Here is a 72,089-nt window from a genome sequence, read left to right on the forward strand (position 1 = left end):
CATGTCCACGTTGTCGTTTCTGTCCGTCCCACATACCATGTCACTTTTCTTTTTTGGAAAATGATTACACACTTTAATCTCATTTTAATTTTTTTTAATTTTAATTAAACTAATTAGTTATCTTAATCTTAATTTATAATTATTTATATTATATGATAATTATTTTCACTAATACATTCTTAATTATCTACTAATTACACCCCTTCTAAAATACCGTGTCTACAGCGTAGCAGACACGGTATCGGGACGGAGGGAGTATTTCATTAATTTATAGTTAAATTACTTTATCACCCTTCATTAAATCAAGACCAGTAATTAATATGTTCATTCAATGGATTACGACTAATCAATACCATTAGTCCTAATTAGCATACTAATCCAACAACAATAGAATGGTCTAGGATTTGGCGTCACTACCAGAATATAATTGAAAAGTCTAGGAAAATTGCTTCGGAATTTAAAAGGGTTCCGAGGAAAATTTATTTTGGCTTCGAATTTTTTTTCGGAATCATACCCGAAGAATAAAACTCGTTGCCATTTTTGTAGTTTCAAAAAAATCGAGGCTATTTTAAATAACTTCGGAAATTATCTCAGAATTTCCGAAACAAATATTAATTTTTAAAAATAAAATTATTTTTGGTAATTTTCTCGGAATTTCTGAAGCAATTATTAAATTTTTAAAAATATATATATTTAAAAATCTTGTCCGCAAGCAATTATTAACTTTTTTTTTTTTAAATTTGTTCATGCATTAATTATATAAAATTCATTTTCTTAAAATAAAATAAAATATATATATATATATATATTGATGGCGTACGCGTTATGATGCTAACATCAAGCCTTTAATTTAAATTTTCAAGATAACAAAAAAATAAATAAATCTCCATTTTATTAATTTATAAAATTTAATTTAATTTATAATAGGACTCGGGACTGTATTTGTTTTGGATTTTGATATGGATGCATTCCATTCACCAAAATTTTAAACCAGGGAAAAAATTATTTTTGTCCCAATATAATCAAAATTTATTAATTTTGGTCTAAATATAAAAAATTTATCAATTTTGGTCCAAATATAACCAAAATTCATATTTTTTGTCTCAATATAACCAAAACTCATCATTCTTGGTCCCAATATAAAATTTTTATCAATTTTAGTCCCAATATAAACAAAACTCATCATTTTTTGTCTCAATATAATCAAACCTTATTTTTTTGGTTCCACCGTCAACAAACCGACGGAAAATGCTGACGTGGACTTGCAAGATTGTGCAATTTCTTCAAATATAAATATAAGATTTGATTTCTTTTCACGTCAGCATTTTCCGTCGGTTTGTTGACGGTGGGACCAAAAAAGATAAAATTTGATTATATTGGGACAAAAAATGATGAGTTTTTGTTATATTGGAACTAAAATTGACAAATATCTTATATTGTGACAAAAAAATGATGAATTTTGATTATACTGGGACAAAAAAATGATGAGTTTTGGTTATATTGGGGCCACAATTGATAAGATTTTTATATTGGGACCAAAATTGATGAATTTTGGTTATATTGGGACTAAAAATGATTTTTTTTTCCCTATATTATAATTCACTATTCTTTTTTAAATTACAGTTTATTTAAGCAAATTAAGTGTCATTAATGTTGGATCGAATTAATTAAAATTAGGGTTTCCTAGAAATTTGGTTATCTTTCCCAGCTGGCCAGGGAGACAGACATTGCATTAATAATGTGTGTGTATATTCAATAGATTGAAAATTATTGATGAGCAAAATAACAGACAATTAAGGTCATAAATTGGTGAAAACGTGTAAAAGGAAAATTGAGGATTGCAGTGTATGGCAAGACAACTTTAATTAGTTAAATTATTTGTTGCCACTTAATTAATTTGGTTTATTGATTTTGCACATACATACATAAATACTTTAACTTATAAAATAAAATAAAGAGTAAATTATTTTTATAGTTCCGTATCTAACCCTCTTTATTAATTTAGAACTTTAAATGAATTCTGTTTGAAAATAGTCCCATAAGTAAAAATTTTTCGCTAAAATGGTCATCCGGTGTTGGACTTGCCACACTAGCAGCCGTTGCTGACGTGGCGCTGATGCGGCTGACATGTCATCGCCACGTAGATGCCACGTTGGAGGATCATTTTAGTGAAAATTTTTTACCTATAGGACTATTTTGAAACATAGTCCACTTGAATGTCCTAAAAATAATAAAAAAAGTCATATACGGGACTAAAAAAATAATTTACCAAGACATTTTGTAAAATAAAAAATAAAAAAAATTCCACATTCCGCTGATCAATGTGATATCTACATGGCGATGACATATGAGCCGTGTTAGCGCCACGTCAGCAACGACGGGCAAGCGTGGCGAGTTCGGCATCGGAGGCCCATTTTAGCAAAAAAATTTTACTTGCGGGATTATTTTCAGACAGGGTCCACTTAAAGTCCTAAAATGATAAAGTGGGTAAGATACAAGACTAAAAAAAAACAGTTTATCCTAAAATAAAATGGATCGATAATTTTACATACAGTACGTAGTGTACATATATAGAGATAAAGAAAGCTAAGGTGGGAGAAAGCAACATCTGAATTTATTCTTGTGTCTGTTTTCTTCAATGGGTTTTTATTTCCATATTGGTTTTAATATATATTTATTTATTTATTTATATAAATGTCGAGAGGAAAGGAATCAAAGCTGTATAATTAAGGGAATAGTAGAGACACATGCATGCAGCCAAACACACACACATACACATACCTGTGTGTGTGTGTAAATTAAAATTAAAGATCGACGTGCAGTCCCAAAATAAATGGCACTGTAAATCCACACCAACAACTTATTATAATTACCCACAATAACCTAAAGTATAATTTAAGCCATAATTATATACATTTATATGATGTACTCCCTCCCATTGAAAGAGATTAAAAATATATATATATATATATTTATTAAAAAAATAAGAAAAATAAAAAAGTTTTTGGGTGTATTTTTTTTAAATTCTATTAGTAATTAAATTGAATGGGGAGAAAATATAATAAAAATTAGTGATAATTATGGTTAATAAATATTTAATCGAAGGTAATAGTTAAATGTTAAAATATTTTACTTTGTTAAATTTAATGAAAAATGTAAATTTAACGGATGAACAGAACATAAAAATGAATAAATTTAATTGACTGAAAAGTATTGTTTCTTGTGCACACAACTCTTCGGTTAGATAGTTGATGCTAATTATTCCAATCAATATATGAAAAAATATTATAGATAGCATATGAAAATATAACAACAATACACGCTGTATACAATATTAGTATGTATTGTTCGTTCTATTTTATATGCATATCGAATGCGTATGGACACAACTCTCGGTTATGGTGTTGATGCTAATTATTCCAATCAATATATGAAAATACTTAGATAGTATATGAAAATATAACAGACATTACATGCTGTATAAAATATTAGTATGTGTTGTTTTAACTATTTTATGTGTATCGAATGTGTGTGCACACAAATCTTCGGTTAGGGTGTTGATGTTAATTGTTCCAATCAAAACATAAAAATATTATAGATAGCATATGAAAATATAACAAATCATTCATGTTGTATAAAATATTAGTATATGTTGTTCCTTCTATTTTATATGTGTATCAAATGTGTGTGCACACAACTCTTCGGTTAGGGTGTTGATGCTAATTGTTTCGATCAATACATGAAAATATTACTGAGAGCATATGAAACTATAGCAGACAACACATACTAATATATAATATTAGTATGTGTTGTTCCTTTCTATTTTATATATGTATTGCACATTTATATTTAATGTATTATCTTGTATAGATAATATTGTGCTATTCGGACAGTGCTGTAATCACCGTCGTGCACACAAATATATGTCTCGCTTCAAATTAATAAAGAACGTGGTTATAACATCCACATCGGTTGTTAGTTTGATGGATTTCTACCAATTTCTACATTTCACCCAAAAAAAAATATCAAATCAAATATTTATTTTTTATTTTTATATTTATTAAAATTCAACTTTATATTCAAAATATCACATCAACGCCTATTTATACCACATCATACAACTATTCAAATTCAAAAATTTTACTATTTAAATGTCAATCCAAAATCCAAACCCCCCAAACAAACACACCCTTGTATTTATTGTAAGAATTCCTAAAAACCAAGCAACATTTGTTCACTTTGTATTTTTTGATTGATGTGTTTTTATATTAGGTACAAGAAATTGTGTTGCTATTATATAAAATGATATTTTGCATTGAACTGTTGATTTTTTATGAGCAAATAAAATATATACTATTATATATTGTGTTAATGTGTGTATATTGTATTTTTTAATAATATTTTTGAATAATTGTTCCACATAAAAACACTAATAGTGTGTTTGTTTGGGAAATTTTCCCCCAAATACACTATTTATCCAATTTTTTTTCTCCAAAAATATCAAATCAAACATCTATATTTTATTTTTTATATTATACTACAAATTAATTTTACATTCAAAATATCGCATCAACACATCATACAACTATTCAAATTCAAAATTTTTACTATTCAAATCTCAACTGAAAATCCAAATCCCGAAACAAACACACCCTAAACAAACTCAAAATTCTAAAAAATATATGATGTGTATAATATACATATATATATATATATACATACACATACATATATGATTGAGTATGCAATTACATTGGGCACCAAACATGCATGTTATTGATTTACCATTAAAAAACACAAAGATAATCAGAGAGTTGGAAAAACCCAAAGGAATGAAAGAATGTGTATATATTAATTAGGGCATCATTATTCTTCCAAGACAAGTATTTACCATTCAAGAAATTATTCCAAATGCTTCTGTTGCCCATTACAGACACCATTTTTTCATATGTTTACAGTGACCTATATTTATACATATACCTTGATGCCTTCATTCATAAAAAATACACATATAACTTGAAATAAATAAATAAATAATAATAATAATAATAAATAAAGTATTATTGTATAAAATGAAATGAAATGGCATGATTTGCAGGAGCTCTATATCTCTTCCTTTTATGTCTCATCCAATAAAATTATGGTAAGTGATAGACAACTAGACACAAAATAAAGGAAATTATAAATGTCCATTTATAGGGTCATAAAAACCTACATTTTGCATTTTTCCATTTTTCAAATGTTTCCAGAAAATGTTATGTAAACTAAAACCAGAAATTTTCAATTAATCCATTAAATAAAAGTGACCAGTTTACTTTTTAGAAACACTGAAAAATATATCATTATTATTAATCTTGGAAAATCATCTCACAAATGATATATATACATATATCTACATATACAAAAGTTGAAAATGACCTATATGAAATTTGAAGTTTTTGAACCAGATCTTATCATGACTTAACATATATATATAGAGGGAAAATTACAAAAGATATCTCCGCACGTATATTCATTATAACTTTTGTCCTGTATTTATGTCGCTGGCAAAATACATCTCACATGTTTGCAAAAGTCGTTATTTCTATCATTTGACCGTGCGTAACCGCGCGTGGTGTAAATGTCACGCGTGGGCAAAGGATATAAATAGTGACTTTTGTAAATATATGAGATATATTTTGCCGGCGAGATAAATACAAGACAAAAATGATAATGTAATATAAGTATGGATATATTTTGCAATTTTCTTTATATATATATATATATGTGCCATCTGTCTGGATAAACAATCCTCTACATAATATAAACGCAAGAAACCCTCTCCTTAATTAAATTCTTTTCTAGTGCTTTCAGCAAGAACATATATATCAAGATTTAATCTAAATATGATTTTACCAGACAATTTCGATTCTATGAGAAAAATATATATATATATATTTATATTTTGAAAGACCTTAATCCATGATATATAAATCAAAGTTGCCTTAGCTTTAATCTTAATTTGCTGCGTATTGAACGACAATGAAGACACGATATGAGCAGGCAGACAGAAACATAATTGATTGATAATAATAATAATAATAATAAGAATCATCCTCGTAAGTGTGTAATAAATTAATTTTCAATTAGTGAAACAATACATGAGTGCTGGTAATTAATTTGAGGACCTCGGGGGTGGGAAGAAGTGCGTACCCGTAATGAAGCTGTTAATCGCCGGTGGATATATGACCGAATTCGAAGGATCTAGAAGCACATCACAAGATCCTGCGCCGCCGCCTGTTGCTCTACTGCTTCTCATCAAATTATTATTATTATTATTATTATTATTATTATAATTAAGCTGCAGGTTTCTTCCAGCTCCAGCTATGGCTCCACCGGAAGAATCGGTTTCCGGCGGCGGTGCCATCTGTTGGCTCTCGGTGCCTTCGTCGTACAGAATTCCCTTGAAGACGTGGCCGCCGATGTTCACTGCCGACTCGTATGCGTATTCATCCACCAATCGGAAAACCGCCTCCGCGTTCGCCTCCGCCGGAAAATTCCCAATTTGTAACCCTAATCACAGATTTGATTAATTAAATTCTTGTGAAATTTAGGGCAATCAATTAATTAGGGTTAGGGTTAGGGCTGGCCAATAATTAACTGTAAACCTGAAGTAGTCGTGGCGGTGGTGGTGATGCGCGTGCAGACAAGAGAATTATTGTTGTTGTTGGTGGTGGTGGTGGTGTCGCTATGCCTATTCCTATGCCTTTTGGTGCCTCTTAGGTGGGTGGTTGGGGTTGTTTGCCTGGTGGAGCTGGAGTCGGCGGCGGTGGCGGTAGCGGCCTGCTGCTGCTGGCGTTCGCGGCGCTTGGCGGCGGGCACCCACGTGCTCTTCACGTGGGTCTGGCACTGGAACCCGCGGCTCTTGCAGCAGGTCCGGCACCGCATGTGGGCGCAGTCCTTCTTAGCCTGGTTGCCGCAGTCCTGGCAGCTGATCCCTCCGCCACCGCCGGCGCCGCCGCTCCTCATCATCAGAAACCCCTCGCCGCCCAACATGCTGCCGCGGCTCGGCCCCACCACATCCTGCAGCGGCAGGAACTCCAGCTGAGATGATGGCGCCGCCGCCGCCGGCCATAAATCAAAGCCACCGCCGCCGCCGCCGCCGCCTCTGTAGGGAATTTCCAGGTCGTTCCGGAAGAGGAACCAGCTGCTGCTGCTGCTTTCCGGATTGATTTCGGAGCCGCTATGATGTTGATGATGATGATTATTATTATTATTAAATAAATTGGTGGCTGAGGCTCCTCCGGGCCCCCTCCCACCACCTCCGCCGCCGCCTAGTGAGAAAAAGCCTGCCATCTAATTCTAATTTTAAGCAAATAATGAAACCCTAGTATTATAATTATTAGTATTTCGGACCAATAATCCATTCCGCAAGAGAAGTTAGTGATCCTCTAAACAAAATTTCCCGATTTTCCCAAAAATCCACTCTTCTCCCTCCTCCACAACTTTGGCTTCGCATGTGAAAAACTAAACATATATATTCAACAAACCCTAATTAAAAATTAAAAATCAAAACAGTTAAAAACTACAGCAAGACGAGAAACCAGCAGAGATTAAAGACTTAATAACCCCAATCCCCGACTCCGATCAAGAGGGATCTGGGAAGCTTGGAGGGGCCGTACAGAGAGAGAGAGAGAGAGAGAGAAAGAGAGAGAGAGAGGTGATCGATGATGATTTATAATAATAATAATAATAATAATAATAAAACAGGTGAAGGGGTAGCTAGGGTGCAGATTATTGAGAGAAAGGAAGTCATCTCTCTCTATAATTCAGTGTGTGGCTGGCTGGTGGTGTTATTTGGGTGCATTAATTAGAAGCCAAGAATTACAGGTATGCCATTTCCTTCCCGGACGGCCGCCGCCATTGCTCTCCCAAATTACCAACTTGATTGCTTCACGATCACTGCGTCTGCTACACCCCTACCCCTACCCCCTACCCCTACCCCTACCCTAACCCATACCTAACTTTTGTTTATCACTCACCCACACTACATGTGAATTGTCATGTATGTATGTATGTATGTATGTTTCTCAAACTCAATTCAATCTCTCTTGAGACAAACTACTACTAAAATATTCACTATTCAACCATGCATTCAATTTCACTGTTTCCCTCAAAAGTCACTCAAAACTACTGCTAGCTCTTCAACCTTGATCATCGTCATCATCATCGTTGTCGCTATTTTCTTTTTCCAAATACTTCATTTAATTATTCAAATGGTCATCTCCCTCATTATTAAGTGTTGGGAAATAACTCAGACCTTAGTAGCTATGTCTTTCGTATACTTGAATATATATATATATATATCAGTTCGGGTATAATGATCTCAGCCGTTGTATTTTAACATATATCAACGGATGGGATTATATTTGTGGACAAAATGTCATTTGATATGCATTTTAATTAGGATATGAAAATATATAATTATACAAATTACTTTCTATTAGGTGTTGGAATTATTTCACACACAAAAAAAAAAAAATTCTTTTTCTCTCAAAATCACTCAATTGAAGAAAAAAAAAAAAAAAAAGAATTGTGCAATGCTCTAGATCGAATTAAGAAAAAAAAATCAGACATTCTAAAATATTGGAAATCAAGATTACAAGAGAATTTCAAACCTTAGTAAGCGTATAATTATTTGTCTTTTCGTGGAAGTTTTGAACAACCATATACCACATCATATATATACAAAACAATATTTCCTTATTGGAAGTTCAGTATATCATTATTTGTCTTGTGGTAGAAGATTTGAAAGTGTTCTTGGGACATAACTATTTTCAAAATATATACTTTATTACAAGATTTTATACCTATTTTTGTTGCAAATCCTTAAAAATTTCTCAACTCTTAGATTCGAAACAAAAAAAAAAAAAAAAGATCAACGTCATTTTCTCTAAAACATGTTTTTATACATATTTCAGAATTGTTTAGCTTTTGCCTAATAAATTGAAATTACAAAAATGATGCAAAATTTCATTTTGATAGTTTTCAAAAGTTCTAGAGTTATAATATAGTCAACTTTAATTATACTTGCCCTGTTCATTAAAATTAATTAGTACACTTAAGTCCGGTACTGTGATTAAAAAATAAATATTTATTAAAAAATAATAAAAGTAAAAAATATATAGTTAGTAGTATTTTTTAAATTTAGTTAGTAATTAAATAAAATAAAGAGATAATGTAATAAAGGTATATAAGTATTGAAATGATTCTTAGGTAGATATTCCTTGATATTCAAATAATATTCGGCGTGCTACGATGCTGCCAACAACATCGACACCTGAGAATCATTTATACCAAATACTTTTAATTGTAGAACTAATTCAATATCATGTCCGATTAGAACCCTAAAATGATAATAGAGTTATGTCCGAGAGTAAAATGATAGTCTAGATCTAAACTAAAGCCCAATTAATATATGTTATGTTTAAGCTTTAGCTTTAGTTTAAAAATTCAATTCAATCTATTTTGTATAAGATTAGGCATGGTTTCATTCATTACGTTGAAATGCAACATGACTTGGATAATTATAATTTACAATTCAATACATTTATTTATCACTCATCCGATTTAATTTTTAAAATGATTAGTTATTTTATTTTCAATAATTAAATATTTTATTTAATATTTGATTATTTGGATTATGTCAAACTAAGAATTCTAAAAATCCCTTATATAAGTAAAAGTTAGAAAAATTAGTAAAAACACAAAAAATACAATTACAAAAAAGGAAGTAAATTGTGGCGCTTCAAAAGATTCTCAACCAAAATAATTTTCATGAGTTTAAAATACTTTAAGATTATGCAATGCAACAATCACAAGAAGCGTTCTAAATGAGGTTATCATAGAAAGAATAATATATATATATATATATATATAAGAATTTTTTTCCAGTAAATTTTTAATAACCAATCATACCTAAAATTCTCAATTGAACCATCAACCTTGTAATTAATATTTAGAATCCATTTACATCTCATGGTCTTACAATCCTTCTATAGATTATTCAAGATACAAGTATAATTTGGTACAATCGACAACTTCATCATTTATTACCACAGTGCTAGAATTCAGCGTCTGGTTCTGAAAATGCTTCCTTCATTGTCTTTGATCATCTAACATATAAATGATGAAATTTAGACCAAAGTTTTTGAACAATTTGATCATTAATTTAGACCAAAGTTTTTGAACAATTTGATCATTTGCCTGTATCTCAAATTTTCTTCTAAATGATCAAAACCAATAGTCTCTTCTTACATTTTCTTTCAAGAATTTTTAGTAATGTCATTTTTGTCACTACTCGAAAATATGTTTTCTAATAAAGTAGCATTATGTGACTCTATGTGAATTTTTAGTAATGTCATTTTTGTCACTACTCGAAAATATATTTTCAAATAAAATAGCATTATGTGACTCTATGTCTCTATCATTATCCATTCACTTACGTCAGAGTTTTTTGTGAAGTGCATGCCTAAAAATATGTAATCGACCAATCTTAGACCAATCTTAGTCCGATAGAAATCTTATTGGGTAAAGGAACTTCAACCTTTGTCAAAACCAAACACTCCCATACTTTTAGGTATTTATAGGAATACTTATGTCCTTTTCACAACTCATAAGAACTTACATTCTTATGGTAATTTTAACCAAAATATAATTCTTTGTCAACACAACTTCCCCAACAAGTTCTAAGGCAATCCATAATGTATTAACTGAATATTTATCATGTTCTTTAGTGTTTGATTTTCGCATTTTACAATATTTTTTTACTACGGAAGATATGGGGCCATAATTTGATTAATAATGCCTTTTGACGACAAAATTATCCTAACAAAACTATACATTTTCCGCCTCTATTGTCTCAAATCTCTTTGATTGGAATTCCAATTCAATTTTTAACTTCATTCTTAAAGTTCTTAAAAACTTCAAAAGACTATATTTGCTTCTCAAATAACAAATATAAAAATACCGAGTATAATTCATATCCAAAATTTGTATTCTTTAATCTTGTACAAATTCACAGGGAATTTATATTCGAAAATCAGTGAGTGAAAATTTATAGAAAAGCGATCAGATATAGTAATTTTGTGGTTGTAGACCCTGAGTACTTATCAATATTATTTACTCTTTTTACTAGTGAGTTTCCAGGTCGAACACATGGATTTTAAGTCATGAATTTCGAAGGTGAAAATCGTGAAAAAACGACGAAAAATGCATTAAGAGATCTGCTTGCAGCGGATCCAAAAGCTAAGCTATAGATAGCAGTAAACAAAGCGGTAAAAATGAGGTGAACGGAAGCGAGAGAAGCGAGGGCGGAAGGTGAACTGCCAGCGGTAACCGGATGATTGGGACATGAGCGGAAGTGGAGACCAGATGAACGGGACATGGATGAATGACGGTTACCGAGTGAACGGGACATGAGCAAGCGGCACATTTTATATGTATATATGTATATGTATACATATGAGCAACAAAGAATAAGGGAGAGGTGTTGTGTCTGATCTGTGCGTTACTAAATGGATAGATTTCCCTGGAAGTAGTGAGCGAGCGATGTAAGTGTATTATCGGAAATACATATTACGGAAGCGGTTAGGAGGGCGTCATGTAATTATATAAACTGAAATATAAAGAATTCATAACACTGGAATTTTGACCTTAAGGGATTTACAACAAGACTTCAATGACACCCAGAATCGAGACATTATAAGAAAGAAACCGTACTGTCACTATGAATCTCTGTAACCTAATAGACCACCCCCTATGCCCCATTAATTATCCCAATATCTGCCTCATTAGTGGCTTTACCCTTCTGTTACCTCTTTTTAATCAAAATTGAATTCAGAACATAGTTAAGCAAGTCGACAAGGCTCTCCCGTACTTAACTACATTGAACTACCTTGAGACCACTTTTGGCGCATAACAAGGCTCAAATAATCAATTCTTCTCTTTCTCTAAACCAGTGAAATGAAAGTCTCTAAATTCAAACTTTATATAAGTGTGTAAAAAGTGTGAAAGAAATGAGGATGAAGAACTAAATAATATTTTATTATCTACTACGAAAGTAGGGAAAGACTAGCGCTACAAAGCTGCAAACAAAAGCAGTAATCTATTCTAAGAAAGCTGTAAAGACTTGGCCAAGGGAGAAGAAAAATCCTCACTCCCTTGGCCATTCATGTGGAGAACTCCCTTACAGGGTTGGAGCTCTCGGAAACAGGAAGATGACTTGCTTGCGAAAAGTAATTGCTAAGAGTATTTAAAATCAAAGTATCGATCCCCTTTTACATAAAGATATTTGGCCCTATTTAAAGTAGGTGAAACGGGATGGTTGCAATCAGTTGTTGGGCGGTTCCAACTGCTGGGCAGTTAGCGGTTACTGGTGGTTATTCTGTTGAAGTAGTTGCTGGCCATAACTCCCAGGTCGCTCGCTTTGATTGCACTGAATTTCAAGGGCTCAGATCTTCCTCGTTTGCCGGAGAGCTGGAGGGCATCAGCGCAGCTAGGCTCGCTTGCTGGCTGGAAATGGAATGACTGTACCGCTGCAGTTAGAACACTTAGTTGAAATCTGGGGATGATCTGCAATGGTAGGTGTCTGGGCTGTCGCTTGCAAGCGGGAGAGGCTGTCGCTTGCGGATGGTGTAAGCTACCGTTTGCTTCTCCTGCCTTAGTCTTTTCCAGAAGATATTCTGGGCGCTTGCGAGCGGAGGCGGTTGTCGCTTGTGGCGTCTGCCTTATCTTTTCTGGTACCAGACTACCGCTTAAAAAGGGCAAAAAATTGTTAATAATCTCAACAACGAAATCTGGATATGCCAAGCGATATAGATCAATAATGTATGCCATCAATGGGTTATTATAATGGTTTTTATACAGAAATTCGAGTAATACACAGTTAGTTTTGTCAAGAATATGCTCCTATTTGGAGTCATTAATAATCATCTACAAAAAGTAATGAAGTACCTTTCACTTTTTATAGTTCAAAACAATTTAAAATCTGAAACGTCATTGTGAATTAATTTTATAGGCACGGTGTTCCTTTTAACACTAGAAAATGATTGTTTCGCTGATTAAACGTCAACAAAAATTTCACGTTTAAATTTGTTATGAAATTCTATTTCTTCGGGTGTGTTTGTTTGAAGGATTTTGGTGGATTTCCACTATTCATCCAATTTTTTCCCCCCAAAAACATCAAATCAAACACCTATTTTTCATTTTTTATATTATACTAAAAATCAATTTTACATTCAAAACATCACATCAAACCCTATTTATATCACATCATACAACTATTCAAATTCAAAATTTTTACTATTCAAATCCCAACTCAAAATCCAAACCCCCAAACAAACACACCCCTAGTAAATTTAAAATTCCTAACCTATTTATGGTATTTTCATTCATATATTCCAATATCACTTGTGATAAATCACACAACTCGAGCTATTGATGATAAGAATATTCTTTTATCGCTATCGATATATTAACGCTTGCCCATTACATTCAATTTAAAAATTTTATAATTTATATAACTTCCACTTGTCGTGCCGTTGTTTTTGGGCTTTTTGCACTTACTAGTCAATATGCGAGTTTGACGTAGTTGTAATAGTTCGTAGAAAACTTCAGTCTTGATCTTTTTGCCTTCATCATCCTTAGTTGAACCTTTTCTCTTATTTAAAAAGTTACACCCTCTATTAAATTGATTTTATCCTTAAAAAAAAAAAAAAAAAGTTTTGAATCTAAACTATCTTTCCGACTGTATTCCTTAATACTGAGTTCGACAATTGAACCTTAAGTGACATAATCTTTTGCTTGTGCTTATTATAGTTCTAAAAAAAAAGAAAGGAAGGAAGCAAACATAATTATTGTAATGACTATACGAAGAAATTCTTAATTATGGTAACAATATATTTAAGAAGTCATCAATATGGTAAAGTTTATCTATTAAAATAGATATGAATATAATTTTTTTGAATTTTTTCTATCCGAATGATAAGACCATAGATCTACCTATTGTTTGATCCGAAAATCCAATTAATATATTTCATGTTCAATTCTCAATTTTAGTTCAACCCAATTTAATCGTGCATATTTCTGGACAAGATAGGACATGACTCGGCTCGGCACGTCGTGACATAGCATGACTCGAATAATTGTAATTTACTATTCAACCTGTTTATTTTTCACTCCTAAAAAAAAATAATTTTAAGAAAAAAATTACATATTCAATATTAAAATATTAAATATTTAATTTTTTGATTTCTCATAAAAGAAATTCCAACACTAACTATGTAATGTTGTATAATATTTGATGATTATTTAATTATATTTTTAAATATTAAATTTTGTTTTTTAAAATAAAAATTAGTTGTCGAATGCATTAATTGTTTGTCTAGATATATAAAATAATATCTTAAGTAAATTTTTTTTAAGACATATTAAAAGTAAATAAATAAATAAAGTGAGAGTTATAGTAATCTTCGTGTTTCACTGAATTGTATGTAGACCATGATTATTGCGTTGATTTGAGGAAATCAACATCAATCGGTATAAGTAAAATAACTAGATTGTACATCTAAAATCTAAAATAGACAAACAATATATAATTTCTTCAATTAAAATATATAATATATACATTAATACAATATATAATTGTTACTCCAAATAATATATATTTTAAGATAAAATACATTGGGTCCGTAAATAGAGCCGAACAATCCAACAAATGATTTGTCGCGCAATCCAGATGATCGGCCTAGGATGAAGCCCGATCCATCGATGGCCCAATTAAGCGATGATTTGAGTAATTATTTGATTTTTGAAATTTGTTATGATTTTAGTGGATTTTTTTTAATAGAATCAAATTCTAACCAATTGAGTATTAGGATTTAGTAGAAGTATATATATATATATATATTTGAAGTTTATTTTTAAAACAATTCACTCATCAGATTTCATTCAATTTAAATTTTGTTTCTTCCTGTGTTTATTTATTTATTTACTGCTTTCTTGCTTTTCGTTTCTTTCTTGCATTCTATTTACTTTCTTGTCTATTTTTCTTGCTTTCCAGTCCTTTCTTTTTGTTTAGTTACTTTTTGAACATAATTCTAGATCTTTTCTTGAGAAAGTCGGAGAATCCACCTAAATTCCGGCTAGCTCACTCTGATAAGAAGTTGAAAAATAGTTTAAGCGACAAAAGATTGACACGTCCAACGGGACACATCGTGTTCCTTTGCACTCATAAATTTACGAATCCGCATATTAAGCAATCCGACGAACCCCAAGAATAGTCAAGGATCGAATGAGAAAGACCATGTCGGCGAGCAATCCTAGCAGTACCGAGGAATATGTCGTTGCAGCACATAGAGGCCTTTACTTCGATGGAGGCTAATGCGTACAATCCGCTTGCACCGTTGCTACATTATTATTTTTACATCAAAATTTAAGAATAAAATTATATTTACACTATTTTTAATTATTTATTACAATTAAAATATTATTATTTTTTAAACTAGGTACCAAAAGTAAAACTATATTTTCAAATTGGTCAGAGGTAATATTATTTTAAAATTTTAAAAAATTGGCCCTCTTATGTTGGATTCTAGTTGTGCTCTCAATGCAAAAAATTCAAATCCCAACAACATAATTTTGGGTAATTAATCTTAAAACCAAAATCTTAATTAATTATTAACTAGCAGCTCTAAAATAATTGAATGATAATTTTGTGTTACATAAATTATTGTGAGATAGGCATCCGAGTAAATTGCAAAAAATATCCCACACTTATACCGTATTATCACTTTTGTCCTGTATTTATCTCCCTAGCAAAATATATTTCATAAGTTTAAAAAAGTTGCTATTTATATCCTTTTTCCGCGCGTGAAATTCACACCACGCGCCCTTACGCGCAATCACGCGCGGTCAAAGGATAGAAATCGCGACTTTTGTAAACATGTGAGATATATTTTGTCAGCGAGATAAATACAAGACAAAAGTGATAATGAAGTGTACGTGTGAGATATTTTTTGCAATTTTCGTTAAGTAAATTAAAAATAATTAATGGTTAATTTTGAAATGATCTGTATAGAGGGGACCCTTAGTTAGTTAGTTAGTTTGAATATTGAATTGGGAGGGCATCTTAATTATTAAGCCTTAATTATTATGGAGGGGCATTTTAGTCATTTCATATCTATATATTCTAAATTTGAACCGTGTATTTAATACAGTATACGGATTGCCGCCGGCCTGCGCATGTACTACATTGCTGCTACTGATAGGGATATTTATCAGTACATAAAGATTCACTATTATGCATCACGAGTTTACTTTTTTTTTTTTTTTTTTTTTTTTCACGTATTCAAAATGTTCTATTTTTTCAAAAAAAAAAATTAAATTATTTTTTCTGTCAAAGCTAATTATGTGGTTTTGTTTGGGTACGTAAAATTTTTATTAATTTAATATTTTGTTGATAGAAAATACTCCCTCCGTCCCACAAAGAAGTATTTATTTGCTTTTTGTACATAGTTTTAGAAATGTTAGTATTATATTGGGATATAGTAGGAATATAATAGATATGACTAAAATAATCTTATTAGTATATGTTATATAAAGGTAATGACATTTGTGTAATATATTGTAAGTTGTAAGAGTATTTGTAACGTTAGATAGATACTACTGTTACTAAAAAAGGAAATAGATACTTTGTTATGAGACGAACTAAAATGGAAAAATGGATACTTTGTTATGGGACGGAGGGAGTATATAAATTAATTTTATACGTAAATCATTTTTGTATTTAGACAAATTATTTTGTGTCAATATTTGTAACAATATTAGAAATTTAAAAATATAAATGTAAATTTTAATTATTTGTAATAAATTAATATAAACTAAATATTTTTATATTTGATTAAATTTATTTTTAAAATTTTTAATGTTCATCAATTTAAATTAAAAAATTAGTATTCAAAATTCAAATTCAAACTCCAACTAAACCCGCCCAATTGCAAGTGTCAGCCTGCTTCTTTTTTTTTTCTTTTTTTTTTTCAATTTTAAATTATATTGTTTATTTTTTTAGCTTTGAATTAATTAAACAAAATAAGCTTAAATAGTATAAATGAAAAATTAAACTCACAACAAAACATATACAAGTCAAGAACTTTACCATTAAGTGATATTTTAATTCTTATCTTTATTTCAAAAATTAATATTTATATATATATATATAAAAACTTATTAAAAGTTAAATATCAATTTTAAAAACCGGGCCGGGCCAGGCCCAGTCCAAACTTCATGAGCTCGGGCACGACCTGGTTCATTAGCGTGCCGGGCCAAGTAAAACCCAAAAATTTCGGGCCTATTTTTAGAAGTGCAAGCACAATTTTCTTATGCTGTATTCGAATCGGGCTTTCGGACCGTCCTTATTTTGCCGCTCCTAATTCTAATTATAACTAAACATAGAGATGGTTCGGTATGACATATCAAAAATGCTAAGTCATTTCGAAACTTTTTTTATGTTAAAAAAATATACCGATATCGTATCGAAAAATCAGTATACTAAAAATTTGATAACAAATATATACCATATTGTATTGATAATTCATTCGGTGTACCGAAAGTATCGGCATCTACTCTTTTGAAATATCAAAATTAATAATAGATTTATAATTTAGAAAAAATAATAACTTTTATATCAATATACTGAATTATTGATATATAACGATATATCGAATACTAAATATCAACACCATATATGGTATGTTCATTTTATACCAAAATAATTTTGGTAATCCCGTATAAAAAAAGTTAAGTACAATACCATACCGAACTGAAATATTTAGTATGCCGGAAGTTTGGGATTTTTGTGGTATTTTTTCGATATGATATGCTTGATATTCCAAAATTTCGATATTTTTTTAATCTCTAATTAAAAAGAATTTGTTGAAATAATTATGAGTAAAATTTTTTGATGTGTTCACCCAACAAAAATCTTTCAATACGTTTCATAATTAATATTATAAAAATTACTACCTCCGTCCGGCTCTAAGGGTCTCATTTAGTTTTTGCATGTTGATATTTGGATATTAATTATTATATCAAAACGTAGTACAAATTAAGAAAAAATTGCAAAAAACACTTCAATTAGCATCTTATAATACTAATAGAATGACATTTGTACAAAAAATTATACAAATATAAAGATATTTTTAATGTTAAATACAATGACGCAAAAAGTAAATGAGACTCTTAGAGCCGGACGGATGGAGTATAATATAACACACATTTACATAATATAATCGTAGTATATATTTACACACTCATAAAAAGTCAATAATTCAATACAAACTATTATTATTTATTTTATCGACACACTTTCATATACCTACCAGAAAACACTTCAAAGTAAAAAAAAAATAAAATACACCTTAAATAGATTAATTTTAATTATTTAATTGTTATTAGATTTGTTTATAAAAATTAGTACATGTTTTATTTTTACATGCTATGTGATATACTCTCATGTGCAGCTGATTGCATCATAACCATTTCTTGATTTAATTAATACATAATTAAGTATGACATATTTGAGGCTTCAGTAAATAAGCGTGAAAATAATAAACACGCCTTTAGTAGTAATTAGAAACGCGAGATATATATGGTGGAGAATTTGGTGAAAGGGCTATCTATCTATATACGTTTTGTGGCCTCCAGTCTATGAAAATAAGCTATTGTGAATTTGGCATGATGCACATGAGAGGGAATTTACGAGACATTTTAGATCCCTCGCCAGGGATGGATAAATTTACCGAACATCCCGAATACCGATTTATCATACGGTATCGTGTTAAAAATGTCAAATATTTCAGTACAATATAAATATTGTATTGAAATTTTCAGTACAATATCGGTATGAATTTTCGTAAAATTCGGTATCTCGGTAAGATACCGTACTGATATTATTTTTATTAAATAATTAAATTATTAATATAAATAATAATTATTAATTTTTTTTAAAATCATAACAAAAAAAATTATGCAGACTACTGAATTTTTTTTATAATATTTTTGTGGTTTAGAATAGTATATTTATTAATTTTGTTGTTTGTTAATTATTTTGAAATTAAGATTATATTTTCAGTATAAGCGGTATATACTGGTATCGTACCGAAATTAAAATTTTTGGTATAATCGGTATACACCAGTATCGTATCGAAATCAAAATTTTTGGTATAATCGATATACACCAGTATCGTACCGAAATCAAAATTTTCGGTATAAACAGTATATACCAGTATTGGTACTATACCAAAAGTTTCAATATGCCTAATTTTGATATGTTGAAACTTTCGATACGGTATCGATATGTATTTTTACCATACTGAAAAGTTCAATACGATACGGTATGTTATCCATATTCATAAACCAGCACTTTCCGTTGCAAATTATGAGCAAGGGATATCGCGGATGAGATATACTACAAAATTTATGAGTTTATCTTCCACCTTTCACTCCAAAAATACAACTGCTATAGTTAAAATATAGTTGATTTAGATAATTTTATTTCTATTATAAACTTCAATTATTACTATAAAAATATAATATATATTATTCTTTTATATTATTTTCTATAAATTTTTATATTTATAAATTAAACCTAATTTTATTTTTCTTTTTGTTTTTTACATTGTCACCCAAAATACAAATATATATGTTTTAATAATTATTTAGTATATATACATAAGTATTATATATAATTTGTAATGAAAATATACCAAAAAATTACACATATCTTTCCAAAATTAAAATTATTTATTATTTTTTAAAAAATAAAATTATATCACTTTTAAAAAAATAAAATTAAAAATCACACTAAAAAATAGTAATATTAAAAAAAGACCAACTCCAAAATTAGAATTTGAGCTACAGCATTACTTTCATATTACTTCATTTACGAAGTAATGCTGTAAATAACTTTATTAATAAAGTTAGAAATAAGATTGGGTTGACCAACCCCCAGATTCATGCAAATCCGCAGCGGTTTGGAGATGGTACGAGAGATTTAAATTTCAATTTTTATTCTAAAACTATATTATATATATATATTTTTTATATTATTTTATATAATCTTTATTATTTATAAATTACACTTAGTTTTTTTTTTTTTAATATTTTTTACATTATCACCAAAAGAATACAAATATATATTTTTTAATAATTATTTACTATATCTACATAAATATTATATATAATTTTTAATGAAAAATATACCAAACAAGTACTTTCATAAAAAAATAAAAATAAAAAATTATACATATTTTTCAAAAAAATAAAATTATATATAATTTTTTCAAAAAATAAAATTACACATCAAACTAAAAAATAATAAAAAATCTAACTCCAAATTTAGAGTTGAACTACAATGTTATTTATCTATGAAGTAACACTATAAATAACCTTATAACTGAAGTTAGAAATAAAGTTGGGTTGTCCAACCTTCAAATAAAGCAAACCTGCAGTGGATTGGAGATTGCACGAGAGATTTAAACGTTAAGTTCCTTATATTAGAGATATGTGAAAAACCTTTACAAAAAAATCGTGCGAGAGATGATATTCTGAATTTTAGCTTTTTAGTTCAAGCTTTTGCAAGAAAATAAGTCCATCATTAATTTCATTACAAATTTTAAAATTATAGCCCTCGATACCCTAGTTTTTTTTTCCTAAACCTGTTTTGGTCAATACAAAATAACTTTAATTCAATGTTAAAATTGATATTGAATTAAGATCTTTGCATATGAAATTATATTTACGTTGGGTCCTAAAATTTAGAGGCATTAAGACCATTCGTCAATTCCGTTGGTGTGGGTTTCGAAAGTACTCCAAAGAGTCTGTCCGTCGTCATATTTGAGGGCGGCTCCTTTGGTCAAGCCTACGCAACTTTGAGCCTAGACGGATTATTTTCAATAGATTTAACTAAAGCCTGCTAAAAACTCGGATAAATTTACTGAAAAACGAATAAAAACATACTGAAAATAAAAAATTAACAAAAGACAACACGAATTAACAAGAAATTCGGATAATCTCCTAAAATCTATGGATAAACTAGAAAATAAAAAGATAAAAGAGATTAAGAATAAGATGTGTGTTCTTGTCGTCTTGTGTGTTTTACTATATTTATCCTAATATAAGCAACCACCCTTATATTATATGGAGAGTGATGCAGTTATTCTTTCAAACTTCTTCCAACCGCCTGATAACTCCCTCAACTCAATTGTCAACTGTTGGACTCACTCCAACCACCTTACAACTCCCTCAACTCAATTCTCAACAGCCGGACTCACTCAGAACCGCCTTTATTGCACTTAAACCGGTCCATGGCTCACTCCGAACCGTCTCCATTTCACTTGAACCGGTCCACAATTCACTCTGAACTGCCTCTATTATACCTTAGCCGGCCTACGGGGTTTTATCCTCAACAGCTTTGCGTTGTATGGAGTCTTCAATTTTTTCTTATGTCGGCTTGTCTCCAGGGAGTCTTCTGAATCAAACATGAAAGCCCGTGGATTTTCTATTGACTTTTGGTATGGAGCCGTTAACCTAGAGCCAATGGAGGTTGCTGTTTTTGGCTCCGCGGAGAAAACAATCTTCGACTTTTTGGAAATATTGTTCTAGGATGGAGGCGCCATAGTCCAAAAAGTTGTTGTCCCAAAGTTAATAGGGATTGTTGCCTCAGGGTCCGTGGAGGCTGCTGCTTTAGGCCCTGTGGATGTAGAAATCCTTTACTTTGTGGAGACATCACAGTCCAATGGAGGTTGTTGCTTTCGGCTCTATGCAGGCAGCGGTCTTTGGCTCAGCGGCTTGAAGCTCCATCGCTGTTGGGTAGCTCTGTGGCCTGAGAGCTCCGGCTCCGCTTTTGTCTCCGAGCCTCATTCACGTTTCAATGCCTTTGGACTCATATCCAGCAATACTCTTCTCAAAAGAGTTGGACGATTGCTTCCATTGAGCCTATGTTCTTTTGCTCCTAACTGCTCGCTTGCATCAACTGTGGTCACTTCAGTCGACAAGGGATCCTTCCTGGTCTTCACTTCTTGGACTTTATCTACATCCCAAAATATCAACTTTTGATGGAGTGTCGATGGCATATACTCGCATGCATGAATCCAGTTTCGTCCTAAGAGTGCCGAATAAAATGGCCTACTATTGGTCACTACGAAAGTTGATGGTATTTCATTCGTCCCCACCTGTACATTCAAAGTGATAATACCTGCCGGTTTGTAAGAATTTCCCATAAAATCGGTAGGCCGTACTGATGCAGGAATCAAATCATCTCTTGTCTTTCTGAACTTCCATAGTGTCCCAATTGACAACACATTCACAATAGCTCCATTGTCCACAAGAACTTGGTCAAGCGGATGGCCATTCATTAAGGCCCGAATGCGCAAAGGCTTGATATGTTGGTTTTGGCCAAGCCCGAGCCTCTTAAATTTGATCATGGTTGCCACATCATTCCATTTGACGATAGGTTCATCGTCAACGACAATTCCCTCTAACTCTTGAAATTCTTTCGGAGCTTTTATATCTTCTAGAGGCTCATCCACTTGCTTTCTTTTCGGAAGAGGTTTCTCCATATGCTTTCCTCTTGGAAGAGGCTTTTCCACCTGTTTCCTGGTTAAAAGATGTTCCACAGCTTGTTTTCTTAACGGCTCCACGACCTTCTTTCTTTCTGGAAGCGACTTCATAACCTACTTCCTTAGCGGCTCCACAATCTGCTTTCTTTCTGGAAACGGCTCTAAAGCCTACTTTCTTTTCGGAAGCTGCTCCACAACCTGTTTCTTTTTTAGAGGTGGCTCTTGCATTTGTTTTTCTTTTGGAGACGGCTCATGTGACATTTCCTCCTCCATACGAGCTTGCAACTTTCTTCTTTGAACTCGCCTCTTTTGAGTCCCCTTATTGCCCCCCCGGTGGAAAACTTCGGTCATTCACAATCCATTTTTCATTCTCTTTCACGATAGGAGGCTTTCATGTTGCATTGGGAATAATGGCGATCTGGTCAACAGTGGTAACAGTCCAAATATGTTTCCCATTCGCAAATTTCACTTCTGTTACGATGGCCTCCGGCTTGGGTCCTTTGTATACTTTCTTTTTTTCCAATCCTGAGGCTTTCGGAATTGGGATAGTGACATCGACATTAGGCTCCCTCTTGACTATCCATTGTCTTGCCTCCTCTATGTTCGAATTTGAACCTTTACCAAATGTCATTCTTGTGAAGACAATTTTTTTAGTGGGTGCCTTCAGTTCTAGACAGTCTTGAACCGAAGGCTTTGACGGTTGGTGCCAAGCCCATATTTCGTAGGCTCTTTAGCCGACATGGTATTAGCAATAGGAACCAACCATTTGGTCAGCTCCAAGGCCAGAAACGAATAATTCTTTTCATTTTATAATTTTTTGGCCAAATCTTTTGCCTCGACAAAGCCCTTTTGGCTTGAAGTTGCTAGGGCTTCTACCCCAGCAAACTTTTGTTTTGTCTGGAGCCTCTGCCCATATGGACTTCTTTTTTTTTTTCATATGGAGTCTCCATGGCCTCTGGAATGTGTGAACCGGTATACTCCTCTTCATCCGGAGCCTTCATACCCTCTGGAGTCTCTGCCCCTACAGCCTTCTTCTCGTATGGAGCCTCCATGGCCTCTGAAATTTCTGCCCTTGCAGCCTTTTTTTTTGTATGGAGACTCCATGGCCTCTTGAGCCTATGTCCGGGCAGACTCATTTTCGTCCAGAGCCTTCATGGCCTCTGTAGACTCTGCCTCTGCAGCCTCATTTTTGTATGGAGGTGAATTTTCCGCCCTCAAAGTGGCACTATTCTCTTTAAACCTTCTTTTTGAAAATGCCCTCCTTATACAATTAGCGATAACATCAACGTCCATCAGAGGCTTGGCCTCCTGTTGATTTGATCGCAGCGGCTGCACTCCAGCTGCATGCTGATGGAAGGTGGTTGGCGACTGCATCTCTGCAACCTGCCCTTCTTGCCTCCATGTTTCAACGGTCCTTATCCATTGGAGATTAGCCACGTACGGATTGTGACATCCCTATGGCGGTGTTGGCGCATTCCATATAGGTTTATCCGCTGAATCGCCCTTCCGGGATCATGCCAAATGCTGAAAATTAGCATGCCCCTTGTGGAGGCCCAACACTGCTCTCCAAAACTCCAACGACTAAGAGGCTCCAGCCCTCCGTAGGCTGTTGGCGGAGCCTTCTGCGGGCTGTTGGCTCCAACTTCCTGTCTGCCCCGCCCTGAGGCCTAAAGCATATGATGATTTGTGATAATTCCGTAGCTTTCTTCCAGCGGTACAAACGAAACCCATGTAAGCCTCGACATAATTCTTCGTAAAATCCGACTAGGGTCCCACTGGGCGCCAATTGTTGGATCCTAAAATTTAGAGGCTCCAAAACCGTTCATCAATTCCATCGGTGTGGGTTCCTGAAGTACTCCAAAGAGCTTGTCCATCTCGGATTTGGGGGCGGCTCCTTCGGTGGAGCCTGCGTGGCTTTGAGCCTAGACAGATGATTTCGATAAATTTAACTAAAATATGCTAAAAAATTGGATAAATTTGCTGGAAAGCGGATAAAAATATGTAGGAAACAAGAAATTAACAAAAGACAACACGAATTAACAAAAAATTTGGATAATCTCCTAAAATCTATGGATAAATTAGAAAATAAAAGGATAAAATAAATTAAGGATAAGATGTGTGTTCTTGTCGTCGTGTGTGTGTTATACTATATTTATCCTAACATAAGCAACCACCCTTAGATTCTAGGGAGAGTGATGTAATTATTCTTTCAAACTCCTTCCAACCGCTTGATAACTCATTCCACTCAATTCTCAACTGTTGGACTCACTCCAACCGCCTGACAACTCCCCTACTCAATTCTCAACTGCTGAACTCACTCTGAACCACCTCCATTGCACTTGAACCGGTCCACGGCTAACTCCGAACCACCTTTATTGCACTTGAACCGGTCCCTAATTCACTTCGAATTGCCTCCATTATACCTTAGCCGATTTTATCCCCCAACAACTTTGAGTTGTGTGGAGTCTTCAGTTCTTTCTTACGTCGGTCTATCTCCAAAGAGTCTTCTGAATAAAACATGGAAGCTTGTGGATCTTCTATTGACTTCGTGTATGGAGCCGTTAACCTAGAGCCAATGGAGGTTGTTGTTTTTGGCTTCGCGGAGGCAAACAAAATTTCATGACTCACTAAATATTATAAACTAAATGTAGAGAACAAGTGTTCTATATGAAAATTTACAGACTAAGTAAAGACATATCTATCAAACACTACGTAAGTTTCATGACTCACTAATAACTAGTACAAAAATTCGATAATGTAAAGAGCTGCAGGACATGAGATTTCCTAAAGCCATATATTTTCAACTAAAATCGCTTAAAATTGATTTGAGTAAAAGTGAAATAAGTGAACCACTATAAGTAATAATCTAGATCGAAACAAAAATGAAAATCCTTTCCAACTTGTTTTAAACTTACTAAATTGAATATCCTAATCTATATCCACATCCTATAAATCTAAACCAAATCGATTGAAAATTGAAAATTACAGCTTAAATTGAAATTTACATTTAATTTTCTTTTCGAAGCAAAGCCCTAATCTTGAGACCCCAATATCTCTCATTTTTCAAATAAAATGCTACCAAGATGCAGTTTCAACTAAATAAAACTAGAAATCCAGAAAACTTACCGAAAGAGACGACATGAGAGAACCCTCGGTGTAGAAAACTCAACTTCGATGGCTGGAGAAAAAAGAAACTGATAAAGAGAAATGAGGACTCGTGTGCCTAGAGGGAGAAAATAATCAAGGAGTTGTGTAGAGAAAAAAAAACCTTGGCCGCAATTGTGCCTCGACTACACGAGGCAACTACGATTTTCAATCAAAGTTTTACTTAAGTTTTTATGGAAGGATAGAAAGACCACTAGAAAGACAAAATAAGCTTCTAAAAATAAGCCATTTTCAATGCTCTCAAGATTATATGGTAGAATCCGATCAAAAAAAAAAAAAAAAATCTCTGCTAGAAATTTCACTATCACCCCACAAATCAGATTCGGACAACACAGGAATGAGATCAACATTTGGGCCACCTTTTTTTAATTTTGGGCTTGCGAACGCAAGCCTGTGATTTATGTACTATTTGGTCCACCTGTAAACATCAACCAAAACAACAATAATGAAATTAATTACTAAAAATTTTTCCCTTTTTAGTTGATGTTTACCAACCACCACCAAACGAGCAGCAACAATGCAAACAATCAATAACAGGTCTCCACCTCAATGAAACATAAAGCAAAACAACTAATACTAACCACCACCACTCTCCCTTTGAGAAATCTAAGCGAAAAGGCTTTATCTGTTCTGATAGGGCTAGACGGTGATTCCTCTTCTTTTATCCACCCATTCTAGAATATAAAGAACCCCCCCTTAATCTATACATGTTATCGTAATTAGGGATCACAATCAACAATAATAAGTAATGCATAACAACATCAATCTATCCAATTCATCAAACAAATACCAAACCATATAAAGATGACGAAAAATGATTTACCTTCGATTGCGGTTTTAGCTCCTTCATTTTGCTCCCCACCATGGTAGACAATCAAACCAAAAGGCTTGAATAAGAATTTAACTTTTGACTAGAGCTAGAGGGAAAGAAGGGATGTTTTCTCCTTCACTAGACCGTCTGTTGTTGATCTGAATAACCTCCAGATATAACCGTGCTTAAATTCTGATGATTTATTTTTTATATTGGTCATTGCATATTCGTCATCTAGAGTTTTTTTCCACTTTCTTTGGCTACATCTTTGAAGTACAACTATTCAGTCCATTGTCTTCATAGGAATTCGTGGATTTTACTTTTGTAATTGTTATACCTTTAGGATTGCCAACAATAACATATGTAATGATATTCATACTGATATACTTTATCCTTACACTAGATTTTGCTTCAACATTATTGGAGGGTAATTCGTCAATGGCTTAAATAACATCAGTAACATCAATTTTTGAGTTGGATACATTATGGAGATTTGATGATACATTTGGCCTCTATTCACATTTGATTGTTATTTTTGAGCTCTTCTGATGGCCTCTTGATATGTTTTCCTTTGAGTATGTCACGTATAATATGAGCACATTGATTTGCATTGTCCTATTCTCTTGTTGTATGCATAATCTGATTATTGTCTGCCCGACCTCCGATCATTCAGTTGATTCTCAGAATGTTCGAAAACAATGTTCAATTTTCTTGTATTCTCATTTTAAGTTGATTATGAAAATAGTTCATCTTTGATAAATATTGTTCGAGATGTTCCAACTTCATGATATACCTAATTTCACTGTGATCACTGTATGGTTTTCCAAGGTTCGGCACATCATCCAGCTTTTGGTTACCTTTTATCAATTGACCATACTCACTGACAAGTTCCTTGTTCTCCGTATCCAACATTTTTATTTTCTCCAATTGTTCACTTGAGATTATAAGCAATTTTTCATATTCTGCAACAAATTTATCATTTATTTAAGTTATTTTCTCTTTTGCTTTTATAAAAATCTCGATCATTTTGTCAAATCTCATAACACATACCTTTAATTTGTATTTTTGAACAACTAACACTTTCTGTTTAGCCACCACCTTGTCATCGGTGAATTCGGCATCATCCTTCTCTTTGATATTTTTCTAGTGTTGTAGTGTGAGTGCAATTACGTCATCCTTCACCATGGTTGTTGCACACTCCTTTTATTCTAATGACTTCGTTCGCATTTCCAATTTTTGGGCATTTTTTGCAGATCGTCTGTCAATCGTGCGGGTGCTATTCGAATTATCAAACTAGATGTTCTTCAAATCAAGGTTTTTGGCAGATTTCTAAACGATTGTTTGGCTCTTTTTTTAATATAATTCTGGATTGCTCGTCAATAATATTTTTAAAAGAAATTGAGCAGCAAATAAAAACACCACCAAAATACTCCCAAATAGATTCAACCATACATGTAGTATGCGAATTGATCAAACAACACACACACACCGAGAGCAATAAAATCAAAATATAAAAAGATTGTTAATCCAATTCAACTACACCAATCTACACATCGAGGATTCCAACCCAGACATTTATCACTTTCAATCGACAACAAATTGTACTTACAATAAAGTTGTATAAAAAACTACCTCAAGAGCACACACTCCTCTTCCTAAAGTTACTGAACTATATCTCAACAATTTCTTCACCCTAAAATGAAATCTCACCAATCCACTATATCTTCTGACCCCCGCACACTCAACTCCCAACAAAATAAAAGCTGTGGAAGTTGATCCAACAATAATAATAAAAAAAAAAAAAAAAAAACTCCCAACAAAGTTTGTTATAATAGGTGTTATTCATCTACGAGAGGGGACTAGCTATAAAATTCCCCACCTTCCATATCAAATCATACTCTTAAATTTTGGGCTCATGAACGCAGGCTTGTAGTTTGTGTATTGTCTGGACCAAAACAGCAATAACGAGATTCTTTGCTAACAATAACTGTTTGCTATTTTTTAATTAGGACTTGATCACAAAAATCCAAACCTATTAGCTAAAACATACGGTCTCTTCGTCACTATGATAATCATTTTCTTGATTTTGATCATGCTTACCATGTGATCCCTCGTCAAGTTCTTTGTCGTAAATTCCCAATAACTTCCCAACATCGACATCAAGTTGCTAGTGGCTGCCGCCGCAGCCATAGCACTGCATTTCCAATGTGCGGGGATCGAGCTCATGGACTTGGAAAGATACCTGGTATTCAAGAGGCTCGATTTGTGGGGTATTTAGCTTGATTGGCCGGGGCTGTTTCTTGGTGCTGGCCTCGTCCAGCTCCTTGTGCTTCTGCTTTTGTTGAACTAATCGATGGATTAAGTTTGGATTCTTCATCACTTTGGTGAGAAAGTTCATCATTTGTTGTTGCTTGCGCTTAGTGCCCTGAATTTTGCCAGAGCTTGACGAGCTCCATCACTAGGACATGTAATGCAGGGGGCAATGCCAGAGGAGGACGATGGCAGCGGAGAAATTGGTGGATTTTGAAGAGGAGATTCTTCTGACTGCAGAGGAATGTCTTGTTGGCGAATTCCCATTTTTCAGGATCGATCTTTCTAAAGCCCTGCAATCGGAAAAACTCGAGATGTTTGAATAGGAGTTTCGTATTTTGTAATAGAATGCTACCTTATATTGATTGGAGGGCTTCAGGAATTCATCAATCATCATCTTGTAGAATAACTTCTAGAAGAATCTTGACATTGACTGACTTAAGGAAGAGGGAAGAATAACAATGTAAAAAAAGGGGCTAAATTTACCACCAAATTCATCATTCAATCAATCACTACCATGTATAATAACATAATAGTTCCACCATGTCTTCAATTCAAACTAGGTTAAGACAAGAATTCATGAACGGCTGTCCCAATTGAAATTAGGGGAAAATGACTAACGCTAATCTCAATTAATCATTCCAATTCATCAAAAATAAAATTGAATTGAATCGATCTATGGTTTTTAGGTTTAAAAAAAAAATAAAAGCAATTGAAGATGGATTGATTTTGGTAGACTTACGTAAGTATTGAGCTGTCGGACGAAGCTGGAGAAGTTGTTGTGCTTGAAGTATCTGGGAAGAACAATGGTGGAGAAGGCATGGGGATCCCAAACTACGAAGCTCTGATCACCTCAGCTCCATGAAACTACGCTATCTGTACGGACATTGTCGACCATGTGGAACGTATTCACACAAAACAGAGATGGAGAGGAGGAGAAAGAGAAAAGAGACCAACAGAGAAGAACACGGCAGTATTGTCAAGATCAGATGACATGTAAACACCATTACATCCACATCAGCTATCACCATTAAAACATTGTCGACCATGTGGAACGTATTCACACAAAACAGAGATGGAGAGGAGGAGAAAGAGAAAAGAGACCAACAGAGAAGAACACGGCAGTATTGTCAAGATCAGATGACATGTAAACACCATTACATCCACATCAGCTATCACCATTAAAACATTGTCGACCATGTGGAACGTATTCACACAAAACAGAGATGGAGAGGAGGAGAAAGAGAAAAGAGACCAACAGAGAAGAACACGGCAGTATTGTCAAGATCAGATGACATGTAAACACCATTACATCCACATCAGCTATCACCATTAAAACATTGTCGACCATGTGGAACGTATTCACACAAAACAGAGATGGAGAGGAGGAGAAAGAGAAAAGAGACCAACAGAGAAGAACACGGCAGTATTGTCAAGATCAGATGACATGTAAACACCATTACATCCACATCAGCTATCACCATTAAAACATTGTCGACCATGTGGAACGTATTCACACAAAACAGAGATGGAGAGGAGGAGAAAGAGAAAAGAGACCAACAGAGAAGAACACGGCAGTATTGTCAAGATCAGATGACATGTAAACACCATTACATCCACATCAGCTATCACCATTAAAACATTGTCGACCATGTGGAACGTATTCACACAAAACAGAGATGGAGAGGAGGAGAAAGAGAAAAGAGACCAACAGAGAAGAACACGGCAGTATTGTCAAGATCAGATGACATGTAAACACCATTACATCCACATCAGCTATCACCATTAAAACATTGTCGACCATGTGGAACGTATTCACACAAAACAGAGATGGAGAGGAGGAGAAAGAGAAAAGAGACCAACAGAGAAGAACACGGCAGTATTGTCAAGATCAGATGACATGTAAACACCATTACATCCACATCAGCTATCACCATTAAAACATTGTCGACCATGTGGAACGTATTCACACAAAACAGAGATGGAGAGGAGGAGAAAGAGAAAAGAGACCAACAGAGAAGAACACGGCAGTATTGTCAAGATCAGATGACATGTAAACACCATTACATCCACATCAGCTATCACCATTAAAACATTGTCGACCATGTGGAACGTATTCACACAAAACAGAGATGGAGAGGAGGAGAAAGAGAAAAGAGACCAACAGAGAAGAACACGGCAGTATTGTCAAGATCAGATGACATGTAAACACCATTACATCCACATCAGCTATCACCATTAAAACATTGTCGACCATGTGGAACGTATTCACACAAAACAGAGATGGAGAGGAGGAGAAAGAGAAAAGAGACCAACAGAGAAGAACACGGCAGTATTGTCAAGATCAGATGACATGTAAACACCATTACATCCACATCAGCTATCACCATTAAAACATTGTCGACCATGTGGAACGTATTCACACAAAACAGAGATGGAGAGGAGGAGAAAGAGAAAAGAGACCAACAGAGAAGAACACGGCAGTATTGTCAAGATCAGATGACATGTAAACACCATTACATCCACATCAGCTATCACCATTAAAACATTGTCGACCATGTGGAACGTATTCACACAAAACAGAGATGGAGAGGAGGAGAAAGAGAAAAGAGACCAACAGAGAAGAACACGGCAGTATTGTCAAGATCAGATGACATGTAAACACCATTACATCCACATCAGCTATCACCATTAAAACATTGTCGACCATGTGGAACGTATTCACACAAAACAGAGATGGAGAGGAGGAGAAAGAGAAAAGAGACCAACAGAGAAGAACACGGCAGTATTGTCAAGATCAGATGACATGTAAACACCATTACATCCACATCAGCTATCACCATTAAAACATTGTCGACCATGTGGAACGTATTCACACAAAACAGAGATGGAGAGGAGGAGAAAGAGAAAAGAGACCAACAGAGAAGAACACGGCAGTATTGTCAAGATCAGATGACATGTAAACACCATTACATCCACATCAGCTATCACCATTAAAACATTGTCGACCATGTGGAACGTATTCACACAAAACAGAGATGGAGAGGAGGAGAAAGAGAAAAGAGACCAACAGAGAAGAACACGGCAGTATTGTCAAGATCAGATGACATGTAAACACCATTACATCCACATCAGCTATCACCATTAAAACATTGTCGACCATGTGGAACGTATTCACACAAAACAGAGATGGAAGGAGGAGAAAGAGAAAAACCAAACCAGTAATAAAAACATCTATCTATCTATCTTACACAAAAAAACAAATGCCAACCAAATCAAAAAAGGCCAACTAGCTGAAGGTTCTTCCAATTATCAATAGTTCTACCAAATTCAATTTGAAAGACTCACTCACTGCACAAAAAACATCATCTGATTTTCCCCATATTATTAAAACTTAGAAACTACAATGAATATTTTCAGTAATATATTGGGAAAACAAACAGGCATTTTGGAAATAAAATATAGATGTTCACACAAGAGGCTACAAGCAACAAAATGGAACAGCAGCAACAAAGACAATGAAGAAAAACATGCTTTGCTCTATTGATCAGTTGGCCTAAATCATCCATCAAAGATTTCCATAACAGCTCGGTTAGAAAGAAAAAGAGAATACAAGCACTCACTAATTTTCTACCAAAAGCAATAAAAAGAAGAGTTCAAACATTTTACCTGAATGGGATGGTTCTATTATCAATACCATTTTATCGCACAATTTCACTTTGCAAACGGCTCTTGGGTTACAATAGCCACCGAGTAGTTCGCTTGAAATCCACCAAGGATCTGATGCCCCTGCTACTTTTAGGTTCCTTGCAACCGAAAATTTGAACAACAGAATCCACCAAGAAGCAAACTATACATTTACAATATTTGGAATAGAGATTGGGAAAAAAAAAATAACACTTCCATTTGTATAAAATTGTAGCAGCACTTTTGGCTGTTGAATGAAAAGAACTTCCTGGCAGCACCAGTGACTTTGACGCAGCGGCAATCCCGGAAGTTTTACTCAATGTCAACCATGAATGAAACAAGTTTAACAGTTTGGTCTGATTCAAATCCAGCAACCTTCAAAATTGGTGTTTAAGACTAGAAAGAAGGCAAGGAAACAAGAAAATACTAGTGAAAGTGAAGATTCGAATAAAAAAGGTGAGCCAAATAAATCGGATTCGGAAATAATACTACTGCCAAACTTCCTATCGACCCAAAACCCTAAAGAACTCCCCAAATCTAAAGCCCCAGCCTCACCAAACAGATCGCCACTTGTGCTCCCACATTCTAAACAAACAAATCACTCAAAAATCTGAAGGTTCGATACTTAACCCTGAAATTGACATTAAAAAAAATAATAATAACAAAAAAGAAAAACCCTGAAATTGACATACCTTCTAGTAATTTATTTTATGAGAAATTCAAGATATGGAATAACCTGATATGAATAGATTTGTTTTGAATAGATTTGTTTTGAATAGTAGTTCAGCACCTTATCAATTCCCCCAACCTATATAAATTATGTTGAACTAAAATTCAAATCTAAAGATAAATATATATATATATACACACACATATATATAATGATAGATGATGACCACAACTATTACTGTTAAACTTAAATTAGATGATTTTAGGTAATGAGCACATGAGAATTTTATAGAACCAGAGTGACGAAGGAATATACTTACATGGTCTCATTGGAGACAATAGCTAATTTCCAAAGACAACAGTTCAAACATCATTATACAACTATTAATACAAGGACAAGCAACAGCAGAAACTATGCATTGAAGACTTGGTTGCTTCACACCACAACAAATAAGAACTGATCATAATAGAGACCATAACCGGAGTGAAAATGTCAAACCACCTGGAGTAGCAACAATGAAAAAAGGCCCATCTACAATTCCAAGCATTTTACATCTATCACAGCATGCTCGATTTCCAGTAAGCACTAGGAATCATAAATTCTAATGCATGTAACCAAATCAACTTCAATGTTTCAGTCTTACAAAAAGTATTTGCATACTGAGTGAGAATCATGCTTTACCCAAAAGGTTCTGCAGCCGGCCACTCTGAACTGCAGCTTGTAAATCTGTATTTTAAAGGACATAGCGAAAAACAAGAAATGCATCATGGAATGTCAAAAGTGAAACTATAATGGATCCTTTTGAGACGAATCAAGCCAAATTCGGGTATAGAGCAATAATAAAACAATTGAGGAAATAAACAGCTTAAACATGACAGTATCATACCATCAGAACCACCGATGTGCTTCCCATTTACAAACACTTGCGGGACTGTTCGGCGGCCAACTAGCTCCAGAAGCACATCCTGGATTTTATACCCATCATCTGTATTTCACAATCCCAAGGCCAGAAACACAAAAGTAATCAGTTGCAGAAACACTACTATCTTTTATCATTTAAAACTGAAAAAGAATAATCACCTCGATGATCAAGCTCCACAACATACGGTTGCTCCCTCAGTTCACTGAATATGCGCTTGGCACGCAATGAGTATCTAACCACACAAAATAGCTACACATGAATCTTCAAAAGTCTCTGATTAAGGAAGTAAATTTTAATCCTAAAATTAAAGATACATTAAATGATGAATCTTGAAAGGAAAAAGTAGTCAAAATCAGCTCCTTCAGCAAAAGATAGCATGGTCCACTATGAACCATCCCCAATCCCACCTTCAGAAATCATTTATTGCACTAAGCATAGGAATGTCATAAACAAGATTCTACACTACACAATTGAAATAAAATGTTTGCTTCAAATCTCCCCATCTTTCACCTATCAAAAAAGAGACTAATTTTAAGTCCAAAACACATCCCACCCCCCCCCCCCCCCGCGCGGGGGGATCACAGATATAGGAACCAGCATCTATCAGCAAACATTGTTTATATTAAACTTCACACACAACATACAGTGATTTCTCCGCAAGTTTAGACCACGCATTGCCAAATAATCATAAGCAGGCAGCCAGGCATTTATAAATAAAACAGTGCAAAGGAAAAAAGATCTCCTCATTTAAGCATATAAATCTTTAATATAAACATCATCATCATGTTTAGCCAGGAATCGTTATCTGTTGCATCATAGATGATCGAAACTTACGGGCAATACGATTTAGAGAAGATGGCAATTTTATTAGAGTAGATAACATTTTCCACGAACGCAGTTGGGGAACTGGAAGCCCCCGCCTTCTGCGGAAAATTGCCCAGCAGCAGGATCCAAGCCACAGCCGCGACCAAAACTGGGCGCCGCCGTTCAAACCCTAGTTTCGGCATCGTCACACCCAAAACGTCGTCGTCTTTATCGGCCTCGATTGTCAGATCGCAACTGTATTTACAGCAGCTCACTTTGAGAAGAACCCTCCTGGATAAAAAATTCAGACCTGCTAAATAGCGAAAAAATAAAAACACAAAAACAAAACTTCAAGAAACGAGTCGATGAGCGCATGCAATAATTAGGGGTGGATTCATGAGGAGAGTGGTGTGCCTCTGAGGGAATTGGAATCGGAACCGGATTGGGATCGGAAGCGCGGAAAGAGCAGGGCCGCTGAAGAGCATTGAGGCAGGTGGAGGGTTGCCAACGTGCCTTTCATAGTTACAAATAGTCAGTCAGTCAAAGCCAAATACAACAAACACCACAAACGGCGGGATTTCTTCGCTGGAAGGAAGTGCAGTGCGCCATTAACAACGAAGGAAATATCGTTTCATATCAAATATAATGCCTCCGTCTCAAAACATAAAAAAAAAAAAATCTCTCTTATAATCACGACGGAATTACACTAGCGCTGGGGCAATTCACCCACAAGCTCAATTTTTTATAATATTTTTAGTGTTAAAAATATTAATTTTTATGTATATTATATATAGTTTGTCGTCCCAAATTATTTGAATTCATATATAATTTTATTATTTAATAAATTATAACATTTTACTTTCGAAATTTAAATGTTAATTTCAGTCAATTTTTATAATATATATAGAGTTACAAGTAAATCATACAAATACTTGAGACCGGAAAATAAATTTTCGTATGGCTCCAAGTCAGATCTTTCGAAGAGGCTCCGAACCTATTCTAATACGATGCGCCCTAAAAATTCAAATTGTATGAGACCATCTTCAATTCATACATTTGCTGGATGAACAATATATGTTTTCATTTTTGCAGATTTACAATATGTTTTTTTATTTTTGCATGTGTTCAAAACATTCATTCCAATCATTTGTCTTCTAATATATTCATCTTCAATCATACCCTAAATTTTAAAATTATTCTATCTCCAATTGCATCCTCTATTTTTGCAGGTTAATAAATATTTTACTTATTTTTATTTTATATATTATTTTTTATAATATTTTAAATTTATACTCCATTACTCCATTCGTTCCAAAATAAATAAACATTTGAGATGAACACTAGGAAATAATATTATATTGATAATGTATTTTAAAAAAATTTGGAGAGTTAGTTACAAAAATAAAAATGACACTATTATTTTGAAACTGGTAAAATAAAATTATTGTTTTGGAACAAAAAAAAAAAAAAAAAAAAAGTAAAACACATTAAATATTTTATTGTTTTTGTATATTTAATTTATAAAAATATATAAATATTATATTAATAAATTAAATTTATAATGTTTCTTATTATTTTGGCATACAAAATAATATATAATTTTTAAATTACATAAATTAAAATCTTAATATTATTAAATAATATTTATGTGAAATATATATAAATACTACTCCCTATAATATCATTTGATTGAATATAATAAAATTAATATTAATTATAAAATATAAATATAAATATAAATATAAAAATAATTTATTTTATAAATAATAAAATAATAATGATTTTTAATAAATTTTAATTAATTTTTACTTTAAAATAAAATTAAAAAAAAATATGAAAAAGTGAGGTGCCCTCTCATGTCAGAGGGTGAAGACTGCAAAAATAAAAGGTGGATTGCAGTGACACACCTTGCAAAAATAGCAAAATTGTTGTTAGTGTTGCGGGATGAGTTGGAGATGATCTGAGTTCCGACAGTATTTCAAAGAGACTGTCAGTCGTTCGATTGAGGACGGCTCTGGTAGTGAAGCCAAGCCTAGAATGCTGATTTGATGAATTTAGCTAAAATCTACTGGATAAAGCTCTTAAACCTATAGATAAACTACTTAGAATGAAAGGATAAACTTTAAGGTTTGGATAAGATGTGTATATTGTCGTGTGTTTTGGTTGTGTTTAATAATCCTAATAAACTATCAATTCATATAATCGAGGAGGTGGTTATTTATTTCTTCAAACTATTTTCTTCCTGCTATCCCACTCCATGTCTAATCTCTTTTATCTCTTGAAGTAGTAGTTGCCTTCAACTATATAGCCTGCTTTGGACCCTGCTTCGTGGCCTTGGGCTCCAACTCCGCCTTCATCTTCGAAACTTTTCTTTTGGAGCCTGATCTTCTGGAGCCGCTTCCCTTGAAGCCCGATCCTCTGGAACCTTATAATTTAGAGCTCTGTTGTTTGGCGAGTAGTGGGCTCCGGCGGATTAAGAGGCTTTGACTTCAGAAGGCTCTAGTTTCCCACGAGGTCTTGAAGGCTCTTTCGATTTCTGCTTCTGGCCAAGTCTTCTTCACGTTCAGGTATTTTTGGATCCATGTTTAACAATGAGCCCCTCAAAAGGGATGGGCGATCGATTTCACTAAGCCCATATCCTTTTACTTTGAGCCGTTTGCTTGAATCAACTATGATCACTTCCGTCGAAAAGAAACCATTTTCAGCCTTCACTTACTGGACTTCATCGCCATCCCAAAACATCAACTTTTGATGGAGTGTCGATGACATACACTCGCATGTGTGAATCCAGTCTCACCCCAAGAGGACCGAATAGAATAGCTTACTATTGATCACCACGAAAGTTGATAGTATTTTCTTTGTCCCCACTTGCACATTCAAAGTAGTAATACCTGTCGGTTTGTAAGAATTTCTCATAAAATCGATAATTCGTACGGATGTAGGAGTCAGATAATCTCTAGTCTTTTCAAATTTCCATAGAGTCCCGATTGGCATAACATTCATAGCAGCTCCGCTGTCCACCAGAACTTGGTCAAGTGGATTGCCATTTATCGAGGCCCTAATGCGCAAAAGTTTGACATGTTGGATTTGGCCAAGCCCGAGCCTCTTAAATCCTATCATGGTCTCCACGTTATTCCATTCAACGATAGGCTCTTCGTCAACAAATGACATAAAATATCAAATATACAAATGATAATGAACTCAGTTAGATCCAATGTATATGCATTTGCGACAAGTTGATTTATTTAGATAATTTCCAAATAATTCGAATCTAATTTGTATAAATCAAATTATTTAGTTTCCAATTCAATCCGAAATAAGGATTAAAACATATGAACATAATTATAATGCATACATTTAACATAAATAACACCAAATTTGAATGGTAAAATATAAATATGCTTTTTTTTTTTTGGAACGATTGTCATACATCATATTTTGAATCGTATCAAAGTTTTAATAAAATAAATATAAATATTTAATAGATTTGTTTGTCTTGTATATTAGGTTAGTTCAAATATTTATTCTAAATTCACTAGTTTATTAGATTGATTGCTTGGGAGAACCTTCAAATATTTTACAAAAAAATACATTCTAAATTGTTTTTTATCGGTAATGTAATGAATTATTAACATTTCTTAATAGCAATTACCCATAAATTTATGATTTTTATTTATTTATTTTTGTTCATCTCTTCGTGTAAGTTTGGTTTTACGAAGAATAAAATCATCAAGAAATGATTGGAATACAATACATAATAGTATTTAAATCAAGCAACTAATTCCATTATATAAATCTCCAAAGTTGAATGAAATATGATCAATATACAACACATAAATGTCCAAAGTTGAATTAAGTATGATCGATGCGCAACATACACAGTATTGAAACATAAATTACAATATGAAAATGCTTGTTTTTTGTTTTTTTTTCCTAAGGAGCTCTTAATTGTTATAAATAAATTTAGGAATTTCACTTTGGATATGGTGGTGGAATATGTAGTGGTACCCACAGGCAGCACAAATAAGCTCAAACTCGTTGCCTTCTTCGCCTGTGGCCATTAACTCTTGGTATCCATTACGGTATGGGGTCCGTTGCACAACACATGATTTCTTTGGCATTCGCCATAGTAAACGACACGGATAAGGCATATGCATGCCACTATGAGGTATCACGGCAACCCTCATTTTCCTCAAAAAAGGACAAGGCATATACGTGCCACTATGAGGTATCACGGCAACCCTCATTTTCCTCATTTTTTTTGAATAATGTATTGAATTTTCTCTCTACCTTATCAAACTATCAAAGCATAGATACACATATATATATATATAGACATGACAGAAATCTAGAGGTGTGTTATGGCTTGTGATTAGGTAATTGTTTTCATGCTTAACCAACTTACCGAATCACAGATAAGCTTTTGCGTGATTTAACGCTAAGCGCTGTAAACACTCAAAGAACATAAAATCATTAGAAAACACACCCAAAACATGTCTAAACACACGAGAACCGTCCTGAAATCAACGAAACATAAATAAAACAACACCCACGGAAAAAAAAAAAAAAAGGCAAAACAAAACAAAGCAGGAGCCTATACAGTGTTGAACGAGCCCTTTACAGCTCGAAAAAACAAAAAATCAGGGAAAGAACAAGCCAAGGAGCTGCATAAAAACATGATAAAGGCACCTCTCTGAAACATCGCAAAAGAAGTCGAAGGAACAAGGTGAGCGTGAGGGAGAGAGAGAGACTAGAGACAAAATAGAAAGAGAAGGTGTAGTACCTATGACGGCGTACCTATCTCTCTCTATATAGTTAGGGTTTTAATGTAATAGAGGGTCAAGGTAAAATCCCTAAAAAAGACGGACATGATTTGACTTGAAGAAAGACACGGATCTTAGATGAGGCATGAGTCAGGTCAAGGGTTCGGATCGTGAGTACAGACCTTGGGCTAGGGCCACGATATTCATAGGGCACAGAATTTAGTAAATTTTAATTTATGATTAGTGTTTGATTATATTGATAAGGCCCCAAAATATTGGACCAATATTCATAGACCATCGAGAGCTTGTAGCCAATTATGATAATATGTTTTGTATTTTTATAAAAAATTAAGTATTTTAATATTTTAATAAAATTTTTGTTGGTTTATTTTATTTTTAGTATTTTTTGTATTATTTAAAATCAAATAAAATATTTATTACTTTAGTAAATTGCTATGTAAAAATATTATTTTATTCAAAAATATCAAAATAAATATATATACTTTCATTCAATTTTTTACTACTAATCAATAAATGATATAAAATATCAAAATATACAAATGATAACGAATTTAGTTAGATCCAATGTATATGCATTTGCGACAAGTTGATTTATTTAGATAATTTTCAAATAATTCGAATTTAATTTGTATAAATTAAATTATTTAGTTTCCAATTCAATCCTAAATAATGATCAACACATATGAACATAATTATAATACATACTTGTAACATAAATAACACCAAATTTGAATGGTAAAATATAAATATGCTTTCCATTTTTCTTTTTTTTTTTTTCCGGAATGATTGTCATATATCATTTTTTGAATCGTATCAAAGTTTTAATAAAATAAATATAAATATTTAATAGATTTGTTTGTCTTGTATATTAAGTTAGTTCAAATATTTATTCTAAATTCACTAGTTTATTAGATTGATTGCTTGGGAAAACCTTCAAATATTTTACAATAAAATACATTCTAAATTGTTTTTTATCGGTAATGTAATGAATTATTAGCATTTCTTAATAGCAATCATCTATAAATTTATGATTTTTATTTATTTATTTTTGTTGATCTCTTCGTGTAAGTTTGGTTTTACGAGAAAATAAAAACATCAAGAAATGATTGGAATACAATACATAATATTATTTAAATAAATCAAGCAATTCCATTATATAGATATCCATAGTTGAATGAAATATGATCAATATGCATCACATAAATGTCCTAAGTTGAATTAAGTGTGATCTATAAATAACATACACAGTATTAAAACATAAATTTAAATATGAAGACGCTTATTTTTTTATTTTTTATTTTTCTAAAGAGCTCTTAATTCTTATAAATAATTTTAGGAATTTCACTTCAGATATTGTGGTGGAATATGCAGTGGTACCCACAGGCAGCACAAATAAGCTCAAACTCGTTGCCTTCTTCGCCTATGGCCATTAACTCTTTGTATCCATTTACGGTATGGGGTCCGTTGCATAGCGCATGATTTCTTTGGCATTTGCCATAGTAAACGACACGGACAAGGCGTTTGCGTGCCACTATGAGGTATCACGGCAACCCTCATTTTCCTCATTTTTTTTTTAATAATGTATTGAACTTTCTCTCTACCATATGATACTATCAAAGCATAGATACACATATATATAGACAGGACCGAAATGTAGAGGTGTGTTATGGAATGTGATTAGGTAATTGTTTTCATGCTTAACCAACTCACCGAACCACAGATAAACTTTTGGGTGACTTAACGGTAAGCGCTGTAAACTCTCAAAGAACATAAAATCGGTAGAAAACACACCAAAAACATGACTAAACACGTGAGAACCATCCTGAAACCCATGAAACATAAACAAAACAACACCCACGGAATAAAAAAGGCAAAACAAAATAAAGGAGGAGCCTATAAAGTATTGAACAAGCCCTTTACAGCTCAAAAAAACCAAAAATCAGGGTACGAACAAGCTAAGGAACTGCATAAAAACAGGATAAAGCCACATCTCTGAAACGTTGCAAGACAAGTCGAAGGAACAAGGTGAGCGTGAGGGAAATAGTGAGAGGCTATAGACTGAATAGAGAGAGAAAGTGTAGTAGCTATGACGGCGTGTCTATCTCTCCATATATACTTAGGGTTTGAATGTAATGGAAGGTCAAGATCAAATCCCTAAATAAGATGAACAGGATTTTATATGAAGAAAGACATGGATCTTAGATGGGGTATGAGTAATGTCAAGGGTTCGGATAGTGAGTACGTACCGTGGGCCAGGGCCAGGATTTTCATGGTCAGTGAATTGAGTGTATTTTAATTTGTGATTAGTGTTTGATTATATTGATAAGGCCCCAAAATAATTGGACCAATATACCAACAAAAATGACAAACAAATGTAAGAAATTTCGAGAGAATATAGCCAATTATGATAATATGTTTCAAATATCATCATGAAAATATTTTGATAAAAAGTTAGTTGGTTAATTTTATTTTTAGTATTTTTTGTATTATTAAATGTGAAATCAAATATCTATTACTTTAGTAAGTTTCTATATAAAAAATATTTTTTATTAAAAAATATCAAAATAAATATATGTACTTCCATTCATTTTTTGTACTACTAATCAATAAATGATATTAGATATAGAAATATACAAATGATAACGAACTCAGTTAGATTCAATGTATGCATTTGGGACAAGTTGATTTATTTAGGTAATTTCTAAATCATTCGTATCTAATTTGTATAAATTAAATTATTTAGTTTCCAATTCAATCCGAAATAGTGATTAAAACATATGAACATGATTATAATGCATACTTTTAACATAAATAACAAAAAATTTAAATGGTAAAATATAAATATGCTTTTTTTTTTTCGAAACCATTGTCACACATCATTTTTTGAATCGTATCAAAGTTTTATTAAAAAATATAAAATTTTATAGATTTGTTTGTTTTTTAGTAGGTTAGTTCAAATATTTAATCTAAATTCACTAGTTTATTAGATTGATTTTGGGAGAACCTTCAAATATTTTACAGTGTTTTATGGGTAATGTAATGAAATATTGATTTTTCTTAATAGTAATTACCTAATTTATGATTTTTATTTATTTACTTTTGTTGATCTCTTCGTGTAAGTTTGTGTTTACGAGGAAATAAGAACATCAAGAAATAATTGGAGTACAATACATAATGTTAGTTAAATAAAGCAACTAATTGCATTATATAAATATCCAAGGATGAATGAAATATGATCAATATGCAACACATAAATGTCCAAAGTTGAATTAAGTATGATCGATATGCAACATACACAGTATTGAAACATAGATTTATATATAAAAATCCTTTCGTTTTTCCTTTTTCTTTTTTTTTTTTTTTCTAAAGAGCTCTTAATTGTAAAAAATATTTTAGGAACTTCACTTCGGATATGGCGGTGGAAGATCCAGTGGTACCCACAGGCAGCGCAAATAAACTCAAACTCGTTGCCTTCTTCGCATGTGTCCATTAACTCTTGGTATCCATTTACGGTATGGGGTCCGTTGCACAACGCATGATTTCTTTGGCATTCGCCATAGTAAACGACACGGACAAAGCGTGTGCGTGCCACTATGAGGTATCACGGAAACCCTCATTTTCCACATTTTTTTTGAATAATGTATTGAATTTTCTCTCTACCATATGATACTATCAAAGCATAGATACACGTATATATAGAGGTGTGTTATGGCATGTGATTAGGTAATTGTTTTCATGCTTAACCAACTCACCGAACCACAGATAAATTTTTGGGTGATTTAATGCTAAGCGCGGCAAACACTCAAAGAACATAAAATTGGTAGAAAACACACCAAAAACATGACTAAACACACGAGAACCGTCCTGAAACCCACGAAACATAAACAAAACAACACCCACGGAATAAAAAAGGCAAAACAAAATAAAGGAGGAGCCTATAAAGTGTTGAACGAGCCCTTTACAGCTCGAAAAAACCAAAAATCAGGTTATGGACAAGCCAAGGAACTGCATAAAAACAGGATAAAGCCACCTCTCTGAAACGTCGTAAGACAAGTCGAAGGAACAACGTAAGCGTGAGGGATATAGTGAGAGGCTCGAGACTGAATAGAGAGAGAAAGTGTAGTAACTATGACGGCGTGTCTATCTCTCCACATATACTTAGGGTTTAAATACAATGGAAGGTCAAGATCAAATCCCTAAATAAGATGAACAGGATTTTATATGAAGAAAGACATGGATCTTAGATGGGGCATGAGTAATGTCAAGGGTTCGGATCGTGAGTACGGACTGTGGGCCAAGGCCAGGATTTTCATGGGCCACTGAATTGAGTGTATTTTAATTTTTGATTAGTTTTTGATTATATTGATAAGGCCCCAAAATAATTAGACCAATATACCAACAAAAATGACAAAAAAGTGTAAAAAAATTCGAGAGAATATAGCCAATTATGATAATATATTTCAAATATCATCATGAAAATTTTTTGATAAAAAGTTGGTTAAATCTATTTTTAGTATTTTTTGTATTATTAAATGTGAAATCAAATATTTATTACTTAAGTAAGTTTCTATATAAAAAATATTTTTTATTCAAAAATATCAAAATAAATATATATACCTTCATTCAATTTTTTACTACTAATCAATAAATGATATAAAATATCAAAATATACAAATGATAACGAACTCAGTTAGATCCATTTGAGGCAAGTTAGATTTATTTAGATAATTTCTAAATAATTCATATCAAATTTGTATAAATTAAATTATTTAGTTTCCAATTCAATCCAAAATAATGATGAAAACTTATTAATATTATTATAATGCTTACTTTTAGCATAAATAACACCAAATTTAAATGGTAAAATATAAATATGCTTCTTCTTTTTTTCGGATCCATTGTCACACATTATTTTTTTTAATCGCATCAAGGTTTTATTAAAAAACATATATAAAAAATTAATAATTTTCTTTGTCTTTTATATTAGGTTACTTCAAATATTTATTCTAAATTCACTAGCATATTAGATTGATTGCTTGGGAGAGTCTTCAAATATTTTACAATAAAATACATTGTAAATTGTGTTTTACAGGTAATGTAATGAAATATTAACATTTCTTAATAGCAATTACCTATAAATTTATGATTTTTATTTATTTAATTTATTTGATCTCTTCGTATAAGTTTGGGTTTATAAAGAAATAAAAATATCAAAAAATGATTGGATAAAAACACATAATATTTTTTAAATAAAGCAATTGCATTATATAAATATCCAAAGTTGAATGAAATATGATCAGTATGCAACACATAAATGCCCTAAGTTGAATTAAGTATGATCGATAAGCAACATACATAGTATTAAAACATAAATTTAAATATGAAAATGCTACATTTTTATTTTTCTAAAGAGCTCTTAATTGTTATAAATAATTTTAGGAACTTCACTTCGGATATGGTGGTGGAAGAAGCAGTGGTACGCACAGGCAGTGCAAATAAGCTCAAACTTGTTATGTTCTTCGCATTTGGCCATTAACTCTTGGTATCCAATTACAATATAGGGTCCGTTGCACATCGCATGATTCATTTGGCATTTTCTATAGTAGACTACACGGACAAGGCGTGTGCGTGCCACTATGAGGTATCATGGTAATCCGTATTTTCCTCATTTTTTTATAATAATGTATTTAATTTTCTCTCTACCATATGATACTCTCAAAGCTTAGATACACACATATATATAGACATGACCGAAATCTAGAGGTGTGTTATGGCAAGTGAGTAGGTAATTTTTTTCATGCTTAATCAATTCACCGAACCACATATAAAATTTTGGATGATTTAACGCTAAGCGCTGTAAACACTCAAAAAACATAAAATCAACAGAAAACACACCCAAAACGTGACTAAACACACGAGAACCGGCCTGAAACCCACAAAACAGAAAGGAAAAAAAAAAGGCAAAAAAATTAAAGCAGGAGGCTATACAGTGTTGTTCAAGCCCTTTACAGCTCGGAAAAATCGAAAATGGGGGAAAGAACAAGCCAAGGAACTCCACAAAAACAGGATAAAGGCACCTCTCTGAAATGTCTAAACAAAATTTGACGGAAGAAGGTGAGCGTAAGGGAGAGAGAGAGGCTAGAGACAAAATAGAGAGAGAGTGTGTGTAGTACGTATGACAGCGTATCTATCTCTCTCTCTGTATTCTTAGGGTTAGAATGTAATGGAGGGTAAAGATGAAATCCCTAAATAAGACGGACAAGATTTGATCTGAAGAAAGACACGGATCTTAGATGGGGCATGAGTCAAGTAAAGCGTTCAGATCGTGAGTACGGACTGTTGGCGTGGGCCAGGATTTTCATGGGCCACGGAACTTAGTGTATTTTAATTTGTGATTAGTGTTTGAATGTATTGATAAGGCCCCAAAATAATTGGACCAATATAACAACGTAAAATTACAAAAAAAAAATGTAGAAAATTTCGAGAGATTATAGCCAATTATTCTAATATGTTTTAAATATCATTATGAAAATATTTTCATAAAATTTTAGTTGGTTTATTAGTATTTTTTGTATTACATAAAAATTTGACGGGAATTAGACTTTTTTTTTTAAAAAAAAAAAAGTATGACATAACATATTTCATATTAGTTCTTTAAGATAGATTTAATTCTATACTGCTTTTAAGAAAAATATTTGGTTCAGGTATACATGGCACCTCCGGGACATTGGACGTCTCGGGATATAGAAAGAGGGGATGTGAGTGAACTTTTTCGTATGTATTATATGTAAACTTTTGACTAGATAAAACCTCTTGTTTAGGAGCGTATTTTTGTAAATATTCATAAAATTGCTTGTGTGATGCTTTTATAGTTAATTTTTAGCCTTTACACTGTATTATGGGGCCCGAAGTAGGAGGTGACGACCTCATGATGCAGTGTGGCGGTAGCATTTCCAATATAAGCAAACTGGGGGTGTTACAAGTTGGTATCAGAGCATAGGTTTAATAGATTTTGACTCTTTGTATTAAAAATATTTTGAAAATAATAATGATATTGAATTGGTTTGGCGATTTTTGGGTTTTGTTGGTGCATTCATGTTAATGTGGTTTGTGTTTTTATTGTTATACCTGGTTTAGTTGTGTTGCTGAGTTGTTATTGAATCAGAGAAGTTGGAGGTAGTATGTTGAATTCTTTAGGTGGTAGTTTACTTAGGGCTATTCGAGGCCTAGAGTAAGATCCTTTGTCTAATGAGTTACAATATCTTGTGTTAGACTATGTACAAATAGAGGCACTTAGTTAAGATTTCTTCTGCCAACCAAAAACTGCGATGATGCCTCAACAGAGGAGTTTTATTGATGTTGTGATACGGCATAAGCCATCAACATATTCTAGTTCTGTAGAGCCTGGAGTTCTTGAGTTTTGGGTTGAGAAGATAAAGAATATATTTTGTACTGTTCAAGTTCCACCAGATCAACGAGCTAATATCGGGACCTATTTCTTGGAAGGCTGAGTAAATCAGTGGTGGTTAGATGAGGAAGCTACAGAAGTGGACCAAATGGATATGACTTCGGATGATTTCAAAGTAGAATTAAAGGCTAGATTTATACCGTAGCATGTTCGAAAAGCAAAAAAGCAAGAGCTGCTGGACTTGAAGTAGGGTTCAATGTCAGTTGAGGAATATTTTGTAAAATTTAATGAGCTGGAGATGTATGTTCCTAACTACTTTTCGTGTGAGCGAGATAGAATTGATCATTTTGTAGGTAGGTTGCAATAGAGGATTCAAGAAACTTTAGTTGTGTTGGATATCAGTTCATTGTATGAGGCTTACGAGTGTGCTGCTCGATTTTAGCAGAAGCAGGAAATCAGGCAGAACGACAGTGAGAAAGTAATGAGTTATTAACATCATTTTTGAGATAAAGGAAAAGCTAAGGTGGAGGATGAACCAAAGGGTAAAAATAAATTGTGACAAATGTTCAGGTCTGGGTCTTCGTATAAGGGAATTTCGATTAATGAACCGAATCAAAAGAGGTCTGAAAAACCAGGGATTGTTTGCTGGCGTTTTGGAGCAATTCATTCAAGTACTCGTTGTGTTAAAATTCAATAAACATGTTTTAAGTGTGGTGAAGTGATAAGAACCTGACATCATATGATACCCTTGAGCTCCCTATTGTTAAGTTGTCATTTCAGGAATTCTTAGATAATGAATATATTTATCCAAGTATGTCACATTGGATGTAAGCTCCAATTTTATTTATGAAAAAGAAATATAGAAGTCTGAGGTTGTGTATTGACTACCGTGGGCTAAATAAAGTCACAGTGAAGAAAAAATATCCTCTTTCGAGGATTGATGATCTATTTAATCAACCGAGAGATGAAAATATATTCTCAAAGATTGATTTGAAATTTGGATATCATCAACTAAGGATTGCAGAGCATGATATTTCTAAGACAGTTTTCCGTCTAGATATGATCATTATTAATTTACGGTTATATCCTTTGGGTTGACTAATGCCCCAGTTGTGTTTACTCGTTGGAGTTTCAATCCCTCTACAGGACCTTTGCCACCATCTCTGAATACGAAAAGAGAAATTTGAAATTTAGGTCGGTGGACGACGAAAAAAAAATGGGTGAAGTGGTCGCTGGGTCATGGGACCCTGATTACAGAACTATGCAGACGAGCGGGAGTCGATTTGCCCACTTCAACCCTTGAGCTTCAAATGAAACCGCTGCTACCAGCGGCGTTCCATAAAAACGAGCTTGAGTCAAAGGAGTTCAGCCTAATCCCCAAGGACAAGAAAATGAAGAAGAAAATGACAGCTCCTCCCTCCGCCAAAGAAGAATATAAAAGTCGTAGGGGAGAAGATTATCCGCTTGCCAGAGGAGGACGAGGAAGAAGAGGAGTTGGCGTCGTGGGCCGAAGAGGAAGTGGCAGCTGCTAAACACGATTCGGAGAGGACTGTCTCCGAGGAAGCCGCTGAAGTTGAGGAAGATGAGATAGCTTCTCTCTTCGCTCAGGAAGCTGAGGAGTGAAGAAAAATATTCGGAGAGGAGGAGGCCAAGAATGATAAAGATGGAAAAGGCGCAAAGGTTACTGGAAGAAAGAGGTCAAAGAAGAAAGAAGATCCGGCTCCTGAGCCAGCTGTGAAGAAACCGAGGGTGAAGATGGCACTGAAGATCCAAAAACCCCTGTCGGAAGCTAACAAGGAATGATAAAGGGAAAGGGAAGGCGGTGGAAGAGAAAGACAAATAAGATGAGATCTCTCTCTCGCCTGAGGAAGAGGATCACAATCAGGGAGCCCACCGACCAACCCGAATGACCCTCGCTAGTGGGTCAGCCGCGCGAAGCGACGCCACTCCGACAAATCAGTCCAATTGGAGATGAACTTACTCCCTTCAATCAGCAGGGGGCAGGTGAGCCAACTGCTGCTGGAACCCCTGACGATGAATGCACTTCCGTGTGACAGTAGAATTTTTAACTTATAATGTTATGATTCTGGGCGTCATTGAAGTCTTATTGTAAATCCCTTAAGCTCTAGTACCAACGAAGTTGTTTTCTATGTTAATAGTTTTCGCGCAATTACATTCACTTCTCCTATCATTATGTATTCTAAATATATATTACGCTTACTCACTTTCTCCATTCGCTCATTACATCCATGAGAACCTAGCCATCTAATAACATACAACGCAGACACAACATTTCTGACCATCCTCACCGCTCGCCTACTATCATTCACATATACTATATAATCCGCTCCCCTTCATCTGCTCGCTTCCGCTCACCACCGCTCTCGTTGTATCCATCGCTCGCCCATTGCCTCCGCAGAACGCCTCACCAACTGCTCATCTTTACTTGCTTTTCTTTAAATTCTGTATTAGTTACTCTTCGGCTTGCTTGCAAGCGAGCCAATCCTACGTGGTACTTGTACAAAATTCTTAATTTAAATTTTGCGACTTAAAATCTCTGTGTTCGACCTGAAAACTCACCAGTAAAAAAAGTATAAATAATTTTGATAATGCGATTCAAGGTCTACAACTTCATCTTCATTATCTTTATCCGAACATGTCAAATAATACACATTTCACTCAAGAAACTCATAAAAAATTCCCCGGTTTAACTTTCAAATCAAAAGTTTCGCTTATCATTTAACCATTAATTATTCTTTTGAATTATCGTAACAAGGTATATAATTGAGGTTTTTGAAGAAATTTTGTTTTTATTACATATATTTTCATGGGATCATCAAATATATATGAAAAGGTATAGATATATATACAATCAAACAGTCAACGTATAAGTGTGATCAATATTTGGACGTGTCATAACTAGGACTAGAATTACAAGTATTTTGATGATATTGTCAAATCTGTAAGGAAAAGAATAGGTATCAAAGTCTCTAAACACTCGACGAATAAGTGTTAACAGATTACTTTGCAATTAATTAACAGTTAAGTGTCAAAAAATTAACCCAAAAATTTTATTTTTGTTTCATTACATTTATTAAAATATATTCATGCAAATTAAGTCTGACAAGACAAGTACACGAGGTTTTGAGTGTTGAGTTTGAGGTTTTGAATAATAAATTTTTTAATTTTGATGTAATATTTTTAAATATTAAATTATTATTTTAATATAATATAAAAAATAATAATATATTTTTTGTATTATTAATTTGAGATATTTTTTATGTTGGCAATATAAAAAAATATTTTTTTTGTTAAATTATTAAATTATTATAAACTTGTAGAATATATACATTGTGTTTATATGTATATATTTTACTTTTTTAATAATATTATCGTAAAGAGTATAACAAAAAATCTGTTAAAATATTTGATTTGATATTTTGAATAGGAAAATTAGTAAATAATGGAATGTGAATTTATTATTTCTTTCAAAAATAAATAAAATAAAGATCGCGTGCTTTTAGGGTTTAGATTTTTTTTATTGTTTATTATAATTGTAAATGTATTATTGAAATATTTAATTGTATTATTTTGAAATTATTTTATAAAAAAAAGTAATATATATTACTCTATGGTGAATGGAGCCCTATTCCTTTTCATATTTACAAAAAATTGGGATTTGATCTGAGGGATAGAGAGAATATTATTAGAAACTGTAATTAGTATTTTGTGAAAATTAACCGATCAATAAACTCATCTATCACATTTATTACTGTCCATAACTAAATTCAATTTACATTTTTTTTGGTATTTATTTTTAGAAAATTTCCATGTAAAATGTTATTTAAATTTAAATTTTTGGGTAAACTGTTTTTTAGTCTAGTTACTGAACCCCCTTATAATTTTAGTACCGTAAGTGGAGCATGTCGCAAACTAGTCTCATAAGTGAAAAATTTTCGTTGTTTTAGTCTTCCAACGCCGGAGACGCCCGCGTGGCTCTCCGAAAGCCACGTGTCCGCCAGGTGTGCTGCTAGGTCAGCGACACCTGGCGGACATATGAATTTTATTTTTTATTTTATTTTTCTAATTTTTTAATTTTTTTCAATTGGACCAAATAAAAAAATTTAAAAAGACAAATAAAATTAAAAATCAATTTAAAAGAAAAATTAAAAAAATAATAAAATCCGCTGACCTGGCGGACACGTGGCCTCCGGCTAGCCACGCAGGCGTCTCCGGCGCCGGAGGACTGAAACAGCGAAAATTCTTCACTTATAGGACTAGTTTGCGACATGCTCCACTTACGGGACTACAATGATAAGAGGGTCCAGTTACGGGACTAAAAAACAGTTTAACCTAAATTTTTGTAGTCACATTATGTTCTTATTGTTTAATTATGGTTAGATTATTATATTTACTTTATTTTTTTATTATATAATTATTTTTTTACAATTTATAAAATAATTGTTTTTTTCAAAATTAATTTCAAAATATAAAATATTCAGCATAAAGAAAAAACTAAATTATTTCAATTTTATTTAATATTTCACTTTAAAAAATAATTAAATAAAAATGCATTGTAAATATTACATAAATTAATCAAATTAATTAATCTAATATAATATTTCTTAAAAAAAAAAAAAAAATAGAGCTAATTTCATGGGACCAAATCTTCACTGGATATAAACAAATACAATAATTGTAACCATGCATGGTGATTCTAGAAATAAGTAGTATATAGCCAAGTCCAAGGATTGGAAGGATGGCTCCCACAACTGTATCCCCAGGATGAGACCATGTATTTCTAACATTAAACCTTGAAAACAAAGAAAATCTAAACAAAACTAAAAATAAAAATGAATAACTAATAATTCAAGCCTTGGATTATACGCGAATTCCTTCAAGAAAATTTAGGCAGCTGCTGATCGCTAACCAAGATATAATGAATTGAATTGAAATCAAAGATCCACAAACCAAATTAGGAAAAATACAGGACTTTGTATGTAAAGATTTTTTTGCAGAAGCAAGAATCTGTTTTTCGAGATAACGAAAAAAATTAAAATTGAGTGATGTACTAAAGAAATAATGATAATGATAATGATAATAATAATAATAATAATACTATATTTAATGAATATAGGTTTTTTTTTTTAATGTATTTTAAGGTGATGAGGAAGAATATAATTTCTCCACCAAATTCGTGACACTCTCCCCACTTTTGCACATTGTGATTGTATGACACTTTGGCCTGCAAGCCAAGCAAGACCGAGCGTGTCTGGATTACACTGGCCCCACCGATCACCTATCCTCAAATTAGTTACTCTAGAGTTCTATAAGTAGGACTTACGAAAATCAATATTCATGTTATTAATATGAGTACTCTATTCATTTCGCTTAATTTCTTTTCAATCTCAAATGGACTAACACCTTCTCATCCATACATGAAAGTTGGCCTCGCACTGGCCTAACTCTGAAGTATTACAGATTAACCATAACCGTCTTCGCCAAAATCAAATAATTTTGTTTTAATAAGTCAGCTATCAGTAAACTTGCAATAAAATCAAATCAAATCAAATATTTTTTTCCTAATATATAATGTGAAACTTTAAGAGGACATTCTTCCTTTTTTCTCCGTGCTTTTACTTATTGCCACCATTACTCATTAATCCACTTCACCTGAAAACAATGATGGAACTAGTTTTCGATCAAAAAAGGAAATTGATGGAACTAGTTCCTAAGTTCTAGGGGGAAAATATGAGTTTATTTCTATTAATTTAATGTTTTTTTTTGTTTTTTTTTTTTCTCTATTGTAGCGGTGTAAAGAAGAAAAAAATAATTAAAACGGAAAAAAAAAACGGAAAAGAATTATGTGCTTGGAGCTGAAAAAATTTAATATCACTATATAAATTCTACTTTTTTTACTAAAAAAAATTGAATACTAAACCGAAATCACTGAACTACATTAATTTTATTTTGAGAGGCTATTAATATCATTTTTGGCACTGGGTTTGTAAAAGTACTTTTCATTGTCTGCGCTAGATTAGGTTGGGCCCATTTGTTGCCATATTAATTTAATTTAATATTTTTTTTTCAAAAAAAAAAAAAAAACAATTTAGCATAATTTTTTTCTACACAAAAAAAAAAAAAAAAAAAAAAAACTAAAATTAAGAACTTAGTGGATGGGGGCAAATCATTAAAAATACATAAATTTGTTATTTTTTTAAAAAAAACTAAAAAAATATATTTTAAGGCAGATGATTCCGTCGTGAGATTACCAATATTCATTCGTTAGCGTCTCATGGACCAATATGACACTTCAATCGCCATCTACCCCACCACTCTACTTTTAATATGTTTTTTGCATCTATTTTCCTTAGTGTAATTTTATTCTTAATTATATAACTTAGTTTCAATCCTCGATTTCTAAATTCACATGCACTTCTATTTAAATTTTCTGTCGATATTTGTTCTGAGTTTGACCAGGAACTCACCAGTCAACATAAAAAAATTATTATTTGATTAATATTTTTGCCCTACAACATGACACATTTTTTAAATTGTTATCAAACTTTTAACATATTTAAAATTCATACCAAAAATAAATCTTTTCAAGCATCGAAATCTTTCTATCCTTATGCTCCCTAGTTGTTACTTTCTCTTAGCCTTCGCACCTTTTCCTGTGGCATGGGGGAGTGGGGATGCCAGTTTCGCCTAATCACTCATTTATCGTTTTTGGTCTTCTTTTCTGCCTTAGGTTTTTTCTTTACTTGGAGGATTTTTTTATTCGATTCGCTAAATTCTTGAGATTCCATCGGCCAGTTGGATTTTTAGAAGCTCTAATAATGTTGATACACACTTTTGAATCAATCACCAAACAAATGGGGCAAGTTTTCGTTCCATTGCCGATTCAAGTCCTCGGAGTATTGTTGCTAACTCTGTCTGCGTGTTGGTCGAGAAGTTAATGTGTTCCTGAAATCCTACGAGCATGCTACCGTTGTGGTCCCCAATCAATCCCCCTCTATCGCCATTTCAAGTATCCGAAGTATTTATTTTTGTTGATACTATTCACTTTGTGTTTGCGAGTTATTAGAAAAATTACAATATATAAATATAAAAAATAGAATAGAAAATAATTGAAATATATCAATAATTATGATTGAAATAATACGATTTATATTGTATAAATATCCAAAATAAGATAAATCATGAATGAAATGCAATCAAATCATAGATATATATATATATGGCAAAACTATAGGAGTGTGTTATTACATGTGATTAGATAATTATTTTCATGCTTAATCAAAGCATGAATTTCGTTTACTCACATGGTAAACACACCTTGAAGTATAAGTTTAAACTACATTTGATTTATTAGTGTTGGAATTAACGGAATAATATTATTTCAATGCTAAAATTAGGGTTACATCGTCATATATATACATATTGATATATTAAAACCAAGGATGAGCGAACTGAATAATGGAGACCATGGAGGAGAATGCCTTTGACATACCGAAGAATCCGCAAAACAGCATAGTAATGAGTCATTCGAGGAGCGGATATGTATATATACGACGATGTAACTCTAATTTTAGTAGTGAAATAATATTATTCCGTTAATTCCAACAATTAGCAAGTTTCTGTTTGTTTCTGTTAATTTGAATGTTTTCTTCTAGATTTTATTTATTTATCATTTCAAATAATCGTTTGAATTTAATATTTTATGAGAAAAATAAATATATTTTAACAGAAAACTGTAATAGTCCTATAATAAAACATTGAACCGGGCCTGAATTATTTTGTGATTATGTAATCCATTAGAATAATCCTATAGATTATAATCCTTTTCAAAATTTGAAACTATTCAAATCATGTCACCTGGATTAAGACCCTAAAAATAGTGTGATTGGCTGCATGAGCCAATCATGCATGTCCAGGATATGAAAAACGCATGGGGCTTTTACCTGCAAGATTTTGACTTTGGTTTTACTATTTTCAATTTTTTTCCCAAAATTAAATATTTATTTTTTATTTATTATATTATACTAAAATTTATTTTTACATTCAAAATATAGCATTAAGGCGTATTTATATCAAATTAAACAATTATTTTAATTCAAAATTTTATTATTTAAAATCAAAATTTAAAATCAAAATCTTATAAATAAACAACCCTTTTTTTAATATACGAGATATATTTTATCAAGTCAGGACTCATACGGCTTGGAGATTGCTTACAAGGCTTGAAATCATTTTTAATGGGCAATCGATGTTCTATCAGACTTCGCTCTAAACCGGGCATTTCTGAATAATCTCATGCTAAACAATCAATATTGTTTCTTATAACCTCGAGCATCAATGTTTATTGCTCTTTGGACAGATAACCACTCATCCTGATTATTTTTGGAACCAGGTCGGTTCCTAAGTTGAAATCCAGTAAAGGATCTTGTGCTGAGAAAGTTGGTTCTGTTTTCTCTAATAGATCAGGCCAACGAAAATTTTCATCTTCTTGGAAATTAACATCATGTATATTTTTGACTTTTTCTACTTTTTTCAAAAGCTTATCTAAATAATATTGATTAATAAGTAAACTACATTCTTGTAAATCTGCACCCTCCATAAGAAATGTATTATATAAAGTAGGTCTGGCTTACTCAAGAGCCATATAGTACAACTGTTCTTTTAAAAGAACATTGAATTCTGGCCAATGAATTTAAAACCCTTCTTTGGGTAGTTATTAGCCATAAAAAACTGATACATTGGAGGTACATGACCAGAATAAAAAACTGATTCTTCAGCTTGTTCTGATGCTCCAAAAGGATTGTCATTTGCCTACATTTTGAAGACTTGGTTGCCTTCCCAGAACATCAATTGTTGATGCAGTGTTGATAGTACACATTTAGATGCATGAATCCAATCTCGTCCAAGCAGGATTGAATATGTGGTATCTGCATCCACCACGAAGAAAACAGAAGAAATCTTCTTTGGACCGACTTCAATGGAGGCGACCAGCATGCCTTCTGGTCTGGTCGGCTGCCCTATAAAGCTAGTCATCTCAAAATCCACAGGAGATAGATCATGAATTCCCTTTCCTAACTTCTTGAGAGTCTTTAATGGCATTACATTGAAGACGACCCCATTATCTAAGAAAACCTTTGTGATTGGTTTCCCACAAATATGAGCATTAACGTACAGAGGCTTCAAATGAGACGCCATGCCTTTTGGAATGGGAGGGAAGACTATTGGAGGGACCTCTGATTGAAAGTCAGGATCCGCAATTTTTGCCCATTCTGGCTCTTCTATAGACTCATCCACCAGACTTGCCCACAAAGGCTCTTCCTCAACCCAATTAATCTCTGTCATTCGGCAGGGGATACGTGGCCCTAGTCGAGATTTGACAGACCTTGAACCCTTCTCTGGAATTTCGTCTCCGACTTCAATTTCGGGTTGAACAGTCAAAGATTCCAAACGAAACTCCTCCAGTGATGGATTAATGTTAACCTTCTCACAATATTGACATCTGAAACCTTTAACTCTTTCACCAGACAAGCCTTTACCCTTCTTTTGCATGGACCGACCTCCCTCATTGTAATTAGCAATGTCTCGTACGCTGGTCGGCTGCTTTGATGAGGCAGCCCCGATGAGCCGACCTTCCTCTGCCTCGTTCGGCTACTCAAACGAAACGACCCTGATGGACCGACCTCCCTCTGAATACTTAGCAGCACCTCGGGTGTCATTCGGTTGCTTTGATGAGGCAACCTTGTCTCTGTATCTCGCAGCGTATTTGCGCTTGGCATTCCGAATCTGAGTGCGATTCATGCCTGGGAAGCGAGGATCCACGTCAATTGGTAAAGGTTTCTTATTTTTTGAGTCCATTTGCTTCCGACCGCACCCGTCTTACTGGTCAGGTGGTCCTGAACCAAAGCTTGCTCCTTTAATTCCACATTAAAAAAACCATCTTGGTTGTCCCATTTTTCAGCCACTGTTTTTTCACAAACCTTGAGTTTCTCCTCTGGTCGGCCACTGTTTGATGAATTCACTTTTTCTTTTCTGGAAGTTACTTGTATATTAACCATCGCTGTGGTTACTTTTGGAAATGGTTGCTGCTCCACTCCCAAAGTAATGTACTTGAGCTAACCTGCCTTAATAGCTTTTTTGATCTCATTTCGAAAATGAGTGCATTGACTTGTATTATGTGTGAAAGAGTTATGTCACTTACAGTATGGCCTCCTTTTGATTTCTTCCTTAGTAGCCAACCTCTGTCCCTTTGGAATTCGGATTTGACCATCAGTTAGCAGAATATCAAATATTTCGTCGGCCTTTGAATTGTCAAAGGTCGGTTGCCCCTTAGCTTCAGTTCCTGGTAATGGCTTTAACTTGGAGCATACATAAGGCTTCCCTGAAATTATTTCGGCCGCCATCTCTTATGTTTGATCATACTCAAAGTCGTATGCCTCTGTTTGCATACTAGCCATATGTTGACCTTTATTACGCCTGAAATTCTGATCCCTTTCTCTGAAAAGAGATTCTAAACGTCCAGCCTTGGATGCGAGACTTGCCAAATCCTCAACATCATGTGCAGTGAGCGCATCTCTTAGGCGACCATGCATATTTCGGACCACTAAGTTGGTCATCTCTTTTTCATTGATTATTGTAGGACATCGTCCTTTCATCAATCGCACTCTTTCAATAAACTGTGAAGCTGACTCCTCTGGATATTTTTTCATTTCCAATAAATCAGTCAAAGAAACCGTTGGCAAGGGATTGAAAAATCTGGCATGAAATACCATCTCTAAACCTTCCCGAGTTTGTATCTGCCCAGGTGGCAAACTTACAAACCATGAAAAAGCTGTCCGAGTCAGTGACAATCCAAACAGTTGTAACTTATAAAAAGGATTGTTACCAATTTCTCCTAATTGTGCTGTTAAACGTCCCACATGCTCTATAGTAGAGGATCCATCCTCTCCAAAAAAAGCATGAAAATCTGGTGGCCTGTAATTCCTTGAGAGGGGATATTCATTGATAATCCTTTTTGGAAAAGGTCTTTAATAAGCAGGTCGGTTGGCCATCTGAGGATTTAGGCCAAACTGAACCCTCAACACGTGAGCAATTTCATCACCCAAACGAAAATGTTGATGATTAGGAATATCAATGGGATTTTGCACAGGAATAAGAATAGGATCCTGCACATGTCCCCCTGGCCTTTCCTCTCTTGTAATGTTCGGTTGCACATTTTCAACCCTTGGTCCCAAAGGAATATTATTTGGGAAAGTCAGAGGAGTCTTTCCCCTATTTGTTCGGTTGAACTTTGTGGCGCTTGGAAGTGTGCTGTCCACATATGATGGCCCTGCAAAATTTGCTTGCATTCTTGATGGTGACACTCCTGGCGGCGTCTGGGTGGGTTAAAGAGTAACCCTTGATAATGCTTGATCTAAAATGTTCTGCATAAGATTTTGTTGCTCGCGCAACATGTTCTGCATAACCACAGTTTTCTGATTGTTCATTTGTTGAACATAAGACAACCAATCGGTAGGTGGTTGAGGAATCTCCCCTGGATTTGGCATGACTGGTGGTGAAATATTTTATCCCGCCGGTGCTGATGATGATTGAGGTTGTGTGCCTGCCATATTGATTTTTCTGATGATTCGGCCGGACCTCAGTCGTATGAAATTCTCAGTTGATGTAGGATCAGCAATCTTGCCTTTCTCCCACTGTGGTCGCCAATTTGTTGATGTATTTTTTTAACAAACAAAAAGTAAAATTCAAAGACATGGAAATATCCTTAAATTTGATTAATTAGCGCCTGAGATTATGAATCTCTAAACACTGTACTGTATATAAGATAATTAACTGGAAAATTAAAATACTAGAAATTTAAAGTGGTGATCCCCGAATCTGAATTTGCTTTGTTGAAGTTGATTGAAGATAAATTCTCCAGAAAAATCCAAATCCTTAAATATTCCTTGAGAAACGGTACTGGAAACCGTCGCCCGAACGGTTACAACGCCTCTTTTTTCAACCGTCTGCTAACCCTTCTCCTACTGACACGTGCCCTTAACCGACCAAAGTACCATTCTCGCTCACTCGCAACCTTCCGCCCTTTTGGCCCGACCACAACTCTTCCGCCTTGTTGGTCCGACTGCAAACCTCCCGACTTGCAGACCGCCCGACTTGTTTGGTCCAGCCGCATACCTCCTGACTTACAGACCATCCGACTTGTTGGTCCAGCCGCATACCTCCCGACTGACAGACCATCCGACTTGTTTGGTCCAGCAGCATACCTCCCGACTTCCAGACCAACCGACCCGCGGACTTTCCGACCTGCGGACCTTCCGACCTGCGGACTTTCCGACCTGCGGACCTTCCGACCTGCGGACTTTCCAACCCGCGGACCTTCCGACCTACGGACTTTCCAACCTGCGGACCTTCCGACCTGAGGACCTCCCGTCCTGAGGACTTTCCGACCTGCGGACCTCCGTCCTTAAGACTTTCCGACCTGCGGACTTCCCGACCTGAGGACCTTCCGACCTGTGGACTTTCCGACCTGAGGACCTTCCGACCTGCTATTTTCTTAGAAATACATCCACTTTCATCTGAGTTTCCCGTGGTACCCCTCAACCGGTTCGATCACCTCAATTGTTAGGCCCATTTTTTCTTTCTTTCTTGGGCTTTTTAACCTAATTTTAAATTTCATGCGTAACAATTTTACAATCCTACAAAATCTATATAAATCCATAAAAAATTCAATCAAATCCGTAGAAATTCATCTAAATCAATTACTAAAATCCATCAAACTCAACGTATACTCTGTGAATTTTCTAAATCCATATAATTTTTAAAATTCAAAACAATCTATTAAAATCTCAATTGAATACACCCCCTTTAGTTTCACTGTATCCGTGTATTTGATGACATCTTCATAAAATAATGACATCTTCATAAAATAAGAAAAATTATAGGTATCAATGCACTCAAAACACCCGGTGAATAATTGTGAACATATTACTTAGTTATTAAGTAATATTTTGATTTGTCAAAATTAGGTCAAAAATAGAATTTATTGGATTTTCATTGCATGTATTTTGACGAGATCTTCAGCACTGATTGATTTTCATGTTTATTGTATTATCAAAATTGGTTTGGGAGCCACTAGTGGGCTTGTCCACCAACTCTTTGGGCCTTCGATGCCAGACCAATCTTCATTGAATGTAAACAAATACCATTATCGTAACCATGGTGACTCTAGAAAGGTATTTACAAGATTGCGGGTTCCAATGTTATAAATATATATATATATAGTTGGACACAAATTTTGATAAAAAAGTATAATAGTTGTTACACTTTGTCTTTTAGAATTAAAAATACAAAAAAAAAGTAATATATTTTTTTGCTAAAAAAAATTAATAACTTTTTATGACAATCCTAAAAATAAAAGTGAATATAAAATTGAATGATGAAAAAAATAATTTTTATATTACCGATACAATTTTTTAAAACTCACACCAAAAAGTACTTCAAATTAAAATACTAAAAAAACACTATTATATATCCCAAACCAACAACACACAAATTTGAAGAAGTTTTGTATCTAGTTTCTATACTACATGAATTATGTGTAGTTTAAACCTTTAAATAAAAAATAAAAATAAAAAAGGGATTTATTTGTTTAGTGTTTTAGTTTGAAGTAATTTTTTATTTAAAATATAAAAAATTGTATCGATAATATAAAAATTATTTTTTTACACTAAATTATTATTTATAATATGAATATTTGTATACATTATATTTCTTATTAATATTCTGAAAACTATATTAACACAAAATTGATAAATGACAAACCCAAGGTGTTAAATGTAGAGTTTACTCTTTTTATGTTTTTAAACGTTTTTTCTTTTTTCTTTTTTTTTATCATTTCATTTATTTATCCTTTAAAATAATATATAAAATACAATTTTGTTGTATAGGATATTCACTTTGGTTACCGATTGGATTAAATATATATCTGTCGTATAAGATATTAACACATATTTATAGAAAAGTGTAACATATATTAATATAATATATAGCATACTAAATAATCACATGTAGCACAATATATTTTGATTTGAGCACAATATATTCTGATTTTGCACAATAGTATAATAAGCCGATTATACTGTACAACATAATATGTAAATTACATAATTAATGTTAATACAATCTATAATATAGCACATTACATAATACAATCTGTAATATCCATCTTAACATCTATAAACCCCCTCCTCCATATAAATATTCAAATTTGATTTAGAAGACCTATCAATCTCAAGAACATTCAAATAATTATCAAACATAGATAAACCCGAGGGAATCAATTTTCCATGAGATGTAAATTTTACAACAGCATGAGATCTTTCTGTAGTGGTATCCTTCTGAGATTTCGCATGATCAACTTCAACATACTCAAAATACAAGCTATATAATGCATCACGAACCTTTATCACATTGGTACGTGCATCACCCTCATCGTATATTCTACTGGAAGCAAACTCAACTGACCTCATTTTGAATCTGAGATCAAGTATTGCTCAAATAGCTATTATAAGGTGGCAACATCTTTAATATTTGTCAAAATTTTGCTTTATCTTGTGAATCATCACTCTAATGAACTTATCAATGTGATTTTCTTTATCATTCAAGAGATGTTTCACTCTCGAAATAACAACAAGATAAACATTTGAAATAGGTTAATCAACTCCAGAAATCACATGAATAACTTCATAAAAAAAACCTCTAATATATCAATAACATCCTTTATCTTATTCCAATCATTGTATGAAGACTCTCTTTGTTGACATGTAGGGAATGCATCTTTAACTCTAAATGCATCAACTAACATCTCATATGTAGAATTTCAACGAGTTAGACAACCAATTATCGATCTTTTAACCAATATTCCCAAATGATGCACAACATAAAAAATTTTTCTTAACCTAGACTCCGACTAATATATAAGTCACACACTATTTCTGACATTTTAAATGATATGTTTAATCTCAGAAAGACCATCTTGAACAACAAGATTAGTATATGTGCAGTGCATCGAACATGAAATAACCGACCGTCCAACGAAAATTTACAACTTTTAGAAAATGTTTCTTTAGAAATTTAAATTGTCACATTATTGTTGAAAGCATTGTCCACAGAGATAGTGAAGATTTTATGTTCTATTCCCCATTTGTTCGTACTCTGTATAAGTCCATTATATATATCAACACCTAAAAAATGTCAATAAAAATATAATTATTGCTAGTAACTATGATATATATGTATTTAAGTAAATTATTATATTATCAGTATGTGCAGAAGGGAGAGGCAAAAAACTAAGAAGTCGCTTTTGGCGTTGCCAATGTAAATCGAAAAAGTGGCCGGTAACACACATATAAGAAATTTTTTGCACTTTTGATTTCCAAATATCAGTAGTCAAGGAAATCTTGTCAACATCGTTCAACATCAAATGCAACTTTTTCTTCTCTATTTCATAAACATTAATAACATTCTTTTCTGCTATAGCACGAGAAATCTTCTGGAATTGTAGTTAGTTTATACTTAGCATATAAATAAAACCATAGTTCTCCACAATGTTAAAATCAAAATCCAATGGACAACGGCTTCTCTTTGCTTCGAATGATCATATCTATCATCTGAGAAAGGATTTATCTCAATTTTGGATTGGACAAGCTGAAGTGGCAAAGTCTTTTATTTTTCATTATAAAGCTTTTTTGCAAGCACCTCCTCAAATGATTCCAAAGATGTGATATTGTACCCGATGTTGATTTAGCCAAAGAAGTCTTGAATTCTATACACTAAAATTTTGTACTTCCATCATCCAAAGCTATTTCAATGAAATTTGTATAAGCTTTTGAACATTTTGTTCTCTTTTTTCTTTTCAAAATGACATTTCTTTTCCTCGTCATCATCTCCTTTATTATTTTTTTGATCATCTTCCTTTTCATTGCCCTTATCTTCATCAGTATTTATACTTTTCACATGTTTAGCACCATGTTTATACTTTTCACATGTTTATACTTTTCACATGTTTAGCACCATCGTTGTTATTTAATGAAATATTACCTCCACAACGATTATTTCCCTCCTCTCGAATACTATTTTCTTGAATGACTATTTCTATTATATTTGAATTATTTATAATCCTCCAATATAAACTTAAATGATTAGATAATATAAATTCTATTGTAAAAATAGAAAAATACATCAATAAGTAAAAAAAATAATAATAAAAAATAAGATGATTAATTAAAAAATAGAAAAATACGAACTTAAAAGCGAACAAATGGGAAAGCTGCTGATCAACTATTACAAAAAGAATTATTTTGTTTAATATTATGTTGCAAAATATTTAAAAAAATGCACATTAATAAAGATAAAAGCTACAAAATAATAAAATTTTTAAAATAAAAAAATATTAAATAAAAGATATATAACAACCTAAAAATCAAGGTAATGAAAAAAATATGACGCTATATTCTGAAAAAAAAAATAATACAAAATAAAAAATAAGTACAACCAAATAATAATAATAATAATAATAATAATAATAATAAAATTGAAATAACGACCTCTAATCAACAATACGAAGAAATTACGAAGAAATTATGTTAATAAAATAATCTCTCCTATAAAAATAGAAAAAAAAAAAAAATTGGTCTCAATATAAAAAAATTCATCAATTTTAGTCTTATTATAAACAATTTTAATCAACTTTGGTCTCAATGTTAAAACTAATGGAAATGGCTGACATGGTAGCTGACTTGGAAACTACACGACCATTTACAATTATACACAGTCATGTTGTCACACGATCATATATATTTTAGTGTACAATTATACACGACTATGTTTTTACACGGCCGTATACCTTCTTAGTTTGGTTTTAAAAATTATTTTTTTTGTTATATTTTTTTTAAAAGAAAAATATTTTGAATTTAGAAAATTGATATAATTAAAATGGAAAAAATCAATAGCAATTCTAATATAATTAAAATGTATCAATTTTAGTTCAAATATAAAAATTTATCGAATGTTCTTTTGGAAGATTTTGTCTAAAATTCTACTATTTATCAAAAATATTTATCTTAAAAATATTCAATTACACTATTATTTTTTATTTTTGTATATTATAGTATTAAAAGTTAATTTTATATTTCAATACAATTATATATCCAGCCCCCCTCTCCCACCCCACCCCCTTATAATTTTTAATTTTTTTTATTTTATAATATGTAATATAAAAAATAATAAATTAATTAAAAAATTGCAAAAAATTGATAGAATATTTATGTGAAATTTTAAATTTTGAATAATAAAAAAAAGTACATCATAATAATTTTTGAATAATATAAAAATAGATATGAACAAAAAAGTAATAAATAATAATTAAAAAAAATCTTCAAAAATTTTTCAACCAAATACACTATTTTTAACAGCTTTTTTTAATAAATGTTTTTATTATTTATCAATTTCATATAATACAAAATTCATTTTGTAATATGCAGTTGTCAATGTAGATTGATATTTTGCAAGATTTTATAGATGATGATCATTTCAAAATTTTAAGAATTAGCCCCCCCCCCTCTTTTATCCTGGTCTGGTTCCGCCTCTGATTATATATGTCTATGTTGAAATTGTTTGAAATTGTATTAAAATGTAAAATAAATTTTTAATACTCCCTCCGTCCAATTGAAAGGTTGTCATTTTCCATTTCCGTCCGTCCCAAAACAAAGTTTTCTAATTTAGTAATTGTACGATCTACCTAATATAATAAATACTAATTCAATTTACACTATATTAAACAAATGTCATTACTTTTATATTACACAATACTAATAAAAGTATTTTTATCTTTTTCACTACAACCCAATATAATAATAATATTAAAAAATCTACGTACAAAAAGTAAACGACAACCTTTCTACGGAATGAAGGGAGTATAATATAAAAAATAAAAAATAGTTGTGTAATTGAATGTTTATAAGAGGAAAATTTTTTATGAACAATAGAATTTTAGGCCAAATCTTTCAGAAGAATATATCCTATTAATTTTTATATTTGAATTAAAATTGATACATTTTAATTATATTAGTATTACTATTGATTTTTTTTTTCATTTTAACTATATCAAGTATTCTATATTCAACATATATTTTTTTTTTTAAAAAAAATTAGACCAAAACAGAAAAGTACACGACCGTGTAAAATTAAATATGACCGTGTATAATTGTACACCAAAATATACATGACCGTGTGCTTTCTAGATCAGCTGCCACGTCAATTCCATTAAGGGTGTGTTTGTTTGAAGGATTTGTTTGGATTTCCACTGTTCATCCTATTTTTTTCCCCCAAAAATATCAAATCAAAATCTATTTTTCATTTTTTATATTATACTAAAAATCAATTTTACATTCAAAACATCACATCAACACCTATTTATATCACATCATACATAAATTTAAATTCAAAATTTTTACTATTCAAATACCAACTCAAAATCCAAACCCTCAAACAAACACACCCTAGTTTGTTTGAAGGATTTTGAAGGATTTCCACTATTCATCCAATTTTTTCCCCCCAAAAACATCAAATTAAACACCTATTTTTTATTTTTTATATTATACTAAAAATCAATTTTACATTCAAAACATCACATCAAACCCTATTTATATCACATCATACAACTATTCAAATTCAAAATTTTTACTATTCAAATCCCAATCCAAAATCCAAACCCCCAAACAAACACACCCTTAAATATATAAATGAAGGCTAATACGAGACAGCTAATATGATATGTTTAAAATTGGCAAAGTAGAGTTTTGTTTGATAGTTTACATAAAATTGGTTTACTGCAATTACTTACACATTTACAGTGAATCTATTAGTTTTAAAAATTATACTACTTCCGTTTCATATAGAGAGCACAATTTGACTATTCCGTCGTTGTATTAACATAAAAAAATATCTTTATATTTGTATGATTATTTCACAAATGTTATTGTATTTGTATTATAAGTGATTGATATAGGTATTTTTTTATTTTTCACTTGATTTGTGCTAAGTATTAATATAATAATTAATATTTAAAAATCAACATGCAAAAAGTCAACGATACTCTTGTTATGAGACGGAGGTGCTATTTATTTGTGTATAATTTAAATAGTAATATTAAATATATTTAATTGAATATATTACTTTAAAATTTATATGAAATTATTTATGTTAATATATTGTTTTTTAATTTTATTTTTTTTTATCTATATTAGTTATACGTTTTTTTTTAAATAATATTATAAAGAATGTTATTTTAATTTAATTAATTTAAGATAATACTTCCTTCGTCCCATAATAATTAATCAAGATCTTCCCGGGCAAGCAACATCTTTATTTTATTTTATTTTTTTTTAAAAAAAATTGTTGATGTGGCGCATCGGAGATGCACCCATTGCGGTTGGCCTTAGTAATTTATACTTTATTCCTACTATGTCTCAATATAATATTAATATTTTTAAAATTATTTAAAAAACAAATAAATATTTAGTTTCGGGAGAGAGGGAGTAATATTAATATATTGAAAATATATATTATTTATGATTGAATAATACTAAAATATATATCTTTCTAAAAAATGATGATCTAAAATAATAATACTAAAATATATATAATATACGAAATTGGAAATATATACCCACTCTGTATCAGTTCCAATTCAAAGTACCACACTTTAAAATCTTTATTTTATATTTAAAAAAAATAATTTAAATACTAATACAAAAATACTAGACATTTATTTCAGATAAAAATATACCATTACACAACAATTATTTTATATATAAAATAAAAGGGCAAAAATATCAAAATTTTTACGTATTTTTACTAACCAATAAAATACTATTATTTATTGCAACATGGAGACAGTATTATTTATTACCAAATCGAATATTTACGAATATCGAATCAAATACTCCCTCCGTCCCATAATTAAATATTCATTTGCTTTTTGAACGTAGGATTAGTATAACATTAAGATGCAGTAACAATAAAATAGAAATGATTAAAATAACCTTATTAGTATGTATGATACAAAGGTAATGACATTTGTGTAATATATTGTAAGTTGTAAGGGTATTTGTAATGTTAGGTAGATAGTAAAATTACTAGAAATGAATACTTTGTTACGAGTTGGACTAAAATGAAAAAATAAATACTTTATTACGAGACGGAGGGAGTATTAAAAAATTCATATTTGTATTTGAATAATATTTCAAATCGAATCGAATATCCGAATAAAGATATTTGGCTGGTTGACACCTAGCTCCAAGTTGCAGCCTTATATAAAAATATATGTATATATATTTACGCTATCTCTCTCACATAATTTGTTTTTATTCTATATTTCGTTCATTCCATATAATTATAATTATACATTTTAATTATATTTTAAATTTTATATTTTATAATTTTTTTAATCATAATTAAACTATTTATGTATAATTATTTTTACTATATAATAATCATTTGTATTAATACATTTTATAATTACTTATTATTTTCGTTTTATCTAAATTATTGTATATAGACTAATAGACCATGGGACGGACATAGAGGTGAGCAAAATATCCGAAATTCGAAAATCCAATCCGAACCAAATCGAAATTTAAAATTTAGTTCGGATTTTTCGGATTTTCGGATTGGATCGGATTGAATTTTTAACAAATTTCGAATTTTCGGATCGAATCGGATCGGTATACTTAAAATCCGAAATCCGAAATATAATATTTTAATATATTTTTATTATATATGTTTAATATTTTATTAGAAAATATTATATTTTAATATAAAAAACTCAAATTTATTAATTATATTCTAACATATTTAATTTTTATATATTATATATATATTTAATATTATAAAATAATAATAAAATATAAAAGAATTTAAAATTTAAAAAATAATAATAAAATATTTAGAATTTCGGATTTTTTGATTTGGTTCGAATTACGAATTTTCGAATTTCGAATTTCGATTATTTCGAATAGTCCGAAGCGCAATAATTTTTTTGAAATCACACAAAAAAAAAATAAAAATAAAAATAAAAAAAAATAAAAAATAAAAATTAATGAAGACGCTATGCCAGCTAGATTCAACACCAACGATTCTACCATAGTAGTTTGGTTGAGCCTACTGACTGCTGCAGTACTGCCAGTACAGTGTAGTGTGGTGTACTGTAGTTTGGATTCCAAATCGATCACATGGAAGTTTGCCTTGGCGCGAGGGTTTCCGTCATTTCTTCGTTCGTTTCTTATCAGATGGATCGGAATTGAATTGAGTTGAATTTATATAGTTGTCCTGTCCTTGTGTTTGGCTTGATGCTGAGAAAATTAAAATCTAAAATCGTATTGGATCGCATTCAATGCTAAATTAATTCGTTCGCGTGAACCACACACACTGTTGTGTTCTTTTAATGATATAAGAGAGACTCCGTGTGAAAGGTTGGACATTGATGTACGCAGTGCAGCAGCAATGGAGGGCTTGGAGAAACTGAAACGCACTTTCCAAACTGGGCGAACACGAGGAATCGATTGGCGAAGTGCGCAGCTTCGAGCTCTTCTGAGACTTCTATCGCAAAATGAGGCCCAGATTTTTGAAGCTCTGGAAAAGGATCTCGGGAAACATGCTGTTGAAGCGTATCGCGATGAGGTTTGACTTGATTTCCAAATATCATCATCCACTATCTGCCTGTTATTACGCTATTATTATGCCAATAGGAATTAGGGATTTGTTGGTTGTTGCTCAATCAGAAGCAGAGCTTAAAATTTTTTGTCGATTTATGGTGGAGATTGGACGGATTACTTTTTGGTGAATCCCTCTGATCTTCCTAAAAGTTTGGTTTGGAATATTTTAATCAAGGTCACCTGGTGGCTTATCATCATTTGTTTAAAGTGTTTTTTTGTCAAGTTACCACTGTTTGACTCGACTACATCCATTTCTTGTATGACTTCTTGCCTCTATGCTTTGATCCATTGTTGTGGGCATGTGAAAACAAAGATGTCAATTTATTTGCTTGCCCAATGTTGATATGATGATAATTCTTATTTCTGAAACAGATTGGAGTGGTGAAGAAATCAGCAGACCATGCTTTGCTTCATCTCAAGGAATGGATGGCTCCCAAAAAGGTAACGTAGTTCTAAGAAGATTGTCGTCTGCTTCTGAGTAGAAGAAATAAATAGTTGGAAGATATCTTGAAAATTTAGTAATTTTAGTGTTTCTTATCAATCATATTTGAAAGAACTCTGTTTTCTTCACCTATATGTTCTTGTGCTTGATGATTGGTAGTCATGAAACAAAATTATATGTATAGGATTCTATGTTATAACAATGATTGTGTTACTATTTACTTGATTCATCAATTTTTTTCCAGTTGCATATGCTTGCAAAAGCTGTTTTTTCTTTTTCTTTTTCTTTTCTGGGTATTTAGACACTGTTCCAAGAATGTATGCGTTTCGCTTATAGTTGAAATAAATATTAAATTCTAAAATTACTACAAGATATAGTAGTGGAATGCTTTCAAATTGAAACTCATGCATTTTTCTCCTATGCAGAAAATAGCCATTTTTATTAATATACACTTCATAAAATTATGCGTCGATCATTGCCTACCAACAAGCGTTCAACTTCGAATTGCAAAAACTATGTTTAACCTGCTTAAATACTAGGAATATAGAAATTGTATGTGCAAGTATGCTGACTTTGTAAATATGGTTATATGTGTTGAAACAGAGTCCACTACCTTTACTCTTGCAACCCGCAAGAGGACAGATTTTGACTGAACCGCTGGGCACGGTACTTATATTCGGGTGCTGGAATTTCCCCATCAGTAAGTTCTCTATTTTTCCCAGTGCATGCCTATTTCACTTGCCGAGAATCTGTGGATTAGTTTATTGTACTTTGTGATGATTGAAGAATATTTCAATCGCTATACACAAGTATCTTAGAAAAACCAAGTAGCATTATACATAAATATGAAAAGATTCGTCATTCAAGAGATCAAGATCTATAAGATTCAACATACGTTCTGCTACATGTGAAAAATGGGGCTGTTTATATAAGCATAAACTAAGTTCCTGTCCTGTGATTTACTACTTCAGGTCTTACATTGGATCCTTTAATTGGGGCAATATCTGCCGGAAACACAACTGTTCTAAAGCCATCGGAGTTAGCACCAGCATGTTCTTCGGTACTTTTCCGTACAATCCCACTCTATTTGGACACAGAAGCCATTAAAGTTGTCGAAGGAGGAAGTGATATTGCGGAAAAATTATTGGAGCAACAATGGGATAAAATATTTTTCACAGGTTCTTACAAAAACAAAATTTCATGTCTTTTCAGCTGCTTGGATTCCCCTATATGGTTATTGATTAAGTTTGTGTTTTATATCCAGGTAGCCCACGAGTTGGACGCATAATCATGTCTGCTGCTGCAAAGCATTTGACACCCGTTACTCTAGAGCTGGGTGGAAAATGTCCCGCCATTTTTGATGTCTTCTCTGCCTCAGACTTTAAGGTTCAGTTTGGTTCCTTGTGTAATAACTAATGAATGCTTTTCATTCAACCAGTTTCCGAATGACACACGGATGCACTAGTCCATCATCAGATTATGAGGATGATGGAAATTCCTTTTTTCATTTTTGTTAATAGAATAGACTAATATATTCGATTATTCGATTGAAGGTGGCTGTAAAGAGAATAGTTGGAGGGAAATGGGGACCATGTGCAGGGCAGGCCTGCATAGGAATTGATTACTTGCTTGTCGAACAAAAGCATGTCACACAGTTGGTAAAGCCTAATCTCTTGCAGCACAGCACGGGTTGTTTTTGGTTTGGTTGTTCCAAAGTCTGGCCTCGACCGACTTTGTAAAAAATTATTATTACTTACTTTCAGGTTGACTCACTGAAGCTTTGCATCCAAAGATTTTATGGTGATGGCGTGGAGAAGCTGCAGAACATTTGTAGAATTGTGAACAGGCATCACTTTGATAGAGTGCGCGGTATGGTTGAGGAATCTGGTGTGGCAGCTTCCATTGTTTATGGTGGCTCGTTCGATGAGGAAAATTTGTTAGTTCTCTCTGCTCTGCACTGCTGCTTTATAATAAATCTCAACTAGTTGTTTAGAAATGCTATTGCCCCCTCCTAAACATGGATGGTTTGGCGTCGATTGAAAACAGGATGATTCAGCCGACAATTTTGGTGAATCCTCCTCTGGATGCTCAGGTTATGACTGACGAAATATTTGGACCGCTGCTCCCCATTATTACGGTAGGTTAAGGATATAATGACGATCAGATCCGAGCATGTGTTGAAATTAATGTTGCTTTGCAGCTTGACAAAATTGAAGAAAGCATCGAGTTCATCAATGCAAGAGCAAAGCCTCTGGCCATATACGCCTTCACGAAGAATGAAAAATTGAAGGACAGGATTTTGCAAGAAACATCCTCCGGAAGTGTGACATTCAACGACGCCATGATCCAGGTATGACGACGAGTCGAGTAAATTTCATTGCGTGTCCTCCATGAATATGATTATATGATGATCCATTGGCATTGATATATAAAATGCTGCATTGCATGCTGCACACAGTTTATATGCGATACTTTGCCTTTCGGAGGCATGGGACAAAGCGGGTTCGGGCGGTACCATGGAAAATACTCATTCGATACGTTCAGCCATGAGAAGGCAGTTCTGCACAGAAATTTCGGGTTTGAGCTGAAGGCCAGGTACCCTCCATGGAACAGCTTTAAGCTTGAGTTCATTAGGCTGGC

General features: G+C 32.7%; 3 protein-coding genes and 1 pseudogene across 3 annotated transcripts in view; 1 reads left to right on the top strand and 3 right to left on the bottom strand.

Moving 5' to 3' along the window:
* Window positions 1–6,049: 6,049 nt before the first annotated feature.
* On the bottom strand, window positions 6,050–7,691 carry LOC127248743 (protein EXPRESSION OF TERPENOIDS 1-like). Its single transcript, XM_051271257.1, has 2 exons — window positions 6,648–7,691; window positions 6,050–6,552 (listed from the first exon to the last, which is right to left on the bottom strand). Exons 1-2 carry the CDS (start codon window positions 7,333–7,335, stop codon window positions 6,155–6,157), a joined length of 1,086 nt encoding a protein of 361 aa, XP_051127214.1. The 5' UTR covers window positions 7,336–7,691; the 3' UTR covers window positions 6,050–6,154.
* A 20,485-nt stretch (window positions 7,692–28,176) lies between these two features.
* On the bottom strand, window positions 28,177–29,917 carry LOC127248497 (heat stress transcription factor A-2e-like; annotated as a pseudogene).
* Window positions 29,918–33,732: 3,815 nt separating this feature from the next.
* LOC127248550 (glutaredoxin-C3-like) lies at window positions 33,733–35,685 on the bottom strand. The gene is made up of 5 exons (XM_051270938.1): window positions 35,439–35,685; window positions 35,055–35,337; window positions 34,379–34,452; window positions 34,185–34,283; window positions 33,733–34,024 (listed from the first exon to the last, which is right to left on the bottom strand). Exons 1-5 carry the CDS (start codon window positions 35,542–35,544, stop codon window positions 33,969–33,971), a joined length of 618 nt encoding a protein of 205 aa, XP_051126895.1. The 5' UTR covers window positions 35,545–35,685; the 3' UTR covers window positions 33,733–33,968.
* Window positions 35,686–68,484: 32,799 nt separating this feature from the next.
* Window positions 68,485–72,089, top strand: part of LOC127248543 (aldehyde dehydrogenase family 3 member F1) — a 3,876-nt gene continuing 271 nt past the window's right edge. Inside the window, exons 1-10 of the mRNA XM_051270926.1 lie at window positions 68,485–68,972; window positions 69,380–69,448; window positions 70,053–70,149; window positions 70,421–70,627; window positions 70,714–70,835; window positions 71,003–71,107; window positions 71,213–71,385; window positions 71,496–71,586; window positions 71,650–71,799; window positions 71,908–72,089. The exon at window positions 71,908–72,089 is cut by the window's right edge and continues 271 nt beyond it. Of these exons, the coding sequence (XP_051126883.1) occupies window positions 68,796–68,972; window positions 69,380–69,448; window positions 70,053–70,149; window positions 70,421–70,627; window positions 70,714–70,835; window positions 71,003–71,107; window positions 71,213–71,385; window positions 71,496–71,586; window positions 71,650–71,799; window positions 71,908–72,089 (1,373 nt within the window). The 5' untranslated portion in view covers window positions 68,485–68,795. The remainder of the gene's footprint in view (window positions 68,973–69,379; window positions 69,449–70,052; window positions 70,150–70,420; window positions 70,628–70,713; window positions 70,836–71,002; window positions 71,108–71,212; window positions 71,386–71,495; window positions 71,587–71,649; window positions 71,800–71,907) is intronic.

The sequence above is a fragment of the Andrographis paniculata genome, unplaced genomic scaffold (genome assembly GCF_009805555.1).
Source record: "Andrographis paniculata isolate CXL003 unplaced genomic scaffold, ASM980555v1 Contig34END, whole genome shotgun sequence".
NCBI lineage: Eukaryota > Viridiplantae > Streptophyta > Magnoliopsida > Lamiales > Acanthaceae > Andrographis > Andrographis paniculata.

Coding starts and splice junctions, on each gene's coding strand:
- LOC127248743 (XM_051271257.1), bottom strand. CDS start 7,335: ATGGCAGGCTTTTTCTCACTAGGCGGCGGCGGAGGTGGTGGGAGGGGG. Junction 6,553..6,647: donor CACCGCCACGACTACTTCAG/GTTTACAGTTAA, acceptor ATCTGTGATTAG/GGTTACAAATTGGGAATTTT.
- LOC127248550 (XM_051270938.1), bottom strand. CDS start 35,544: ATGAAAGGCACGTTGGCAACCCTCCACCTGCCTCAATGCTCTTCAGCG. Junction 34,453..35,054: donor TTCTCTAAATCGTATTGCCC/GTAAGTTTCGAT, acceptor TTGTGTGGTTAG/ATACTCATTGCGTGCCAAGC. Junction 34,284..34,378: donor TGTGGAGCTTGATCATCGAG/GTGATTATTCTT, acceptor TGTGAAATACAG/ATGATGGGTATAAAATCCAG.